At 47.1% G+C, this 71,849-nt stretch overlaps 1 protein-coding gene across 2 annotated transcripts; it reads right to left on the bottom strand.

Annotated features, from left to right (window-relative positions):
- Nucleotides 1–33,172: 33,172 nt before the first annotated feature.
- Nucleotides 33,173–64,216, bottom strand: RPN1 (ribophorin I). 2 transcript variants are annotated; one of them, XM_042912353.1, is made up of 11 exons: nucleotides 63,492–63,762; nucleotides 62,706–62,828; nucleotides 60,223–60,287; nucleotides 55,377–55,683; nucleotides 47,049–47,258; nucleotides 45,210–45,402; nucleotides 40,755–40,854; nucleotides 38,977–39,115; nucleotides 38,624–38,743; nucleotides 35,012–35,257; nucleotides 33,173–33,797 (listed from the first exon to the last, which is right to left on the bottom strand). In XM_042912353.1, the coding sequence occupies exons 2-11, from the start codon at nucleotides 62,775–62,777 to the stop codon at nucleotides 33,615–33,617; spliced, it is 1,635 nt and encodes a 544-aa protein (XP_042768287.1). In that variant the 5' UTR covers nucleotides 62,778–62,828; nucleotides 63,492–63,762; the 3' UTR covers nucleotides 33,173–33,614. The 2 variants fall into 2 exon arrangements, with proteins under 2 accessions (XP_042768287.1, XP_042768278.1); XM_042912344.1 differs by lacking the exons at nucleotides 62,706–62,828; nucleotides 63,492–63,762 and adding an exon at nucleotides 63,892–64,216.
- Between the last annotated feature and the right edge of the window lie 7,633 nt (nucleotides 64,217–71,849).

The raw sequence follows: 71,849 nt of genomic DNA, 5'->3' as shown, positions 1-71,849 counted from the left end.
GCTCAGTTGGTAAACGACTGACTGTTGGTTTGGGCTCAGATCATGATCTCAGGTTTATAGGTTCAAGCTCCACATCGGGCTCCGTGCTGAGCAGAGCATGGAGATTCTCTCTCTCTCTTTTTTAATGTTTACTTATTTTTGAGAAAGAGAGAAAGAGGGGGAGAGAGAGACAGGGAGACAGAATCCGAAGCAGGCTCTAGGCTCCAAGCTGTCAGCACAGAGCCCTCACGTGAGGCTCGAACTCACAAACCATGAGATCATGATCTGAGCTGAAATTGGACACTTAACTGACTAAGCCACCCAGGCACCCCAGAGATTCTCCCTCTCTTAAGAGATTCTTAAGATTCTTTCTCTCCCTCTTCCCTTCTCTGCCTCTCACACATGCTCTCGCTCTCTTTTTAAAATTAAATATATATACATATATATATATATATATATATATATATATATATATATATATATAAAGAACAGTTAATAAGCGTAATTAAGAATCCAGCAACAACCCCACCACCAAGTGTTTCTTATTGCTTGCTTTTCCATGGGCCCCAGCCCCCCACCCCTCCCCTCTCTCCCAGCTCCCTGCCCTCCCAAATTCCAGCTCCTCTCCCCCAGCTCCCATACACAACAGTATAGCTCTATTTATTTTCTCATCTCCTTCCAAACCACAACTCTTGCCCTCCCAGCACAGAGGTATTTTCCTGAATAATGAGGGTCCCTCCTTAAGAAGAGCTCTGAAGCTGGCTATCTATACTTACTGTCTCCTGGCCCTTGTTTTTCCCTCATAAGTGCCAGAGTGCACTCCGTGCTTGGAGACCAAGGGTAAAAGAACATGGTTCCTGAAACAGGAAGTAAACCAGTTGGATTGAGCAGGAGAAATCAAAACCTGTAGATGCCTAATCTGAACGAACAGATAGGTTCACATACCAAAGCAGATCTCTGGGCAAAGTGTCACCAGTTTTATTCTCTTGGGCATTCTTCCACAATGCCAGCCGGCGACCAAAAAGTGGCAGTAACCTGGCCCCTGATCTTCTCACCTTCCTTTTAGTAAGCATTGAGACATTCAGAGCAACTTACAAATACCCTCCCTCCAAGGGAGGGTGGCTATAAGATTAAAGACCCCAAGCCTTGAAGAAATAAGGTTTGGAGGGAGAATCATCTCAGTGAAAGATGGCAGAACTTCCTTGCCAGCCTCCTCCCTGGTTGACCCATGACCATATTATGGTCAGGTGCAATCTGCAGGTCTGAGGCTGGAAACGTTGTCTGTAGAGCATTGGGGAACTCTGAGGACATCCCAGGTGCCTTCTTGGGGGTCTCCCCACCCTAGCATCCCCTCCAGCCCCTCCTCCAGGACATGCTCTTGTCATTTCTCAACAAGCCAACAGCCTAATTTGTTTTTTCTGACTCCACCCTCTCCCCTCCACATGACTGCAGTTTTTCTAAAGCGCAAATCGGATCCCGTTTAAAACACACAAAGGAAACGAGTCTCCCTCCTGACCTGCCCCCATCCACGCCCCCAGTCCCTTCTGTCTCAAAGTGCCCACCTTGCAGGTTGTAGTGCACCCCTACGGTCCTCCCACCTGGGCCACTTCAGATGCCAAAGTCACTTCCAAAGCAGTGTCCCTGCAGAGGCTCCTGGGCGGGGTCTGTCTTGAATCTTTTCATTCAAATGCTGCACCCTTGTTTCAACCTCCCCTGATCTTGGACCTTTGCATCCAACTGTAGCCATGCCATTTTATCATTCGACACCATCCACAGGCAACTTGCCTTTTCAACCTGTTCCAGGGTGTTTTCTGATGCCTCGCCTCATGCACGGCAGAGATCTCCCTGACTACCCGATCACACCCGGCACTCACCTGGGGAGTTTTAAAGCCATTGCGGTCGAGTTCCTCCAGGGTGGGATACCTTAGGAAACTCTCCAAGGTGAGTCCAATGTGTGGACGGCGTGGAAAGCCCTGGCCGGAGAACAGGGTGTGCTCAGAGTGGCACTGGCCAGTGTCATTCCTCTGTGTGCAGCATGCGGTTAGCAAGTCAACACACGCAAAATGAAGACCAGCCTGGACCGCTCATGCGTGTTTGTCCTCAGTACCTATCTGTGGGTGTATTCAAATCAGTGGGTAGAATCAGTGAGACCCTTACTTCTCAAAGTGTGGTCTGTGGATAGAGCAGCATCAGCATCACCCACGAGCCTATTAGAGGCGGACGATCTCAGGATCCCCCACCATCTACTGAACAGAACCTATATTTTAACAAGATCCCCAGGTGATTGCAAGACGTTCAAGTCTGAGCGGCCCTGCTCTTAAACTTGAAAATGCTAGGGGTGCCTGGGTGGCTCAGTCGGTTAAGCATCCGACTTCGGCTCAGGTCATGATCTCTCAGTTCATGAGTTCGAGCCCTGCGTCGGGCTCTGTGCTGACAGCCCGGAGCCTGGAGCCTGGTTCGGATTCTGTGTCTCCTCCTCTCTCTGCCCCTCCCCTGCTCATGTTCTGTCTCTCAATAATGAATAAAAGTTTAAAAAAAATTGTTTTTAAAAACCTTGAAAATGCTGAAGGACGAGCCCATGTATTCCTTATTCCGGGTCTATGCCCACAGGAGTAGGCAGGAGGCATAAATGAGTGAGGTGGCCTGTATGAGGCACTAAGGAGCACTGGGGACCATGGCTAATGAAGGGCACCACAGGCATGGCCCCGGCCGATTCTGGCCAGTCGGGATCCGAACCCAGGGACTGCCAGAGAGCCTTGTTCTTCAGGATAATCCTGAACTTCGGGGTTTCTTTAGGTGAAATCTGCAAGTTGGTCACAGTTCCCTGCCCATTCTGCTCCCCTTTTCAATGTTTTCATACAACACGTTCCCTCACGCTTTCTGCAATGTTCTTATTTGCTGTGCTTATTGCTTCTTATCTTCTGTCCTTCTAGAAGGTGGGGATGGTTGTCTCTTGTGTTCACTGTTGTGCCCCAGGAACTTGGAACCAACTATCTCTGGCAGTCTCGGGGTCACGAGTTCAAGCCCCACGTTGGGCTCCGTGCTGGGCATGAGGCCTATTCAAAAAAAAAAAAAAAAGAACTATTTCTGGAAGGTAGTAGGTGTCAACAAACAGATGTGGAAAGAATTTACCGCGCAGGACAAGCCAGAGAACGTCTGTGGCTGACATCTAGCTGGCGGCTCCGTGGCTTTGCACAAAGGAAGCTCGGCCATGGTCCTCTAGCAATGGCGCCCGGCCTGGAAGGCCTAGAACCTCGTCCTCAGGAGGATCTAAGAAGCCATCCTCCTGCTTCCCTGTGGGATCATAGGCGTGGAGGAGGCCCTGGGAGGGAGGCCTGTGGGACGTCCCCCTGTGAGCCTCTGAAGAACACTCTGGTGAGAAACCTGCCAAAAGGGGACTGTGAGGCAACCCAGAAGAGATCAGGGACCATTTTATCTAAGCTTTTCTTTCATGAAGAACCTTAAATTTAGACTTTTTGATATTGTCTCCAAGTAAGGTTACACCTACAAAAGGCTTTTTTCTTAAAGGTATTAATCTGTGCAGTGGAAACACTTCTAAAATCCCTCAGTCGGCCACGATGCTATTCTGTCTTGTTTTCATTGTTTAATATTCTAGAAGGTTCTCTCACTTCTGGAGGGAGAGGCCCTGGACAGAGATCATAGGGGCCTAAGAGGGACACTCTCTTCCTTGTAGGTCTCTTCCCCCTGCTGAACAGGCCATCCCTATCAGGGGACCCTTGGGCCTTAATGTCGTGCCCCTGGGGCCTGGTCTGGAGCCCCTCGAATTGCTGTGAGAGAAGTAAATGCACACGAGTCATGCCCAAGTCTCCTTTTTGGAGGAAGCCCGTTCCCCAAACCACTGCTCCTTCAAAAGCCACCAGGGCTGCCCTGGACGTAGAGGATAGGGCCCAGCAGTGCCCTCCGGGACCTGAGCTCCTGGTCCACAGCTGCACTGGAGCTGGGCCATCTCTTCCCTGAGCGGTGGCTGCCCCCATGAGGGCAAAGATGGCAACCAGGCCTTCACCTTTGCAGGGAAGCTGGCCGAGGCGGGTGCCAGTGGAAGAGGAATGGAGGATGTCTGGGGTGGGGAAGCTGTGTGCAGCCTGCCAGGATGTGTGGGCCCCAGAGATTCCCGCGGGATTTATGAGGAAAGGCCCAGCCAGACTGCCTGTGTGAGGGGAGGCCTGTGGTGGGAGAAGGTGAGCCTTAGGGGGGCCCTCCACAGGGGGACAGGGAAGGGGCCAAGTCAGCTATGCGAGAAGTGTTATGTTTTTGGTATGTGTTGTTCATCTTTTCGTCTTGTTACCTTTGTTATCAAAAACTTCAAGCTTTTACATAGTAAACAGAGTGCTCCAATGACCCCTCGTATACCCATCAACCCATGTCCAACAAGTATCAACCCAGGGCTGATGTTCTCTGCCACTTGCTGACTGACTTATCACCTTTCCATATTACTGTGCAGCAAATACACATCATAGCATTTCACTTATACATATTTCAGTATCTTTCTCTGGAGGAAAAGGAACTTTTAGAATATAACCATAATACCATTATCATACCTTTAAAAGATGAACATTATTCCTTAATATTACCAAATATCTTTTTTTTTCTTTATCAAAACAAAAGACCAGAATGTGACCTTATTTGGAGACAGGGTCCTTATAGAGGTGATCAAGTTAAAATGAGGTCATTAAGGTGGGTCCTGATCCAATCGGACTGGTGTCCTTATGAGAAAGGGGAAATCTGTCCAAGAGACAGACCGGCCTGGGGAAAACATTATGGGAAGAGATACAGAGAGAACACCAGGTGAAAACTGGAGATATGTAGTCACGAGCCAAAGAGTGTCAGGGGCTATGGGAGCTGGACGAGGCAAGGAAGGACCCTGCCCCATTGCCTTCAGGAGGAGCATGGCCCTGTCAACACCTTCATCTTGGACTTCTGGCCTCCGGAAGTGTGAGACAATGAATTTCTGATTATTAAGCCACCCAGTTTGCCGTAGTTTCTAGACACCCAGTTTCTAGACAGCTCTAGAAAACTACTCTTGTCAGAGTTCAAATTTCCAATTATCTCACGAGGGTCACCATTTTTTTTAGTTTGTTGAAATCAAGATCCAAACAAGGATCACCAGTTGTGACCAGCTGATAGGTCTCTTAAGACGTCTCTTAAAACAAGTTGGCAATGTTTTTGTCAAAGAAACTCATGTTGTTTGTCCTGTGGCATTCACCACGGCATGGATTTTGCTGTCTGCATCTCCGTGGTGTTGCCTAGACCTCATTTCTCACGGGGAGCACGTCTATAGGTCAGCAGCAGCTGCCTCACCTGGGAGCTTGTTGGAAATGAGGAGGAATCCAGGCCCACCCCAGACCTGCTGGACCAGAACTTCATTTTCACAAACTCCCCATAATTTGTGCACATGCTGGAGCCTCAGAAGCCCATCATTCACATTCTTCTCTCTGCCGCCTTTCCTATAATTGGTTATTGGAGCTGAGCGTTTGATCAGAATCAGGTTTGATTTTTTTCACCAAGACTGTCACAGGTGGTGATTTTTCTTCCATCAGGATGCATATCATGCCTGGCTGTCTCTCTGTTATAATGTTAGCAGAAATTGACCATCAATACTTAAGCCCATTCCTTCATTAGGGGTGCAAACGGTGGCCTTCTATTCCCATTATTTCTCTTCATTCATTAGTAGGAATGCATCCATAGAGGAAAAGTTTCCCTCACCTACTATTTGATTACCCAGTGGTATAGAGATATAGGAGATATAGGAAGGATAAATGCTAAATTCTTTTCCTCTCGTGGGCCATTTTGCAAAATGGCGGGTAGATTCCCAATGGTGATGGTGAGTTTTGTTATTTTGGTTCTGTTTTTAGCATTGAACTCATGGATTTAAGCATAAGTGTTTACGATCCATTACCATTCTTATTCTTATTGATGTTCATGTGGTTGTCCCATTTTTGGCTACTGGGAATCATTATAGTTGGCTCCTGAGTCTTTTGAAGAGAACCCTACTAGTCTTGGATAACATAGCAATCTCATGTGACCAGATGTTCCAAACTCATCTTGGGCATCTCCTGCCCTAGCACTGGAATTGGTTATTTCTCCATAGACCCCTAGTTTCATTCAGTGAAGAAAGGTAGTTAGAGACCACAATTTGAATGTAAGGGTGCTCACTACTATGGGTTGGCCTTGATTTGGGGTCTTTCACTGAATAAAACACATTTAACATTTTAACATAAAATACGTGAGTTTGTACTTCCAACCAAATTCAATATCATGGGATTTTTTTAACTTAAGTTTTTTTCAGTTTCAGATAAGTATCGCTTTTCTCCTAAGCAACGAATCCAAGTTCACAGTGACACTGGGTATGACAGAATTAGGATATCCCATATTTGCTCTTTTGCTTTGCCCCCCATGGCACAATCAGTGATACCACGTGAAAGGAACTCCAGTCAGGGTGGTGCCTCAAGTACTCCAGGAGGAAGCTCTGCAGACTGGCTGGGAGGGAGGCCCGCAGGATGACACTGTTGGGTGAGTTGGGACAAAGTGACATGAGACCTTGAAGGTCACAAAGGGGACAACAGAGGGGAGGGCCATCTCAGGACTGCACAGAATGGGAAGCTTGGGTAGGACACCACAAGAGGGAGAAGAAGGCCCAAGGGGTGAGACATCGCCAGCCTATGAAAGGGACTGAGGGTGGAGCCCTTCATGCTCGACTACCACCAGCACATAAAAATTTAAAGAAATACCAGGTCGCCTAGGTGGCTCAGCGAGTTGAGCGTCCGACTTCGGCTCAGGTCATGATCTCGTGGTTCGTAACTTCAAACCCTCTGAGCTGTCAGCACAGAGCCTAGAGCCTGCCTCTGGTTCTGTGTCTCCCTCTCTCTCTGCCCCTCCCCTGCTCACGCTCTGTCTCTCTCTCTCTCTCAGAAAATAAGTAAACATTTTTAAAAATTACAGAAACGCCAAAACATGGTTACATTAATTAGAAGATATTTTAAGTGTTTCCATTTAACTAATAATTAAAGCTCTTACAATAAAAGCTATGCCATCATGTCATTATACTCACACAAGATAATTAGGAGATTTATACAAATATGTATATATTGATCTGGAGTCTCTATAAGGAGTGAGAACAATGTTGAAGCACAAATTTAAAGCCAAATGAGGAACATCATCTTCTTTCAACCCTGTCACTGGAAAGTTCCCCTACACCCCCTGCCCCCACACATACATAACCCCACCAGAGTGGTGCATTTGTTACATTCAGTGAGCCTCCACTGACACATCGTTATCACGCAAAGTCCATAGTTTACATGAGGGTTCATTCTATAGGTGTCAACAAATGTATGAGGATATGTATCCACCATTATAGTATCACACGGAGTAGTGTCATTGTCCTGAAAATCCCCTATGCTCTACCTATTGATCTCCCCCCCTCCCCCTACCAACAACCCCTGGCTGCGGCTGATCTTTTTACTTCTCTGTAGTTTTGCCTTTTCCAGAATATCATGTAGTTGGAATTACACAGCATGTACCCTTTTGAGACTGGTTTCTTTCTCTTAGCAATGTGCATTTAAGTTTCCTCCGTCTCTTTTCGGGGCTCGGCAGCCCATTTCTATTCAGCGCTGAATAATATCCCATTGTCTGGATGGACCACAACTTCTCCATCCACCTACTGGAGGACAACTTGGTTGCTTTCAAGTTTTGGCAGCCCTGAATAAAGCTGCTATAAACATCTGTGTGTAGGCTTTTGGTGGGCGTAAGTTTTCAACTCCTTTGGGTCAAATACCAGGAAGCGTGATTATTGGATCATATGGGAAGGGGATGGTTAGCTTGTAAAAAACCGCCGAATTGTCTTCAAAAGGGGCTGCGCCATTTCGCCTCCTCACCAGCAATGGATGAGACTTCATATTGCTCTACATCTTTGCCAACATTTGGTGCTGTCAGTATTCTGGATTTGGGCCATTCTGATAGGTGTGTGGTTAGAATCTCATTTTAGGGGCACCTGGATGGCTCAGTCAGTTAAGCATCTGACTCTTAACTGACTGGGTTTCAGCTCGGGTCATGATCTCACAGTTTTGTGAGTTTTGTGAGTTCAAGTCCCACATTGGGCTGCGCACTGGCAGCAAAGAGCCTGTTTGGGATTCTCTCTCTCCCTCTTTCTCTGCCTCTTCCCCACTCACACTGTCTCTGTCTCTCTCAAAATAAATAAATAAACTTAAAAGAAAAAGAATCTCATTTTAATTTGCATCCTCCTGATGACATATGATGTGGGGCATCTTTCCATATGCTTATCTGCCATCTGTATACCCTCCCTGGTGAGATGTCTGTTCAGGTCTTTTGCTCATTTTTTAATTGGGTGGTTTGTTTTCCTTTTTTTTTTTTTTTTAAGTTTTTCTTGATTTTTTTTTTTTTTTTTTGAGAGAGAAAGAGAGAGACAGAGAACAGGCAGGGGAGCGGCAGAGAGAGATAGAGAGGGAGACACAGAATCCGAAGCAGGCTCCAGGCTCCAAGCTGTCAGCACAGAGCCTGATGCGGGGCTCGAACCCACGAACTGGGAGATCATGACCTGAGCTGAAATTGGACACTTAGCCAGCTGAGCCACCCAGGTGCCCCCGGGTGGTTTGTTTTCTTACTGCTGAGTCTTAAGAGTTCTTTGGGTATTTTAGATAATAATCTTTTATCAGATATGTCTTTTGCACATCTTTCTGTGGTTTGTCTTTTCATCCTCTTTCTGTCGACTTGTTTTAAGGAGAATGTTGAAGTTCTGAGTTTGAGACCTACCCACGTGCAACACCAGTGGGACCCCCACCTTCTCGTGCCCCGTGCGTGGCCCCTGAGGGGAGAGGAAGGGTCCATGAAGGAAAGGACCAGACCTCACAGGAGCAAGGAGGAGGAGGCTTGTGGTTGGCAGTCTGTGAGAGGCTTCTCTCCAGAAGGAGACGTGGACATGGGGCATGGAGGGGAGCTGCGTATGGGAGAGTTGGGGTCCCCCTGAGAAAAACCTAAGTCTGAGGAGGAAGACATTCAGAGGGTGGGGGAAGTGAGGAGACACTTGGAGGCAGCCAGGCACAGGCAGGGAGACCCGGTGGGAAACAGAGTTCAAGTAAGGCCGTTGTCCCCGAGGCTGGGATGACAGTCCTGGGACATCTTGGAGGCAGATCCATGTAGACTTTCCTGTGCCAGGGCATGTGGACCCTCGAGCCAGCCAGCCAGCCAGCTGGACCGAGTACAGAAGCGGCACAGCCCCAATGTTGTCACCAGGGGTCCTTCCTGAGCCACCCCAAAAGCTTGTTGTCTGCCCTAGTCAATCCATTTCTCACACAAGAACCAACCCCCCCCCCCCACTTTCAACAGACAGATCCTTAAAGAGCCAGTAACCAAATATGAACGTCAGGCTTTACTATGTTCACCTGGACATCCTGGGAAAAACCAAGACTTTCTAAAACACACACTCCAAATCCAAACCCTTCCCAGTGCCCCGCATCAGGGAGTTGCATTCTGGAGAGAACCTTCACTGAAATATTCCCTGACTCGACAAAACAGGGCACGTTTTGTGCTTTAAGGGCACATCCATGACATTGCTAGCATTTGATTTCCTTTTGCAAAACCCACATCACGAAAAATACTCAAAGAGGTAAACATGACACGAGGCTGGAGCCCGGCTGGTCTCTTCAGTCCTGAGTTATTGCCAAGTTCACACAAATTCATCAACTGTCAGAGCAGAACTGTAGCTCTATCCCCACCGCCCCAGGAAGAACAGAGGCTGTCACCATGGCCCCTGATCACAAGATCTCAAATCAGAAACCTTAGCCAAATTCTCTCCACTCCCACCTACCTGGAAATAACCCCAGTAAGGAACCTAAACTCTAATAGTCTGGTTCAGGATGACCTTTTCGACTCACTAATGCCAGGAGATCCCCACAGGATCTCAGATTTGCTACCACTCGACGGGTAGGAGGGTAGGAGACAGGGAGGCTGGAAAAAGTGAAAGGCAGAAAGGAAGTAAGATTGATATTGAACAGCATTCTGAGTCACCAACCTGCAAATGTCACGGGTAGGAAATGCACTGACACACACAACCCCGTGACGACTGGGCACAGTGACTCCCTGGGCCTCAAGGACACTTGACTTCTGGCGGTCACGTATGCTCCAAAGAGCACCGGGAGCCCCTGCCCCCACACGATTTCTCCGTGCCTGTCGCTGTAGCTGATGTTCCACATAGGACAACTGGAATCAGCCTGAATGGACATAAATAAGAGACTTGTGATAAATTACAGCACACCCCTTGCAATGGAGTACTATGCAGCTGTAAAAAAAGAGGAAAGAGAATCCATCAGTGGATCCCTAAGAGACACTGTTCAGGGAGACAGACCAAGGTGCAGAACCCATTATTATTCAGCCATAAGAAAAAAGAAGGATATCCTGCCGTTTGTGACAATGTGGACAGACCTTGAGGGCATTATGCTAACTGAAATAAGTCAGACAAAGACAAATGCAGAATTTAAAGTTAAAACACACATGGGGCACCTGGGTGGCTCAGTCGGTTGAGCGTCCAACTTCGTCTCAGGTCACGATCTCACAGTTCGTGGGTTCGAGCCCCGCATCAGGCTCTGTGCTGACCGCTTGCTCAGAGCCTGGAGCCTGCTTTGGATTCTGTGTCTCCTTCTCTCTCTGCCCCTCCCCCACTCATGCTTTTTCTCACTCTGTTTCTCAAAAATAAATAAAATGTAAAAAAAAAATTTTTTTAATTAAAACACACACACACACACACACAAACACACAACTGAGCTCAGAGTTACAGACTGGTGGTTGCCAGAGGTAGGGGGGTTGCAAAATAGGTGAAGGATATCAAAAGGTACAGACTTCCTGTTATCAAATAAACAAATCCTGGGTAGTAACGCCCAGCATGGTGACTATAGTTAATAATACTGTAATGTGTGGGCACCTGGGTGGCTCAGTCGGTTAAGCATCCAACTTCAGCTCAGGTCACGATCTCGCGGTTTGTGAGTTCAAGCCCTGTATCGGGCTCTGTGCTGACAGCTCAGAGCCTGGAACCTGCTTCGGATTCTGTGTCTCATTCTGTCTCTGCCCCCCACCCCCCCCACCCCCCCCCCCCGCTGGTGCTCTGTCTCTCTCTGTGTCTGAAAAATAAATAAATGTTACAAAAATGTTTTTTTAAATAATACTGTAATGCGTGTTTGAAAGTTGCTAAGAGAGTAGACGTTAAAAGCTCTCACCCCAAGAAAAATGAATTCTGTAACCATGCATGGTGGTGGATCATTTTGCAATATATACCAGTGTCAAAGCATGAGGTTGTATACTTAAAATGAATACAACGTTATATATCAGTTACTCGTAAATTTAAAAAGGAGGAAGAAATAAATAAATAAATACATACATAAATATTAAAAAGGAGGAGGGGGAAAATTTACATGCCTATATGCTTGTCCGGGAAAGCCGTCTCCAGAAGGACTCCCGAAGAACTGGAAACACTGGCTGTGTCTACAGAGCATAACTAGGATGGGGCAGTGGAAGCAAGGGGCTTTCTACCTTTCGGATCTTAAACGACAGGAATGCATTATCTTTTACGATACATTTAGATTTAGGGGACGCCTGGGTGGCTCAGTCGGTTAAGCGTCTGACCCTTGATCTCAGCTCAGGTCTTGATCTCAGGGTCATGAGTTCAAGCCCTGCATTGGGCTCCAGGTTGGGCGTGGAGCCTACTGAAGAAGAAGAAAAAGAAGAGACATTTAGATTTAAAGGAGGGGAATGAAAAAGATCTAGATATGGAGACCTGTAGAGATACACAAGATCATGATTAAATGAAAAACAGTTGTTGACAGGGGGTCTCGCGGGAGTCGATCTGTGTTGGGTTTTTTTTTTAATGTGTATTTATTTTTGAGAGAGAGAAGGACAGAGCATGAGAAGGGCAGAGAGAGAGGAGACACAGAATCCGAAGCAGGCTCCAGGCTCTGATCTGTCGGCACAAACCCCGACGCGGGGCTCAAACCCACGAGCCGTGAGATCACAACCCGAGTCAAAGTCAGACACCTAACTGATGGAGCCACCCAGGTGCCCTGTGTTGTTTTTTTTTTTTTTTTAATTAAAAGGAACTTTCATTTAGACTTCTAAATACAGAGAAAAAGACTTGAGGGGTACACAGGAAAACAGAGCTTCCCTTGGGGAGTCTGGAAAAACAGAGAGGTCCTGTGATTTCCATTGTGTCCCAGTAATGTGATGGTTGAGGCAAATGGAAAGGTGCGCGGACGTCACATGGTCCTGAGCCAGTCTGGGTCCCACCACCCCAGCAGGGTGATGATGCCAAATTTCACTCCACGGTGGGCCGCCTGTGTAGACCTCCAGGGCTGCCGAAAAGCTCAAATAAGGAGCCCGGCACTGGGAAGTCCGCCACCTACGAGAGCCCGTCATTGAACCCCGCGCGTGCAAGGACAACCGAGGAAGAGCCGTGAATCCACGATCATGTGAACACAGATTTCCAGTTTTATTTTATTTTATTTTTAATTTTTTTTTAACGTTTATTTATTTTTGAGACAGAGAGAGACAGAGCATGAACGGGGGAGGGTCAGAGAGAGGGAGACACAGAATCCGAAACAGGCTCCAGGCTCTGAGCTGGCAGCACAGAGCCCGACGCGGGGCTCGAACTCACGGACCGCGAGATCATGACCTGAGCCGAAGTCGGCCGCTTAACCGACTGAGCCACCCAGGTGCCCCCAGATTTCCAGTTTTAAAAGTGCACATGCGTCTTGCAGCTTCAGAAACTTAGCCTTGGTTGGGAGACAGTTTCTGAGTGTCAAGGACGCAGCCCAGATGGGATCAAGGAGACGAGCACCCGAAAGACGCAAGAGGACAATCAAGGCGTCACCAGCCCTGCGGTCCGCGCAGAGCCCTCCAAGGAGGCAACAAAGGAGCCAGGGCGGTGCCCTCCCTCGGTGGCACAGGGAGCCGGGAGACTGAGAAGCAGGCCTCAGTTCCTGGAGGCTCGGTCCGGTGGAACGGAGGGCAGGGGGGGAAGGACAGGTGCCAAGGAGCTCTTTGTCTGCTCCCTTGGACAAAAGTGGAAATTTCGGTGTCTCCCATCTGGGAGGCAGGCCCAGCTTGAGCCCTGGGCACGCCTTCACCCTGCAGCCTCTGCTCTCGGAGACTCAGCCCGCCTCGCCAGTCCCGTGGGGTCTGCACGGGGACCCTGGCAGTGTGCTGGGGAGTTAACGACACACAGGGCCAAATATTCTAGGGGCACCTGGGTGGCTCAGTCGGTTAAGCGTCCGACTTCAGCTTAGGTCATGATCTCGCGGTTTGTGGGTTCAAGCCCCGCGTCAGGCTCTGTGCGGACAGAGCCTGCTTCAGATTCTGTGTCTCCCTCTCCCTCTGCCCCTCCCCTGCTCATGCTCTGACTCTATCTTTCAATAATAAATAAAAATTAAAAGAAAAAAATAAAATAATATAAAAGAAACAGATATTCTAACAGTGTCTGCTGTGTCCTCAGGAAATTTCGTTTCCTTCTCCTCGGAAAGCCAGAGTGATGGAGCAGAGTTCTGTAGTCTTCTGAAGGGCATCCCTCCCACCTGTTCCTTCTGGCGGGAATCACACCCGGAAAGACAAAACGGTGTTCACCCCAAAACACCAGCAGGGCATCCCTTCACAAGAGTTGCTTGGCTGGGGCAGCAACCCTTCGTCCTTGAGAACTTGCCCGCACCACCCCCCCGCCCCCCGGCCACGCGCGAGCACCAGGCTGGGAATGGCGGTGTGTCTGGCCTCTGTCTCCTTCAGGCTGTGTGACCCTGGGCAAGGCCCTTAACCCATCTGTGCTTCTGTTTCCTCATCTGTAAGCTGGGGCCCAGGATGATTAAATGGAGATGATATAGACCAAAGGGGCGTGCATTTGCCATTATTATTATCAGTCCCTTTGGTTAAAGACTGTTATCTCCTGTCCTCTCGCTGCCACGTGCCAACATGGACCGATGTCCCAGTGGATCCGATATGTAGGGGTGGTCACAGGTGGGCAGGGTGGACCCTGTGAGTGCTGGCCATTGCCACATGCAGGCCAGACAGTGCTGTTTCAGCCCCTGGGGGAGCCAGTGATCCAACCACAGTGTGCTCTGTTAGGCCTAAGCCTTCAAATACACCTGAGTCAGCATGTAAATGCTGAAGGATCACACATTTTTAAAAAATCCAAATTTGGGGGGCGCTGGGTGGCTCAGTTGGTCAAGCATCCGACTTTGGCTCAGGTCATGATCTCACAGTTCATGAGTTTGAGCCCCATGTCAGGTCCTGTGCTGACAGCTCAGAGCCTGGAGTCTGCTTTGGATTCTGTGTCTCCCTCTCTCTCTGTCCCCCCCGCCCCACAAAAATAAATGAACATTAAAAAAATATTTTTTTTAGGGGCACCTGGGTGACTCAGTCGGTTAAGTGTCCAACTTTGGCTCAGGTCATGATCTCACAGTTCGTGAGTTCGAACCCTGTGTCGGGCTCTGTGCTGACAGCTCAGGGCCTGGAGACTGTTTTGGAATCTGTGTCTCCCTCTCTCTCTGCTCCTCCCTGACTCACACTCTATCTCTCCCTGTCTCCCTCTGTCTCTCAAAAAGGAATAAACATTAAAAAAATTTTTTAATCTAAATTTTTGATTTCTCTAGGGAAAAAATGGATGGTCTGCTAGCCCTGGGCCCACATCCCACATAGCACCCATCAGCTGGAGCTGAACAGCAGTCACCTCCTTATACATTCCCTATTGCCACCAGGACATAGAAGCTGCAATACTGTTTTCACTTCTGAAGGCCTTTATGCCGTTGCTCTTCCTATGGGTGAGACACAGCTCTTCGTATCCTTGTCTTTATCAAAAATTGGAAAATGGAAAGTAAACCAAAGAGCCATGGGTTTTACTTTATGGAAGTGAAGAACATTCCTGTGGAGTCAATCTGCAGACACGTGTCCTGTTCACTCATGCGCACGACCAGCTGGGCAAGTTGTCAGGGTCGTGCACTGCTCATCTCCAGGGGGCCCCACTGGGCCATAATTCGCCGTGAACGGCACCTCCTGTAAGTCACAGCCTGCACAGCCTGACATGGCAGCGGCCCAGCACTCAGGTCACAGGGCCCTCCGCCCCTCTTCAATCGTGCCTCCAAGATTGTCCTCCTGTGTGTTCCATACTCCCCTTCCGTGGTGTGCATCCTCTCTCACAAGAAAGCCCCAGGGCAGAGCTGTCTGGGGCTGTGTCAGTCTCTCCCAGGCCTTCACACTTCCTGCAAGTGCTTTTGATAATGCAGTGAAGAAGACCGCCAGAGATAATGATGCCTGGGACCTCAGTGCTTCCCAGAAGCCTCTGAAAAGTGATCTAAGATATATCTTCTGATCTGTGAAACCCCCATATTCAGCCTCCACGAATGGGAATTCCCTTGTTCAAGATTGGGCCTCACACCATAGCTACCACAAACCATTAAAAAAACAAAACAAAAAACAAAAAAAAGTAAAAAAAAAAAAAAAAAAAAAAAAAATCTTACCCCCTTGCCCCACATGTCTATTTCTGGAAATCTAGCCTCAGAAAGTCAGAAAACAAGAGAAACAGAGAGAAGGAGGGAAGGAGGGAAAGAGGAGAGGAAAAGTTATATCCATGAAAATGTTCACGGGGCATGCCCAGCGAACATGCCTAATTGATCACCATGGGTAGTTTAGTGGAAAGATTTTGTTCGTTCATTTTGTTTTCGTTATTTTGAAGACTTTCTGCAGTGCTATATTAGTTTGATAATTCAGACTAAACCAATGGAACCTTAAAAACTTGAGGGATCTCAAGGGCTCCAGGCTACCCCCAGTAGCCCCTTCTCCATGCAGCTGGTGGCCAAGAGCAGACCCCAGAGCCAGAGTGCCCGGGGTTCCTTCCACTCCCCTGCTGAGTGTCGCTGGCAAGCTCCTTGAACCCCCCCACCCCCGGCTGCATTTCCTTATTTTTAAAATGGGTGCTGGGGTGCCTGGGTGGCTGTGTCAGTTAAGCATCCCGACTTCGGCTCAGGTCATGATCTCACCATTCCCAAGTTCAAGCCCCGCGTCGGGCTCTGTGCTGACAGCTCGGAGCCTGGAGCCTGCTTCGGATTCTATGTCTCCCTCTCTTTCTGCCCTCCCTCTGCTCTTTCTCTCTCTCTCTCTCTCTCAAAAATAAACAAACATTAAAATAATTTTTTAAACTTTTTAATGGGTGCTATAATAGTATCTATCTCATAAGGCTGTTGCAAAGACCAAATGAGTTAATAAATGTAAAAATGCGTAGAATAGTACCTAGTAAGACCTTAGTAAGTCCTGCTAAGTTGCTATGAGTGACGATAACAGTGGGTTGTGCTACCACTTCTTACTCAGCAGCAAAAACCCCAAACCCCCACTACTCCCAGCATCACCTTGCCCACCTTCCTCTCTCAAATGTACCCCAAACCCAACTCTGCCCTGGACCACCTGCAGCATTCATTCACCTCCAGCGCCAGCAGAGGAGGAAAGATTGGGTGCCAAAAGGCCACCCCCACACAGCCACCCTGCACCCCCGCTGCCTCCTGCTGGGCCCTCTGGCCCTCTCCGCTCCCTCCAACCCCACCTCCTCAGCTCCCCTGTGCTCTGCCTTTGACGAGCCCTCTGTCTTCGGAGCCACGTCTTCCTCGCCCTATCCTCAACTTTATGACCTTCGTCGCTAAAGGACTGACGTGAAACTCTGATCCAAAGTTAAACAGCAGAAGGAAGCTTTAGTTCATTTTATTTTTGATTTATTGTTGAGAGAGAGAGAGTGAGTGGCAGAGAGAGAGGACAGAGGATCCGAAGCAGGCCCGATGTAGGGCTCGAACTCACAAACTGTGAGATCATGATCAGCGGTCAAGTCGGACACTCAACCGACTGAGCCACCCAGGTGCCCCAATTCATTTTATTGTTCATGCTGACGTGTTTCAAAGTAAATCACAGATCTCACATCACCCCACCCCTGTGTGGTATTTGAAAACAATACCACCTTTTTGGTACATAGTTGAAATACATTATCACTAGCAAAACAATATTTCACTGCTTTGGAGGCTTTAACAAGTTCCAGGAAAACTAAATGCGGTCCATGACCCTCCACTGGGTCTGTCTGGAGGCAGAACTGTCAACAAGGGACATTATTGGCTCAACTAGTGGGACAGGATCACAGCTAGTAAATTAGAGAAAAATACAGCCCTGAGGCTAATAACTGTGTTGTGTTCAGGTAAAACATCCCTACTCTTAGGAAACACACACGGAAGTCTCTAAGGAAGTCATGATGCATACAATATATTCTCCAGTGCATACTATATATGCATAATTTGCATTATACATAATACACATAGGGAGGAAGAGAGAGAAAAGGGGGAAGGGGAAAAATGATAAAGTAAAACCTAAACAATGGGGGCACCTGAGTGGCTCAGTCGATTGAGCGTCCAACTTCGGCTCAGGTCATGACCTCACAGTTTGTGGGTTCGAGCCCCGCGTCGGGCTCTGAGCTGACAGCTCCGAGCCTGGAACCTGCTTCCGATTCTGTGTCTCCCTCTCTCTCTGCCCCCTCCCCCACTTGTGCGCGTGCTCTCGCTCTCTCTCTCTAAAATAAATACATGTAAAAATATTTTTAAAGAAACGTAGACAGTGGATGAGCTGGAGTAAGTGGTATACAGGCGACTTTTACACTACTCTTACTCTTTTTTCTAGGTTGGAATTTATTCCTTTTTTTAATGTTTGTTTATTTTTGAGAAAGACAGAGCATGAGTGGGAAGGGACAGAGAGAGGGTGACGGAGGGGGGGGGGGGTCATCCTCATTTAAAGGACAAGGAAAAAGAAATGGGTGTGAGGACTCAGTTAGCCCTCAGGGACTTGCCAGAGGGACAGGAGTCCTGGGTTTGCTGGGACCATCCTGACTCCAAATGTTCCTTCCACCCCTTGTTAGTGCCCTCAGACATGGCCAGCTGGGAGTCTCGAGGTGGGGCTTACAAACTGTGCAACCATAGTTTGGGCATGTGGCCAGACGGCCCCTGCCAGCCCTGTCCTCCCTCAGCCCTGAACAGGAAGGACAGGACTAGTCTCCCAGACTCAGGACCTGGAGCCCCTTTCAAAGCTCACGGGCTGGGCCACCACCAGGCCTGGCTTTCAAGGTCTTTGCGGCAACCCCTCCTCTGTCTACCGGGTGCTCGGGCCTAGCCTGGCCAATGCTGCCTGGTAGCATCTTGCTGAGCAGATGGCCCGAATCCCGGACCCTTGTGGGAAGGATTTCCTGTGCCAGCCAAGCCCAGGCCCCACTATCGCGTCCCGCCTGGGGCTGGGGCCTCCTCACTGGTGGTCGGTGGGAAACTTGCAGAGGAGGAGATGTGATTGGCTCCTCCAATCCCTGCCCTGCTTCGAGCCCTCCAAGAAGGCAGCTTCCTAGAGGAAGGGCCAAGAGTTTTCAGAGGATTTTAGGGAGCAGGAAGCAGAGTGGGGACCCCTTGCCCTGCCAGCTTACACCACTCCCATCAGTTGGGGCCAGAAGAAGAGAGAAGCTTCTACCCCTGTGCCTACTCTGGTCAGTTCATAGTGCTTCCGGGCACCGTGACGAGAAAGGATCTGAGGCCCAGTCCAAGCTTGAAGGAAAGAGTGTACCGGTGACATATTGGCCATGTCGGCATGACGTGGAATGGGAGACTGGCAGGGTACAGACTGTGTATTTGTCATCCCGGAGGTACGGTCTTTCCTCTCCCAAAATTGTAGGCATCCCCTCCACTAGAGAGAGGTGGGAGAGGTTATTAGCAGACTAGCAGGAACTGCGATTCCTACCCTCATAGCTAACAATATCTAGCACCTACTTTTAGCCAGGCACTTCGCAGATGCTACCCCTGGAACAGTCCTAAAAGCGTGGGGACAATTAGGAAGGGCTGGAGTCTCACTGACCTCTGACACTCTGGAACTGAGGGGTAGGTATCATAACCCCATTTTATAGCTGAGCTGAAGCATCTGAGGCTTACGACGTACTCGCCGAGGTCCCACTGCTAGTAAGTGATAGAGCCAAGAATGGACCCCAAACCCAGGCGCTCTTGAGCCCCCCCCCTTCGCTTCCCCCCATCCACTCTTCCCATCCCAGGGCCCGGCCTCCTGCTGCCTTTCCTGAACCGCCCTCCTCCCACAAGTCCCCTGCAGATATGGGGGGCGTCAGCCTACAAAGCTGTGGATGCTGCTGGGAGGGGCAGCAAGGTGGGCAGGGGCTCACCACCCCCACAGGCAGCGGACAGGGGCCTCCCTGCATCCGTTATTCGCCCCCCAGCCCAGGCTCTGCCCACCACACAGCAGTGATAGATAGTTTGTGAAATACCCCAAGCTTGCGGTTGACCAGAATTCTGAAATAATTCCATTGAGACCGGAATTCATGCAATGTTCTGTATCCTGATGTGGTAAAGAAGGCAGCCCGCAGGGGGGCGAGGGGATGTGAAGGCCCGAGGATGGTGAGGCAGCCTCCAGGCCCTGCAGCAGTGGCTCCTGCCAAACCCCCCCCTTGCCCACGGGCTCCGGAAGGCCCATCTGACAGGAGCGGAACCCTGATAAGCACCACCTGACCAGGAGGCCCCAGGCAGAGAGATTAATGCACAAATTGTCAACAACCTCCCCACGATGCACCCCCACAGGGGGAGCAGGGGCAGATGGGGGGAGCACTGGGAAAGGAAGGACAGAGAGGCCTCAACCAGAGATAGGCAACAGGACAGCTCAGCCCGCCCCAATCCCTCGGCTTCGGACTCACTCCCCAACCTGCGGCACCCCAGCCCTGGGCACCCTGAGCTGGAAGGGGCCAAGGCGTGAGGGCAAGCGAGAATCATGGCGGCCCTGGGGCCTGAGCAGCCCCTTGTTGTGCAGGGAGACGGGTGGTTGCCTGCAGAGAACCCCCGCCTTGGCCTAGAAGCTTCTCATATCGGTGACTTTCAAGCCCCCATGCCCACGACTGAGCCCGCGGGACCCCAGGGGTTGGGGGGGTGCTCCACCTGGCACTGCCTGCCTCCTTGGCCGTTGGGCTAGATGGGGATGTGGGCTTCTCCTTGGCCAGCCTCCTCTTCATATTGTAAAGCATCCCTCCACTCCTGTAGCTGGGCAGGGACTCCAGACCCAGACTCGGTCGTGTGGGGTCACCACAGTTCGGGGTCCCCCCACACAGGTCAATAGGTTTAGGCCAAATGAAGTTTCCTCTCCTCGCCTGGAAACCAGAATCCTGAGGGCAACCTCATAGGCTTTCCATAAAGCAAAAATGAAAGGGCTGCCATGGTACATTGAGATGATGAGACCCCCACTTTTTAGGAGGGCAAAAAAGTGAAAACTTTTCTCTGAAGAAATGATGGTACGAGCCAATCAGACACAGCAGAGTGAAGGCCCACGGCTGCCCGGCGTTTGCTGGGTAGCTGGGTTTAGGTTGTTATTTCCAGCTTTGTTTAGAAGCTCTGAGCCACATGCGTCCCCATGTGCCCAGGCCCCAGCCCTCTCACTCGCTCCCTCCCCCTCTTCCCTGCAGCAACCCCGAGTTACGCTGGTTATTTATGATTCGCACTTTGTGTCACGTAGAGTTAGCCATGCCACACGGCCGTCCCACACCATGGCAGCCTGTCCCTGGCCCGTGTGTTCCAAGCCAGGGGGTTTTGGCCCCTGCCCCATCCCTCGCCCTGGAACGCCTCCCTCGTGTGTCTGAATCCCTCCATGGGCGAGGTACGCCAGGGTCCACCTGTCCAGTGCCCCTGGCATCCACAGCGGGACAGGCTGAAGGTGCTACCCTGGGTTGTACCCTGCATGTGCGGAGGGTACTCCCTCCAGAACAGCAAGGACCCAGACTGTGAACCCCAGTGCTGTCCTGGGTGGCACCAACCTAGAAGAGAGGCTCCTGGGGGGCCTGGGGAACCGCAGACAGGCATGGCCAAGTCCAAAGCCACAGACTCAGGGACCCTGGGCCAGGCAGGGGGTGCGTACAAGTGTATAGATGGAAGTGGGAGGTGGGAGCACAGTCGGTTGTGTGGACAGGGCACACGGGAGCAGCCACCGCTCTAGCCCAGGGCCACCAGGCAGGGGCACAGGCCCTCCCACGGCCCGATCATCAGAATTTTTTCAAGAGACGTAAAGAAGTCAGATTTTTAGGGGCGCTTGGGTGGCTCAGTCGGTTAAGCGTCTGACTTCGGCAGTTTGTGGGTTCGAGGGCCACGTCGGGTTCTGTGCTGACAGCTCAGAGCCTGGAGACACAGAAGTGTCTCCCTCTCTCTCCGCCCCTCCCCTGCTGGTGTTCTGTCCTTCTCTCTCTCAAAAATAAATAAAAACATTTAAAAAAAATTTTTTTAATTAAAAAAAAAAAGTCAGACTTTTAGGGTATATCGCCTGGCTTTTAAGTGCTGAAAATTAACTCAGTACTTCATAATGATAATAACATTCCACAGGAAAAGAAAATGCACATGGCGGCCAGAGAGTGCAAACTCCAGTCAGCAGCAAGGAGATTCAGCAGGTCCCACACTACATACGGCCAGTGAAAACCACAAGGCCAGCCTGGGCAACATCATCCAGGTGTGTTTTCTGGGCCTAGCCCAGGGCTGGCTCTGGGCAACCACCTAACTCAGACCCTATCCCAGGCCTCATGGAGGTAGACATGTAGATCATTAAAGTGCAGTGAAGAAGGGCAACCATTCTTGTACAGGCATAGAGTTTTCTGGAAGCTCACAAAGAATTGCCAGCAAAGTTTTCCTTTGGGAGAGTGTTTGGCCACTATGGGCAGGTAGGAAGGAAACCTTTTACAGGGTTTTTGTTAATGTTTATTTATTTTGAGAGAATGAGAGAAAGTCACACATACACATGCGAGTGGGAGAGGGGCAGAGAGAGAGAGAGAGAGAGAGAGAGAGAGAGGGTTAAGGAGAATCCCAAGCAGGCTCCACGCTGTCAGTGCAGAGTCCGACACAGGGCTCGATCTCACAAACCGGGAGATCATGACCTGAGCTGAAATCAAGAGTCCGAAGCTTAAACACTGCCCCTACTTTCACAATTTTTAAAACACAAGGTGCATTTCTAATGAATCTGTCTGTAAAGCAATTCAGTGATACTTGTAACTCACATTACAGAACGCCCAGCAAGGCAGTAACTGTCCTCATCTAGGAGAGGAGAGGAGGATGGCATTAAGCCCTCCCAGGGGTAACATTGGCAGCTGGATTTTAGAGAAGAAATAGGAGTTTTTTCCAGGCAGACGAGGAGGGAAACTTCCTTGCAGACCAAGGAAATCAGCGTCTGTCGGGGTTGCTGGGGAAGGTTTTATGGCATGGCACAAGCACGGACATGTTGGGAGAAATGAACTTGACACATGTTAGGGACCTGGAATTGAGCTGGAAACCATAGAGTGGTTCCAAAGCAGGGCCTGCAGCCTGAGAACGGCCCTGGGTCCTCACAAGGCCTGGCCCAGAACTACCTCTCAGAGGTCCAGGAGGACCTCAGTCCTTCACTGGAGGATGAACAGCTGCCTCGGGCTGTGCGGGTTCTCAGGGAGCCTGGGCCCACCCACTGGGAGTCGCAAAGGCCCGAGCAGCATAGCGTGACTAGCCGCCAACTAGGAGCTGGTCAGCAGGTCTGAGTCTTGCTGGGACCTTCCCTCACCACAGTGGGACCTTTAGCTATCTTTCCTAAGCTCCAGTTTCCTTAGTAAAACTTCCAGCTGCATGGTAACTGTGAGGAACCAAGGGTATGAGGATGCCAAGTTCTCACCACTGGTCCTGACTTGTGGTGCAGAGCGGAACTCTGGGACAATTACTGACATCTATCCGACACCCACTTTTCTAAGTGCCTTACCGCCATCAATTTGTTCAGTCTGCCAAGAGCCCTAAGCGGCAGTTCCAGCGATAATCCACATGACAGATGAGGAAACTGAGGCAGGCAGGGTGACACACAGCCAGGGAGTGTGGGAGCTGGGATTTGAACCCTGATGCAGCTGGCTCGGGCATCCCGGCTGTCACCCGCCACATACCTCAGGCTGGTGCCATGTGACTGCGTCATTCCAAAGTAGAATTTGGCCACCGTCAACAGAGGTCCTCTGCACCAGAGCACAGGCCACCAACTGGCAAAAGCAACCCAGAGCCAGGGCCAAATGCCCGGGCCTGCCTCCTCCAGGCGAGGAGAAGAGTGAATTTCCTGGGCAGGAGGCGCCCTCTGGTGGCGAAGGGCTCAGAGTCCCTGCCGCCTGGGAGGGTCTTTAGAGCAAGGTGAGGAGGGTCCAACTCTTACCTGAACCTGGCTCACACTCAGGGGCCAGGGCCCCGCAGCCCCACTTTGCAAAGGGGGAAACCAAAGCCCTGAAAATGGAGCAGTAACTTTGTCGGGGGCCACAGAACAGTTCATGGAAGAACTGCAGGAAGAAACCAGACTTCTGTCTAGCTGATCAGATACACAGAGTGGAGGATTCTAGCTACAACTGGATGTTGCAAAAGAAGACAAAAGCCCCAAAGTCAGGGCCCAGTTGAGGAGAGACTTCAGAGGAGCCCGACCAGAGTTTGGTCAACCCTGGGATGATCCCATTCTATGGAGGAGACCCAAGGCTCAATGTCAGGCTGATTCCAAAGCCACCCTGCAGGCCAGCCTCCCAGAGGGAGGCCCAGGGGGCATCTTAACGGCCCCCGTGTTCCAGTGGAGGGTGCAGTGGAGGGTGGCATAAGGCAAAAGGGACTCGGTTTCCCCTCTGAAATAGGAGCTGAATCAGATGGGTGCCTGCCAGCATTCCAGCCCCACCGTGACACCCTGTGTCACACACTCCGGTCCTGTAGTCTGTGTTCCTACAGGGACAACAGACCCACCTCATGCCACCTGTGGGCCAGCGCCCGCCCAGCCCCTGCCCGGTCATTTGAGCCTCACACCAACGACGGCTCTCCGAGTTAGGAATTACTATTGCCCCATTTTATGGACGGGAAATTCGAGGCTCAGGGCACCCGAGTACCTTGCCCAGTCACACTGCTCAGAAGTGGCAAAGCCAGCAGTCCACCCCAAGGGCCTGCCCAGAGGTCACCTCCCTGCTCGGGTCTGTCTCATGGTCTCAACTAGCTGTAATGAAAATTTGTAATCTACCATTTCACTGGCTTAAGTAAAAGATACTCTAAAAAAAACCCAAAGAGAATGTACATCGAATGAAGGGATTCCATTTGACTACACGGAATCGCGAATGGAAAGCCTGGCATTTGGAAGCAGCCCTGATTTTGTGAGATTACCTGTTGGGGGGCTGTGAGATTCCAAGCTGCCCCACCTGGCAGACCCTCCAGACCCGCCCTCTGAGTCATTATGTCCCATCTCTCCCAGGGAACCGCACTGCCTAGTACCTCCTTTCCAGGCTGCGCTCTGGGGGCACAGATACCTCAGAGCGGATTGGAGCTTAAGACCAGGGCTCCCATCTTGCCCCAGGCCGGGCACAGCCCCGCTGCCGTGTGCGCGGCATGATGTAACCACTATTCTGCAACCAGACTTGCCCGATGGCTGTTTGGCCCCAGAAGAATCACTTGTCTCTGGCTTCCAGTCCTCACTGTAAATGGAAAGAAATCGCCCCCACTTGCCAGATTTGCTGTAGGGACGAAACAGAACCCCGGCCGAAGTCAGCAAAGCAGGGTGACACCACCGCGGGGGAGGGCGGTGCACGCTGGTGACCACCCTTGCCAAGCCTGTGTGACCCACCAGGCCTCCCACCCCAGCTCCTTTGGCCAGGTCTACTCCCTGAAGCCTCCTTTGGGACAGAGGGAAGACGGGGGTGTGGGGGTCCATCACTGGGGATTCGAGGGTGGGACATGGGGGTGTGTGGCACCCATCACTGGGGGTAGACGGTTGAGGGGTGGAGGACGCACAGTGAAATAATCTGGGATAGAACGTTGTGGATGCACACAGAGCAACACGGGCAGACCCCCAAAACTGAGCCAAGTACGGTCAGTAAGAATCAGAGTATGATAGAGCCAAGTGGACACATCCGCATGAAAACATACCACATGCTTTCCCAGGACACACCCCCACATCTGAGGACACTCACTCTACACAGTGGGGCTGTCTACGGGGACAGAGGAGGGGAAGAGGGGTCAGGATGAAGGTACTTCGAGGACAGAGGCAATGTGTCCCAATCTGAGAAAAAGAAACAAGTAGGGATTAGTAACAGAACGCCCAGCCCAGAATCTAACCTATCAGACCATGGTCAAGGACTAAGTACCCGTGTCCGTGTCTAACAGATGGGAGTCCGGCGGGCAGGAGAGCAGGTGACTGTGGGTCCTGGGTAACAGATGGGCAGCGCCCCTAGAATCACAGGACAGCCACATTGGAATGGGGCCCTCAAGACCAGCTCTGCCAGGACCTGCAATTCACAAGCCCTAAAAGGGCCCCCAAATCCTCCCTCTCCCCCTCTCTCTTTCACACACACACACACACACACACACACACACACACACGCATACAAATTGCAACTGCTATGTGTTAGGCACACACGTTCTCTGTGCCAGGATGTTTACTTACATGTTTTTCATTCTTGTAACATCATTTGGCCCACTGTTCTGGTGGAAAAGTTAAGTGACTCCCAGAACCAAGTGATTCCGGGTAGATCTGGTTCCACCCTCTTCCAGTTGTCCCAGGGCTGCCTCCCACCACCGCACACACATACGCAAGCATGCACATGTGCACACACACACACACACACGGGTCACAGCATGGCAGAACACTTTCCTGGAGCTGTCTCTTCCCCTCCTGCGCCTCGGGTGTGCACAGATACCCTGTCCCAGTCCTCACACCCCCAATCGCCCTCTCTAGCTCTCCCAAATTCAAACAGGTCTCCTCCTCAGGACCCAGTCTCCATCCCTGACAACATCCCCCCCCCCCTCCCGCCATGCTGCTGGAGTCCCTCAGCTGGGTCTCCAGGAGCCCAGTTCATCTCCTGCCCAGTTCCCTCCTGGCTCTGAGCTTCCTGCTCCAGTGACCAGGCCTCATAAGGGGGAAACTGGGCTCTCTGGAAGGGCTCTGTGGGTAAGAGGCTGTGCCTTTGTGTAGTGTCCCTCAACACCCCCGAAGCACAAAGACCCACTTCTACTGCAGGCCTTGTGCTCGGCTCAAAACCCAGGGCCTACCCTGGACTCAGCCTGGTGGAGGAGGTGGCCAGGCCTGGGGGCTTCTGTGCCAGGCCCTAAGGGGGATGGGTCAGAACCGCAAAAGCAGCTTCTGAGACTAAGTAAACAGAAAGATGCCCTCCGGAGAAGCCCATGTGAGTCAGGACGGAGGAGGGGGTGTGGAATAGCTGTGTGATGGGAGGGTGCGTGGAGAGCCCCACGCAGCAGGCCTGAGGGTGCAAAGAAGTGTTTCTGCTCATGAGGGTGCCCTGGAGCAGCCTGCTTGCCCGGAGGAGAGAGTCTGTGGGTGAGAAAAGGCCTAGAATGCCAGGCCTGCCTGTGCCAGCCCCGGGGCTGCAAAGTGAGGCAACAGTGCCCATCGACAGAGTGACTCAGGGTTAACACAGGTGGACACGTAAAGCAACGAGAGCAGCGGCAGCACCAGGTGCGTGCCCTGAGTGTCAGCGGTCATTATGACCACGACTTGGCCTTCTAAGGTCCTTAAGGGCGGAGACTTTGACCACTCCCCACCTAGCACACGATGCACGCCCCGTGAACATCTGACACCCTCGACCCAGCCCAGCAGCGGGTGTGCATGTCGGTCTGCAAGTCTCCGTGAGAACCATGGCGGGGTGGGCGGGTGCTCCCAGGTGCTGGATGGCCGCACGCCCGAGGCCATGTGCCTTCTCTGCCCCCCAAGAGGGTACACGGGAGACAGAGATGGAGAGAAAGCCCCCACCCTGCTAGTGCAGGTCATGCGGAGGCTCGGGAAGGATCTGCTCTGCTCACGGTGCCTCCAGAGCTCGCTCACAAGGCAACCAGGAGCCAAGACGGGTCCTCCCTCAGACGACCAGCCTCGGCCTCTCCCCTTAAGAGCCCAGCCCAGCACTGGGAAGAAGCTGGAATGGGGAAAGGAAGCTCTGTGACTCTCTCCTCAGCTGAGGCTCCTCCCTGCTTGGCTGGCCCCAGCATCAGGCGTGCGTGGTAGGAGGGCCCCAGAACACCCATCATTGTGCAAGACGACTTGAGTCCCAAAGGGGAGAGGGAGCTGGGACCCAGGCTCCCATGCTCAGGGACCCCCGTCTGCACCTGAACCAATGAGCAATGGATACTCATAAAGGCACTTTGTAAATAGCTAAGCTCTTCGGACAAAAGTGTTAGGCTGATCATTCCAGCAACTGTTGAGGAGAGACTCCCATTTCTTAAGCCACCGCTCAAGAAGGGTTTCACTTGTGCCATGTCACTTGGTCCTTACAGACCTCCAACCATATGGTCCCCGATCTCCAGATGAGCAAGGTGAGGCTCAGAGGACAGGATAAGCCCTGGGTCTGGAGTGGGTCACACGCCCAGTCAGGAGCCCAGCCTGGGGCACCAAGACAATGATGGCCGAGGGCACCAAGACCCAGGCCTCAAGGGCAGGGAGAGGGAGCCAGGAGCTAAGGATCTGGGCTGCCCTGGAGAAAAGGGATGCCATGATACCTGACTTGGAGGCAGGAATTTCTGCAGCCACCAGGGCCCAGCTGGGACGGGGCAGGGCAGGGAGGGGTGAGGTGGTGGGACTTGGGGTGTTCACTCAGCCTTCCAGTCAACACTCTGCCATGCCACCCTCCAGAGCTCTCGGTTCAGCGGTCTCCTCCCAGGGATGCCTCCCGGCCCTTCGGACTAAATCCAGTTGTCACTGCACGCTATTTTGTCCCTCAAAACATCCATCGCTACCTGCCAACATTTTTCTAGTTTATTTTTTTTATTAATGTTTATATATTTTTGAGAGAAAGAGACAGAGCCCAAGAAGGGCAGTGGCAGAGGGAGAGGGAGACACAGAATCCGAAGCAGGCTCCAGGCTCCGAGCTGTTGCCACAGAGCCCAATGCAGGGCTCGAACCACGAACCGCAAGATCATGACCTGAGCCGAAGTCGGACGCTTAACCGACTGAGCCACCCAGGAACGCCTTTCTAGTTTCTTTCTGAAAGTCACACGCGGGGCGACTGGGCGGCTCGCCCAGTTAAGCATCCAACTTTGGCTCAGGTCATGACCTCACCATTCATGAGTTCAAGGCCCCCATCAGCCTGTCTGCTGTCAGCACAGAGCCTACTTCGGATCCTCTGTCCCCCTGTCTCTCTGCCCCTCCGCCCACCAAAAAAAAAATATTAAAAAATAAGTAAAAACTAAAAGTCACACAAGACTGTGTCCTACGTACAATGTCCCTGGTGTCTTTCAGGCACAGTGTCTGACACACAGTAAAGCTATGTGTCAAGTGAATCAGAGGCATCGGGTGTGACACTTCTTTGACTCTGCTCAGAATGAGCTCCCAGTCTAGGGAGGCAAGCACCTCAGAGAGCAATGCCAAATTCCCAGCGGAAATAGGGAAGGCGGCCCAGGCCTGAGAGGGCGCTGGTGGGAGGCACAGCCAACGGCTCAGAGATCTCCCCGAGGTCTCCCCCTTCGTCCCTCAGTCCCATCCAGTCCTGCTCTTCAGGTTCCCTCTCTCCTAGATCTGCAACCTTTCCCTCCCCATGACCTCTTTCCTTCTCTCAGCATTTAAATGGGCTCCTTTCCATCACCCCCCACATGCAAATGCTTCAGGCCCCATTATTACTCCTCTTGGCTATGCCCCCATTCTGTTTTTTCTCATGCCCGGTCCCTTGCATTTCCTTCTGGGCCTGCCACAGAAAACACAGAACCAGTCACCTGAAGGAGGTTGGGAATTTAGAGGGCTGGGTTGGAGGCACCATGGAAGGACTGGCCACAGGAGGGGAGAGGCTCTGGTTCACATCCAGCCCCGTTTGAAGGTTCCCTCTTCCCTCTGTCATCTTCCAAGCCCGTCCAGGCAGGTGACAGACGAGTCCGCAGGTCTCACGCCAGAGTCCGAGAGTCCAGCCCAGCTTCAAAATGGCGCCAGGGCCAGGTCCAAGGCAGCAGGCCTGTGCGGAGGCCATGGGCCCTGGGGTACGCTTGGGGGCGTTTCCTGTCTGGGCCTGCGGCCCCCAACCGCTGGCAGCGCGGTTTCCGGCGGGGCTGCGGCCGGGGCCTGCACTATCAGCTTGGTACCAGATGCCCGGTCAGGATACTTGTGGTGAAACTGTGAGGGTGCACTTGGTCCTTTGGGGTTTTCTCCCGTGTCAGCCTCCAAGACAAATGAATGAGGGAAAGTGACATCCCGCCCTTCTTCAGCCGTGTTTTCCCCCGAGCCAGGGGCCGGGCTGTGGGCAGCTGCCCAGGGCTGGGGCCTGCCACCCAACAAGCTATGGCTGCAGGGACAGCTCAAGGCTGGGGCAGGGGAGGAGGCCAGGGCCAGGTCACTGGGGTCAGGAGTCTTGGCCAGGGTTGGGGGTCTCAACAGTGGCAGGGAAGCCCCAGGAGAGCACTCCTCTCCACCAGCCATGAGGGCCACGGAGAGGGCAGGCTCAGTCTGAGACCAAATGAGAGTTATTAGGTGTCTGGGGCACCTTACCCTACCCCGGGGGAGGGGGGCTAGGCCTGGGCCAGGGCTTCATACTCAGGACCCCACTTTACTGCCCATCCCAGGAATTGTAAGGAGGAAATTGGGGCCCTGTTTGCCACTAGGGAAATCAAGGACCCAAGAGGCACAGGGCTGTCAATGGACTAAGACGCTATGCCCCAGAGCTACGAATACAAGGAGGGGCTAGTGGAGAGTGTGGGATGTCTCATCTGTGGTCCCCAGCCCTGATGCTGGGTGAGCTATGGGCCAGTTGGCCCCTAAACCCTACAGGGCATCTGGGAGCCCAAGTCCTCATTGTCCTTTGGCAGCACCGCGGCCCGCCTTGCACGTAGACCCCAGACCCAGGTGTAGTCCAGGCCAGGGCTGTGGTTCCCGACCTGCACCCCTAGATGGCGCCACAGCCGGAGCATTGGCTTTGGGGAATGTCGGAGCAGCCCAGCCCTTAAAGCAGCTGCAGCCCTGCACATGCGCCGCCGCTTTTCAACCCCAGCGGGCCCTCTGCGCCTGTGCATTCCACCTTACTTCCTGGCGCCCCAGTGACGTGTCCACAGCTTCCACAGAGACACAAGGGCGCAAGCGCAGCTCCCTCCCCAGGTCTGGGAGCAGCCCAGCAGCCCAGCAGAGGGCGCCCGGCGACAGGGACCTTTGGTTCCGGCCAAGTTGTCTTTTCCTGCTCTAAATTGAGAAAAGATTTAACCAAATACAAAAGGATGGGGAGGGCTGGGAAGAAACTAGCCCAAAGGCCTGAGATGGTACCCACCCAGGGTAACCAGGTCCCCACTTTAAGACACACAGCTGCCCCTGGGGCTTCCTTAGAAAAGTAGAGGCAGCGCGGGGAGGGAAAGGAGAGGGTCAGCCAGCGCAGGGCTGCTTGCTGGGCAAGTAATCTGACAATTCCAGGGGAACAAAGGGAGGCCCAGCTAGGTCCCACCGAGGGGCGCCAGAGACTGGGCAAGTGTGGGGCCAGACCCACGAGAACACAACTGTGAACACCAGTCAAGTGCCGCCTCTACAGTTTCCAACCCTTGAGGCCACAACACCCCAAAGACGCACCCAGGATACTGCCAGGAACGTTGACTGGAGGAATGGAAAGAGATTAAGCGATGGGACGAAACCAATAGTTAATGTTTAACGAGCAGCTGCCCTATGACACTCCATCATGTTTATTACCTCACGTGATCCATCCTATGAAGCATTAACAAAGCACTGTTCCATTTTACAAATGAGGGAATGGATGCCTCAAAGACTCACCTAAGGTCACGGTGAGTGGCCTTAATATGCAGTCAGTCTGGGGTGCCTGGGTGGCTCAGTCAGTTGGGCATCCAACTCTTGCTTTCAGTTCAGGTCAAGATCTCACGGTTCATGAAATCGAGCCCCGCGTCAGGCTCTTGGGATTCTCTCCCTCTCTCTCCCTGCCCCTCCCCAGCTCGTACTCTTTCTCAAAATAAACTTTAAAAAAAAAAAAAAAAGATGGTGAATACGTTCTAAAAACACTATGCAGTCTGTCTGACTGCACGCCCCACTCTTGAGCCAACATTCTTGTGCACATCCAAGTCCTCTCCTTCCACTGTCCTTTGGACTCCTTATCTTCCCACTGCCGGAAAAACCTCTCACCCTGCCCACGTCTTCTCACCTCTATATTCAGCCTCTCATTTTCCACCGGACCCTTCCCACTGGCACTGAACACACCTGAATCTCCCTCCCCATTCCCTCTCACAGCCTCCGACAACATTCGAAGGAAGCCTCAGCCTCGCCTGGGTCCCGTTCCCATTCCCGCTGTTCCACCCACACAGCGCTCAAGTCCCTGAAGGCCGATGTCGGTGACCTGCTCCCAGCACAGGCTGACCTTTCCCAGCCTTCCTGTCACATGACCACTCAGCAGTACTTGATCCTGCTCCTCGTAAAGTCACCCCTTCCCTTAGTTTCCATAACCTCATACGTTCCTGCTCTCTTATTTCACAGGCCAGTTCACAACCTGTGCGCAGATGGGGGGCTCCAAGTGGCCACTGTGCTTTGGAGCCCTACGTTGACTTCTGGGTCTCTTCTTCTTGACACCCTTCCTAGACACCCTCACCCACCACAACCTCTTACCTCGCTATTCCCACAGCCAGCTGCATGTTGAACGACCCCCACATTTATCATTTCCACACCAGGCCCCTTGGAACTCCAGGCCTAAATATCCAACTGCCCAGACATTTCCATTTGGAAGTCTCAGGCACGCCCACCTCACCATCTCTGAAACAGACCTCATCATCATCCTCCTCGAAACTGGTCTTTATAGACCTCCCCCTGTTAAATGAATGGCACAACCATCCCTCAACCTACCCTGCCAGTATGTCACATGCTATGTCACACGCTGATCTGTGTGTCTGGCTGATAACAGAAGAGGCCCTTATCAGGCAAAACCCTTGCCCCATCAGAGCTAGTCCAGTAATTATGCACATCCCAACTGTGATATGATGTGCAGAGAAGAACAAGAGGGGCTAACTAGGTGTGGGAGGTCATGGAAGGCCTCCCTGAAGCTACTACCTGAAAGCTGAGCAGGAACTACCTAAATGAAGACAAGGCATAAACCTCAGGCAGAGGGGCGCCCAAGTGGCTCAGTCGGTTAAGCGTCCGACTTCAGCTTAGGTCACGATCTCGCGGTTCATGGGTTCGAGCCCCGTGTCGGGCTCCGTTCTGACAGCTCGGAGCCTGGAGCCCGCTTCAGATTCTGTGTCTCCCTCTCTCTGCCCCTCTGCCCTCTGTCTCTCACATTGTTTCAAAAATAAATAAACGTTAAAAACAAACAAACAAAAAAACCTCAGGCAGAGAGGAAGGAGAGAAAAGCATGGCATTCATCTCACACTGTCCATTCCCCCACCTAGATCTCTCAGCTGCACCCATGTGGGCACATGGCTACCCTTGCCCAAGGTTCTCTCCCACACCCATTTATGGCCTTCAGCAGTTTGTTCTCGGCCAAAATGCAAATCTAAGCATGTCTCATACAGTGGTTGGTCTTCCCTTGGTTTTAGCGTAAAACCAAAAGCCTCGCCAGACCTACAAAGCCCGATCTCATCTGGGCTCTCCCACCTCTGCAGCCTATGCCCTACGCTTTCGGATTCCTTTCAGGTCCTCAAGCCCTAGCCTGTCCCAAGGCCTCTGCACATGCTATGCCCTCTGCCATCTATGTAACTCCTACAGAGCCCAACTCCAAAGTCACTGCCTTAGGGAAATTGCCCAATTCCCCTCTCAACCCAGATTGCGCTGGGTACTCTCCTGTAAATACTCAGAGAACCCTGTCCCTTTTCTTCATGGGGTTTTGTCACAGTTTGTGATTATGAATTTGTATTTGATCATCTGTCCTCCATAAGAACCACCTCTACCTCGTCCATCATTGTATCCTTAGTGCCTAATATAGCATGTGATGCAAAACAGATTTAAAAAAAGAAGTTTAAAAGAGCATTCACTCCACCACTCTGTTCGATGATTACATAGTCCACTTTACCTCTGTGGCCTTAAGTGTTCTAACATGTAAAATGCAGCCAACACTTGCCGTGCAAACTTGCTCTAAGAAGCAAATCCACTATTTTTCAATGAATAAAAAGCACTTGATAAAGGACTATCCTCAGAGTTAAGAAATAAGTTATGAGACTGTCACCAGAACAAACAATGTTCACAGTCCCTGCTTTATTTTCATTTAGCCACACACGCTTTTAAAAAAAAACAAACATACACTTACAAAATACCCAAACATCAGGAATTAGAGCAAAAAACAAGGGGGCTTTGGGCTGAAACAATACCCTAGGCTTCAGAACAAAACAAAATCAATCAACTACTGAAAATTTCTTTGTTCAAAACACAAAAATATTTTGTTTTTAATGGGATTAAAGTGTTTTTGTTTCATTTTGTTTTTTAAAAAAGGAACCCTTTAAGAACAAAAACTAAGTTTCTTGTATTGCCTGCAGCAGGGCCTGGCTTCACTTCCTTGAAGGCCTTTTGTAAAATACAGATGCCAGCATTCAGTGGCCTTGATGATCACCTCCCCCTCTTCGCCCCCAACCTGTCATCTGAAAGTGCAGCGCCCCGGGCCCACCCTGATGACGATGGGGCTACAGAGCGTCTAGGATGTGGTCGATCTTGGTGACCAGCTCCTGCCGCTTTCCAGAGATGAGCTTCTCGTTCTCAATGTATGTGTCTTTCTTGAGCTTGCCAGCCACCAGCCGCTCGGCTTCCACCGCAGACTTCAGCACGAGCTCCTTGACCTGTGCATCCAGCTTCTGCATCTCGCTTACCTGGCCGAGGCAAGAGCAGGGCAGAGCTTGAGAAGGGTCCTCCCACCCTCCCTCAGCAGGGCCACCACCTCCCATGCCTACAGACCCTGGAGGCCCAGGGCAGACGGGCTGGCTATGGAAGGAGACAGGCCTGGCTTCAAATGCCAGCTCCACTCTCTACTCCTTCAAGATCCGACCCTGAGCGTCAGCTGTAGAGGAGAGTTGTGAGGATCAAGTGGGAACAGATGGGTCACCCCTGGCATGGTACCAGGGACACAGCAGGTACTCGAGGTACACTCCTCCTCTTCCCTCTGGCTGGCCAAATCAGGTCCAGGGATTCAGTTAGACAAGACCAATGGCAGCGATATGGCAGAAAGACTGAATGTCTCCCCCCGCTGTCACCAGCTGGGTGTGGGACTGAGCATCTCACGGTCACAATCATTCAACACGACAGTTATTTAGTGAGCCACAGTCCCAGGCACACTTCGAGGCTCTGCAAAAGAGCAGCAAAGACAGACTGGGCATCTTGCCTTTGCGAAGCTGCCAGGTACTCCTTGAGCACATAAAGAAAAGCTTCAGAAAGAGGGAGGAGCCATGAAGAACACAGCAAGGAGACGGTGTGCTGGGGAGCGGCATGTGGAGAGGGGGATTGTGGGAGACTAGGAGGGGCACCTCTGGCGGGGAGGGAGGCTCGTCTTCATTTACAGCCAACAAGAACTCACTCACAAAGCTTGTCCCAGGCATGGTTCTCAGCACTTGACGTGCACTAACTCATTTCACACTCTCACAACACTGAGAGGTTAAGTACTAAGACATGAAGAAACGGAGGCGCAGAAATTAGGTAACTTGCCCAGGTTTACAAAGGCTGAATCAGAGCCCGAATTCAAACGAGTGATTCTAAGTCTAGGTTCTTCTCAGTACACGCGAGCAGCCTGGAGCCTCGCCCAGGCTGGTCTCCAGCAGAGGAAGCAGCCGCTCTCCATGCCAGCCATGTGGACAGACAGTGACGTGGAGGCTAGCAGAGCTTTCCGATCCCAGCCCACAACCGACACCCCCAAACTTCTTGTTCCACTGTGAGGATTGGCACCACAGGACCAGCCAGCGGTGAGTGGGAGCGGCCTGGTGTGTGCTCTACACAGAGCAGCCCTGCGGTGCTCTAGCAGGTGGGAGACAATCCCTGGAAGTATGACCAAGCGGGCAGAGAGCCGAGCGACTCCGGCATGGCAGACACTTACTTTGTCGCACAGGTCAGAGCCCTCTGTCTTCAGCCTGGACTGCAGCAATGCAATCTCACTGGTCAGGGCCTTGTGCTCTGTCTCCAGGCTCTTCTTGCCGCTGTTGAGGGTGGACACGTCCCGGGACTGCTTGTACCTGTTGATGGTCTCATCAAAGTGACGGTAGAGACCTATTCTCTTGTTGACCAGGGTCAAGACTTGCTCTGTGATGCAAGCCACCTTCATCCTGGCCTCTGCGGCTGGATCCTGTGGGGGAGACATTGTGCATGACAACATCCAGGCCTGAGCCTGCCCCAACCTTCACCTTCCAAAAAGCACCCACCACCAGCTGTGCAAACAAGAAAAGCCATCTGAATCAAACCTTTGCTGACATTAAATCCACTCCAGTTCCGCAAATGGCAGGACTGGGGACATGAGAATGAAGGAGACGTTCACTTCAAAGTCCGGCAGGGCATACAGAGGGACGTGAAAAAAGATACTAATGCCAGAATACACCATGAAAGGGACAGGTGCGGTCCCAGGTGAAGAAAGAGAAGTCTCAATGCAAGTTAGGGAAGGCTTCCAGGACATTTATTATGTCTCTCTCCTTAAAACCTCCAAGAGTTTCCCAAGGCCCAAAGAACAAAGCCCAAGCTCTTTATCCTGCTATTCATGACCCTTTAGATGCAGTCCTACATACTTTCCAGCATTCTCTCTCACCTTGAGTCTACTTCAAAAGTCCTAACTTGGTAGCACAAAGGCTGAATCTGGTCTACAAATGGTTCATCTGGCCCACGATTATTTTTTTTCTCAATAAATTATCAAAGCTTTAAGACAGGGAAATGTATACATAAGAAACTGATCGAATAAACTGACCCATTCATTCAAGGAAGTACTCTGCAGCTATACAAAAAATAAAAAAATTTTTTTAAAAAGGAGAAAGCTCTCTATGAACTGGTATGGGTAATTCTCAGAATGTGTTTAATGAAAAAAAGAGGTACAAAAAATATGTACTAGTGCTATGCTTTGTGCAAGAAAGAAGAAATGAGAATTAAAACATCTGCTTATTTTTGCCAAATAAATCAGGGAGGATACCCAGAGAGTGATGAAATTGGTTATCCACAAGGCAGGGTTTTACAAATTCTTAACCAAAATTAAATACTTAACAGTGACAGAGAGGGAAACTACAGCAAACTTCAAACAAATAAATGAACTTAATTATGTTTCAAATGAGTTAATACAGGAAAACTAAGCCAATTACCTTGGGAACACAGTACTTGATAAGACGTTCTCAGTCTAAAGACAAAAAGAACTGCTAACGAATCTTGGGACTCTACTTGGTAGATCTGGTGTTTGTGGCAGCATGACTGCAGCAATTCTGAAACTATTTTGTGTGTTTACACAATTCAACAAATGAATAAATACATTAATGTTGGGATCCAGGAGAGAAAGAAACATGGTGGAATGAGGGAGTACGGCAAGAACCCTGTGGCTTCAGAATGGAGCGAGACGTCGGTGTTAACCGCTATTTTAAATATGTTTCTCCCCTGGCTCTGTCTGCTGAAAGGCCCAGACCCAGTGATACTCCAAAAGCAACGATCACACCTAGCTCACAGATCATAGTCTCCAGGCACCATTCCACAATAAAAGGAACCAGGGCTGCCTGGAGAAAGTGAAGGATATGCCTGGAACATGCTGTTGTGCCTGACAATAAGGAAGTGCTCAAAAAAATGATGAGACATGAAAAAAAGTCCAATCAGCAACAATTAGAGCACCAAAGGAAGTAGTGCCAGTGGACAGCAGCCCATAGAATAAGGTAAGGCACAAGTCGACACAAGTAACTAGCCAACCAGGAAGAAAAGCCTTCCCTACAGTACAGTGCCAGCAAAAGGAATCAGTTTTTCAACCACCACATAACAGACTCAGACAAGAATCAATGGTAAATGCTCTAATGTATATGAGGGTATTTACATAGCCTCAAACAAATCATATATTAATCGCAAAGAGAAAAACAGTAACTTTAACATGAAGAATAGGCAGACATCAACTTAGCCCAATAAGGAGAGTTAACATCCCCAGCACTGGGACCAGCTGACATCAGGTACCCCTGATGTGATGCGCTGCAGACACAGCAGCACTTAAGTGCATTCCTACCAAAAATGCATGGTCTGAATTTAATCAGGGAGAAACACGATACACCTAAGGGACGTTCTACCAAACTGGTCTCTACATGCCAAATACGTCATGGTCATTAAAGACAAAGAGAGGCGGTGGAGCTGTTCCAGGTTAAAGGAGTCTAAGGAAATGTGACAACTAAATGCAACGTATGATCCTCAGCTGGATTCTGGAGAAAGAAAAACAATTGCTAAAAATGTCACCATCACTGGGACCATCAGCCACATCTGAACAGAGCTTGCATGTTGGTTACCAGTGTTATGGCAATGTGACACCTCCTCAATTTGATCATCATACTGTGGTTCTATTAAGAGAATACCCTTGTCCCTAAGCTACACGCACACTTAAGTACTCAAGGAGAGGAAGGATAAAAATGTCTCCAACTTACTCTCGAATGGCCCAGGAAAAATAATTATATATAAAGAGAGAGGCCAACGTTAATTGCTAGGTCTAGGTAAAGAGTATACAAGTTATTTTTACTATGCTTGCAAAATTTCCCTAACAGTGGAATTATTTTAAAGCAAAGTTTAAAAAAAACAAAAGCAGGGGCACCTGGCTGGCTTAGTCAGTGGAACATGTGACTCTTAATCTCAGGGTTGTGAGTTGAAACCCCATGTTGGGTGGAGCCTACTGAAAATAAAATTTAATAAATATATTAAAAAAAAACAAAATCAGGGGCGCCTGGGTGGCTCAGTCGGTTGAGCGTCCGACTTCAGCCCAGGTCATGATCTCGCGTTCCGTGAGTTCGAGCCCCGCGTCGGGCGCTGTGCTGACAGCTCGGAGCCCGGAGCCTGTTTCGGATTCTGTGTCTCCCTCTCTCTCTGACCCTCCCCTGTTCATGCTCTGTCTCTCTCTGTCTCAAAAATAAATAAACATTAAAAAAAAAAATTTTAATTAAAAAAAAAAAAATCAGCTTTTAAACTTAAAAAAACAGGGCTATTTTGTAATAAAACCTAGACTCAGCCCTTCCGTATGACAAGATTTGCTAGTAGCTGCCTCACTGGGCAGCCTCACCGGTCTATGGAACCAGCCAGATCAACATCTTTGCTGCCCCTCATGGGTTCCACTCAAGCCCTTCCTGTTGTCGCACAAACCGTTCCTTCCAGCTGAATGCCCTTCTCCACCTTCTCTGCCTGTCACCGCCTCAGGGTAGTCCCACCACCGAAACACACACCTCCAGCTGCCCTGTTTCCACAGTACTCACCCGCCAGTAGCGGCTGTGAGGCGCCAATAGCACCTGCCTCATTTAACAAGCGCGCTCTGTGATCGCAACAAGAACAAGGTGTCTCTTTTCATGGTAAGGGTTAGCAGAGGCCACAGGCAGGGAGGGACAAGGCTTCTGGGGGACAGGGTTCTGCCTTGAACTTGTTCAAAGGACTGGTGCTCAGAAAAGCTAATGAAACACATGACCAAGGGTGCAAGATGACTAGCAAATGTAGGGGGAAAGCCAAAGGGTACCTTTGTGATGGAGAAGTCCAGCCTGACATAGATGATGACAGTGAAGAACAAGATGTAGAACGCAGCCACCACCAGCAGCGGCTCCTGCAGCATTAGCACCTTGTTGAACGTATAGTGGACCTGGAAGAGAGAACGAGGAAGACGGGCTCTGACACTCTGCATGGACGCTGGGGACAACACAGGGGCCTCAGCAGGCCAACGATCATCCAGGCTGCCCCACCTACCCACAGAGGGGACTGTGCTCAAACCCCTACAGCCCAAGGAAGGAAAGATAAAGACAGGCAAGTCCCTGGCCTCCAGGACCCACACTCTGAGGAGGAAGGCCCAGAAGGCAGAACTGTGGAGCCACTTACCACGATGTCCTGAATGTGCTGTTCCACCAGATTCTTCTTATAGGCAACAATCACAGGGCGGCCAAATGTGTCCAGGTAGGTGTAGTGCAGCTCATCTGGGGCACGACTGATTTCATAGGGACTGTCAACTTGGATGTTCCTGGACGCAGGTAGGAATGAAATACAGCCTTAGACAAACTGCACTGATCTACGTACGAGGTTTATTTAGGGCTGGAGAATTCTAAGGCTCAAGAGGCCTTTCAGGGTCATGAAGTTCACACTCCACTCTGCTCCCCTCCCGGCACCAGGGACCACCAGACCTCCCAAGACAGCTAACCCGCTGCCAGAAAACCCTGAGTATCAGACCACTTTCCTGCCGACGCAACAACTATCCCCCTGCACCTTGTACTCGCTAGTCCTCGCCAGTGCTGGCCAACCCCTCGGAGTCACATAGCCCACACAGCCCTCCTGCTCATTCCACCCAACAAGAGCCTCACCGGGACTTGAAGAGGCCCCTGAGAAGTTACTTCGAAGTACCTTCTCTTCACATGACTGAGAACTTCTTATAAGGAATAGTGGGACAGGCTCTGTCTTTGTCTGCCTGGATCCATTCTCCCTCCTCCAGGCTCTCACACTCTAGTTTTGCTAAAACTCCCCATTCCACAGGAGGAACAATCAAGGTGACTCTCTCTGGTGATCAGAGTGGACACATGACCTGAGAGGCCAAGCAGATGCTCCCCTTTGAAATGAACCCAGAGCAAAGTGACACAAATATGCACATAGGTGTTTGTCACTCATGCCAAGGGCGGGTCCCCTGTGAACATCCATCATCCATGGATGGATCCATCCACCCGGTTTCCACCAACTGGATTCCCAGAGACTCTCTAGATCTGCAACTTACGCTGCCATTTTATAAGAGATGCCTTACCCTTCAAATGCAGTCCTTTCTGCTTCAACTGGCCAACGACTGCCTACCGTTTTAAGCACAGAACCCTAATACACCACCAGGACCGCCCTTTCTGAACCTGGTCTGATGGGCCCGGGATAAAACAGAGCCATTACTCCACTGCTCTTTTTTTTTTTTTTTTAATTTTTTTTAATGTTTATTATTTATTTTTGAGAGAGATAGAAAGACAGAGTGCAAGCAGGGGAGGGGCAGAGAGAGAGGGAGACACAGAATCCGAAGCAGGCTCCAGGCTCTGAGCTGACAGCACAGAGCACAACGTGGGGTGTGAACCCACGAAATGTGAGATCATGACCCGAGCCGAAGTCACATGCTTAACCGACTGAGCCACCCAGGCGCCCCCACTGCTCTTCTTTTTTATAGTAACACAGCACAAGCGCTACCTGGCTGTCCTGACTCTGCATTTTGTCCTCTTACAGATCATCCCATCCCCTCTGGAGGCTGCACCTGTCACATACAGGGACTCTGTTTGGGGAATAGGTTTCGTAAACAGGGGCACCTGGGTGGCTCAGTCGGTTAATCGTCCAACTCTGACTTCAGCTCAGGTCATGATCTCACAGTTCATGAGTTTGAGCCCCGCATCGGGCTCAATGCTATCAATGCAGAGCCCACTTCAGATTTTCTGCCCCCCCCCCCCCCGCCCCCGCCTCTTCCTCACTTGCACTCTCTCAAAAATAAATACATCTTTAAAAAAAAGAAAGTCCCTACGGGCCTCTCAGTCAAAGGTATGTACTGAGCACCTATTCTACACCCCTAGGACACAGTTTCCCCTTGAAGTACCACAAGGCCACCACCAGAGAAATGGGAAGCCAAGGAAAGGAACAGTCACACTCACTTGGCCCCCTCAGGCAAGATAATCTTCACTGTCAGAGAATCTATCACTTGCTCATCAAACACATGGTCCACAAACCTCATCTTCAGTGCATACTGGTCACCTGAAGAAAGAGCAAATACACGCAGTGATGTGAAAAACAGAGAAAATGGCACAGGAGCTAGAGGGATGCAGAGGGTATGGACGCTCTCATCTTCCAGAGAGGAATGAACAGATGCCATCTGAAGTTAACGGACTAGGAGACTCTGGGAGACAGAGGTGTGGTGGCAGCATGGTTTTGGGTCTTCACCGATTTCTACAGAAAGAGCAACAAGATGGCAAAACCAAAACCCCATGGAACATACTTACAACAAAACTGGATAAACTAGGGATCTCCACAAACCCCAAAACACAGAGGAGTCACAAAACACCAACAGTCACACAACCTGCACATTATTAGTAAGGCCACCAGTGTCTGTAGAGGAGGAAGAAGGAACCAACAGGGCAAGTGACAGACCTGAGAAGAGAAGAGCCCCAAACAAGACATATTCACTAGAGAGCGAAGCAGGCCAACTGGAGAAGAGCGGCCAGAGCTCTGAGTCCGCCTCCCGCAGTCCCACATAGCAGAGAGCAAAATGGGCCCACAGACCTGCCAGTCTAGAGGCATCTAGCCCCTGAGAACTTGGAAAAGCCATCAGAGCTCCCCTCCAAGGACAGCACCATACACGGAGGAAAACAAAATCAAGCCTAACAGGAACAACAGAGCTACAGGACACCGAGCCAGGGCAGGCTCCAAAAGCAAGCCACCATTTTTCATACTACATTAAATCAAATGTACAGTTATGATACTTCCTCTTAATTGCTCACATTAAAAATGAGCAACAGGGGGCGCCGGGCTGGCTCAGTCAGAAGAGCATGCCACTCCTGATCTCGGGGTCGTGAGTTCGAGCCTCACACTGGGTACAGAGATTACTTAACTGAATAAAAAAAAACTTTAGGGGAAAAAATGAGCAACAAAAAAGGATAAGGGTGCCCCTCAGTCTTAGAGTAAGTTATGTTTTTAAAAATTACTAAAAAAGACAACATCCCTACAGAAAATGAAAACATGCCAGAAATTCATGCCACAAAACTAATCAAAACTGTTCCTGCTTTTTAAAAACAGACTAATGTTAAAGGTATTCTAAAAATGACACAAGTCATGAAAGAGTAATATAAACAAGAATTCTAGAAATTCAGAAATGACAACTCAGAAAAAAATTTAGGAAATAACTTTTAGAAATTAAAAAAAACTGTCTTAGAAATGAAGGCTAAGCTAGAAAGAACAGGAGTGAATAAACACAACAGGTAATGTCTTCTAATAAATCAAAAGTAAAAGGAAGCAAAGTTTTCAATGAAGGAAAGATTCAAGAGAAATTGCCAAATATTAAAAAACAGGCAAAGACTCTGGGGTGCCTGGGTGGCTCAGTCGGTTAAGCGGCCAACTTTGGCTCAGGTCACGATCTCACAGTCCGTGAGTTCGAGCCCCGCATTGGGCTCTGTGCTGACCGCTCAGAGCCTGGAGCCTGTTTCAGATTCTGTGTCTCCCTCTCTCTCTGACCCTCCCCCGTTCATGCTCTGTCTCTGTCTCAAAAATAAATAAACATTAAAAAAAAAAAAAATTTTTTTTTAAATAAAAAAAAACAGGCAAAGACTCAACATAAAAATAATCGGGAGCGCCAAAGGAAAAAACTTACAAAAAGGTTTAAAACTGTAAGTTGAAAAACCATAATGCAGACCCAAGAATAGCAACCCAGAGCAACCACTGCCAAGATGTGTTCTAGTAGAAGTATTAGGATTTTTTTTTTTAATGTTTACTTTCAAGAGACAAGCATGAGCAGGGTGGGGCAGAGAGGGTGACATCGAATCTGAAGTAGGCTCCAGGCTCCGAGCTATCAGCACAGAGCCCAACACGAGGCTTGAACCCACAAACCATGAAATCATGACCTGAGCCAAAGTCAAGACGCTTAACTGACGGAGCCACCTAGGCGCCCCAAAAGTATTAGATTCTAAAGAAAGAATCCCTTTCAATATTTAAGACTTAGAAGGGAAGTGACTCACAGAGGGGAAAAATTAAATCATCAGACTTTGACAGCAACACTTTATACCAATAAGAGTGTAACACATGTAAGATACTCCAGGAAAGATGTGTAAGCCAAGGATTTTATATTCATCAAAGTGACTCATATGCACAAAAGGCACAACCTGTTAACATGTAAGAACTCATTCCTACAAGCCCTTCCTAAGGAATCTACTAGAGAATGAGCTTCAGGTCATCAAAATGAATAGAGACCTTATCAGTCGATGTAAAAACTGATATGGTGAGCATTAACTACACTTACTGCAGAGCTAAGACCAGAGTTAAAAGCGGGGAGCTATGCTGTGTAACAGCTATTTGTTCTGATGATATATACATAGTATACATGCAGCACACCAAAAAATGGGGTAGAGGGGCACCAGAGTGGCTCAGTCAGTTGGGCATCCAACTTCGGCTCAGGTCATGACCTTATGGTTTGGGAGTTCAAGCCCCATATCGGGCTGGCTGCGGTTAGTTAGCACAGAGCCCACTTTGGATCCTCTGTCTCCTTCTCTCTCTGCCCCTCTCCCATCTGCATTCTCCCTCTCTTTCTCTCTCAAAAATAATAAACATTTAAAAACTTTAAAAAAAAAAATGGGGCAGAATGGGGAGAGGATATTCCAAAAATAAATAAATAAATAAACTAACTCTTTTCAGTAACCATATGGAAGTGGCAGTGTGATCGTTTTTATTCTGAGACTGTTGTGTAGCAGGTGTGGAATGCTCTAATTCTGTCACCTTCTCTGTCCTTCAGAACAAGAATTCTCAGTATGGAACTAAGTACAGATATAACAGGAACAAAATCCCTATAGCTCATACTATTAAGTAACTATAAAACTTCATAATTTTGTTTATACAAAGACATAATATATACTTAACTCCATTAACTGAAAAGGCCTAGAAAAAAATTTTTTAAGTTTATTTTTGAGAGAGAGAGAGCAAGCGAGCATGCTCGTAAGTGGGGGAGGAGCAGAGAGATGGGGGAAAGAGAGAATCCCAAGCAGGCTGCACACTGTCAGCATGGAGCCCAACGTAGGGCTTGAACTCATGAACTGTTAGATCATGACCTGAGCCGAAATCAAGAGTCAGATGCTTAATTGACTGATACACCCAGGCGCCCCGAAAAGGCCTAGAAATTGACCAAACTAAGCACAATGAACATTCCTAGTTCTCAGGTTGTGGTCTTAAAACACCCTTTTCCACAAGAAGAAACCAGAGCTTTAAAGAGAAAAAGCTGATTCCAGGTCTGGGACAGAAAATAAACAAGTTGAGGAGTGCCTGACTGGCTCAGTCAGAAGAGCATGCAACTCTTAATCTCAAAGTTGTGAGTTTGAGCCCCACTCTGGGTGTAGAGATTACTTAAATAAATAAAACTTAAAAAAAAACAAAAAACAAGAAATGAAAATATACAAGTTGAACCAAGAATGTCTTTTCATAAGACAGCAAGGAAGGTTAACAGCTATCAATTTGCAAGAAATACAGAAGATACAGGAATACACTGAATAATATAGGAATAATACAGGAACCGCATTTTGAGTAAGCAGTCAGCAAAATCCAGACTGGAGACTACACTACCAGTGGCTCAAGTTCTTCAACAGATAAACTGTATTCAACACACACACACACACACACACACACACACACACACACACACACAGGAGGGACTGGATTATTAGAGACTGATAAGACATCGAATTTTTTGAAAGGGCAAGACTAAAGTAGATTATCTAGAGAAGTACACTTGGGTGATAAAGCTATGAAGAAAGTCAAGAAAGTGGTTACCAAGAGTCAGGATGGTAACTACGGTTGTGGGGAAGGAAGAGGTACATGGAGAGCCTTTTGGCTGGCTGGCAAAGTTCAACTTCTTGACCTGAGTGGTGTTTACAAGGTGTTCTAGTCATTTACTGAGCTATACATCTGTTTTGTATGGTTTTCTACATTCAATTTTGTGTTTAAAAGATTTTAAAAAGAAAGACTTGAAGAAAATATGGCCAAATCATTATAATGATTAGTTCTGGGTGCTCGCATAAAAGTGCTTATTATTCTGAGTTTTCCTTAATTTTTTAAATACCTCAAATTAAAAAAAAACTTACGCAGCTCTGTCTTATGATGGAACCAGGGGTTAGAAGGATTTTGACTAGGCTGTGTGAACTATTATATGCAGGCATTACTTTTACAACAGTAATTTATCTCCACCCATGAAAAGTTGTTCCTGCTATCCCAGCCTTCCAAAAAATGATAATTCCCTCTTCCCATCAAAAACGACTGGTAATTCTCAAAACAAACGAACACCAGTAGAAATAAAAATGCAGGAAATGAAAGATAATGATAGTCTCTCCCCTAAGCACTAAGTACTAAAGACTGACCCAAATTATAGAGGTACTCATAGCTTGGGAGGTTGTAGCCAACAATGTAATGAGTCTTCCACCCGCCAAACAGAGGGAAGCGAGGCCGGATTTCCATCTCTACAGAGTCGTCCAAAATAAGGAGGTGGCTGGTGGAAACGTTGCCAATCTCATCCCGGTAGTAAACATCCTGGGCAGCAGCAGGGAGGATGGTCTGCAAAAGAAGGGACATGCCTGAAAGCCTCCAGAAACTTACTCACAGGAGATGATCCTAATGACAGAAAAGATTTTCTACACCAAGAGCCTCCTTGTAACAATACTTAATTAAAACAGTCCCCAAACTGGAAACAACCTAAAAAGAGGTCTAACTACCATCCCCACACCCAAGGCTTCAAAATTTCTAGATATTGTAACTATTTCTCAATCATGGTAAATAGCCAAATTCTCCTGAACAATAAATAATGAAGAGAATTGTAAATACCTTTACGAATACTAAACGATTAATACAAAGATAAAAATAATCTTTAAACTACTCTGCAGGGAGAGAAACATGAAAATGGAAGAAATTACATCAAATCGCTAGGTGGCAGGGTCATGGAGGGTTTCTCCACCTCTTTACTGTGGCTTCCAAATCTGTAAGTATCTTTTCGTAATCAGGAAGAAATAATGCTAACACTTCCATTCACATAATGAGCCCTTCTATAAAACAGAAGAACAGCTGACCCTTGAACAACATGAGTTGTTCATAAACTGCATGAGTCCACTTATATGTGGATTTTTTTTCAGTAAATACAGTACTTAAACGCCATGTTCTCTTCCTTATGATTTTCTTAATATTTTTTTCTCTAGCTTACTTTGAGCTTACATAAGAATGTAGTATATAATTAATACATACAACATACCAAACAATGTCATAATGGACTGTTTATGTTATCAGGAAGGCTTCCAGAAAACAGGAGGCTATAAGTAGTTAAATTTTCAGAGAGTCAAAAGTTATACACAGATTTTCAACTGTGTGGGGGGCTAGCACCCCTAACGTCTGTGTTTCTCAAGGGGGTTTTCTTTTTTTTTAACGTTTATTTATTTTTTGAGACAGAGAGAGACAGAGCATGAACGGGAGAGGGTCAGAGAGAGGGAGACACAGAATCTGAAACAGGCTCCAGGCTCTGAGCTGTCAGCACAGAGCCCGACGCGGGGCTCGAACTCACGGATGTGAGATCATGACCTGAGCCGAAATCGGACACTCAACTGACTGAGCCACCCAGGCACCCCTCAAGGAGGTTTTCAACTGTGCATGTTTTCAGCTTTCCACTGTACACTCTCTTATTTACAAGACAAAAAGTATATACAACTTCATATGCAATATAATCACGTATCTTTTTAAAAGAGCATTATAAAAGAAAAAAGAAATATTAAAATATGAGCAATAGTAATGTCTGGGTGGTGGTTTGGTCTTCCTTTTTCTATTATTCAAGTTTTCTTTTAAAAACATGGCCTACTTTAGGGCACCTGGCTGGCTCAGTCATTGGAGTATGCGACTCTTGATTGCAGGGTTATGAGTGTAAGACCCATGGTGGGTGTAGATATTATTTAAAAATAAAAATAAAAAACCCCCAAAAACAACAAAAACTAAATAAATAAAATCATTAAAAAAACAAACAAACACGTGGCCTACATATACAAATGGGGGCACTTTTTTTTAAAGATTCTTTCTGCTGGTTCTAACACTGTGAGCTCAACTACTTGAACACCAAACAATCCCAAACAACGGTCAATATTCAGATACTTTAAAAAAGCAAAAGAAAGGGCAGATATGATAAAATGATACTTTCTCCCACTGTCTGGTTGAAGACCCCATACCTTAAATGAGCGGATGGAGGCTATTCCACTATCTGGCTGTCTCTGGTAATCATAGCGTGAAAAGGGCCCCTTCAGCACAGCCCCTGTATGCTTCAAGTCCACATTTTCTTCCACAGCAATGTTACCCCAGTGAGAGACCTCGATGACTCGGGTCATGCTGGTGATGGTCAGGAAAGGGCTGTTGTTCTCATAATGTACTTTAAAAGTATCCTATAAAGGAAGGAAACAAGTGACAAATGAATCAATACTAGTTTCAAATAAACTGGAGACAATCCATGTATCAGCAACAGAATGGTTAAATTATGGTATATCTACTGTGGGCCACATTCTAAAATGACGCTTACTGGAACTTTTTACTGGCATACAGAAATAAACATTCAGGATATATTATTAAATAGAAAAATAGGATACACAAAATTGCTTTAGGTTCCAACATAAGTATCATTTGTGGGTTTTTTTATTTTGTTTTGTTCTTAATATGAAATTTATTGTCAAATTGGTTTCCATACAATACCCAGTGCTCATCCCAACAGGTGCCCTCAATACCCATCACCCACCCTCCCCATCATTTGTATTTTAAATTTTTTTTTTTTTTAACGTTTATTTATTTTTGAGACAGAGAGAGACAGAGCATGAACAGGGGAGGGGCAGAGAGAGAGGGAGACAGAATCGGAAGCAGGCTCCAGGCTCTGAGCCATCAGCGCAGAGCCCGACGCGGGGCTCGAACTCACGGACCGCGAGATCGTGACCCGGGCTGAAGTCGGACGCTTAACCGACTGAGCCACCCAGGCGCCCCTCTTTTTTTTTTTTTTTTTAATTTTTTTTTTCATTTGTATTTTAAAAACAAAAACTTCTATGCTCCACTCATCTTATAGCCACCATATGAGTAAAAGGACAAAAAAAAAAAAAAAAAAAAAAAAAAAACTGGAATGAAATACATGAGAATCCCAAGTAACAGTTATAGATTATTTCTTTCTCCTTGTACGTTCTATTTGCAAAATTTCTACAATGAGCTTTTTAAGTTGCCTTTTAAATAATTTTTCCAGTTTTAACATAAAATGAAACCTTAAACTATAATAAAGAAAAAGTGTGACTAGGTAATATTCATGATCTAATAAAGACATGATCTCTACCCAATGAGCTAGCAAATAACCTCAAAACTGAGGATGATTCATAACATTACTGAATTTTTCTAGCACATAAGAAGACTTATAAAGAAAAGTTCATGGAAGACTTTTTCAGCTAACACATATGGAGCTAACATGTTATCTGGTAGTCACTTTTATGAGCTCTAAACAAATGTATGATCATTTAATGCTCAAAACAACACAGTGAGGTACTACCCATCTCATTTTACAAATTAAAAAAACCGAGGCCCAGCAGTTTTAACATATTCAAGGTCATAAATGAATCTAAGTGGCAATACTAAGTCTTCGGGTCTTCAACTCTGTAGTTCTGGCTCCGCACTCCTCCACAGTAAATACTGCCTCCCAATGACATCTCAGAGAATTAAAGGAAATACTTTTGGCAATTCCTCCTCCACTTTGCCAATTTCACCACTGAAATTAGTATTAATTCCTCCCAATCACTAAGTAATATAAATGCCCCTCTATGAATACACACCTGGAACCTTAAAAAATGGTATCTAAAAGGACAGAAGGATCAAAAAAATACCCTTCTTCCCCAAAAGACCATGAAAAGGACACTGTATTCATTCTCATATATCCTACTACTTTATTCACTCATTCTAGGACTGGATTTTTAAAAGTTCAACTTCATCCATATCGTATTATTTAATGCCAATAGTGACAAGGGTGCAAGGAAACCAGCAGTTTCTGACTGCTGATGCCATGATAAATTGGCTTAACCCTTTGAAAAACCACTTGGCAATATGCATCAAAAGATTTTTAGGGGCACCTGGGTGGCTCAGTCGGTTAAGCATCTGACTTCAGCTCAGATCGTGATGTGGCGGTTTGTGAGTTTGTGCCCCACATCAGGCTCTCTGCTGTCAGCATAGAGCCAGCTTCAGATCCTCTGTGTCAGCCCCCCGCCCCCTCCTCCCCCACTTGTGCGTGCGGATGCCCTTTTTCAAAAATAAACATTCAAAAAAAACATTTTTAAATGTTCATATGCCTTAATTTAAAAACTTTTACTTCAGAAAATCTATCCTATGGCTGACAAACACATGAAAAGATGCTCATCACCCAACATGAGGGAAATGCAAATAACTACAGTCAGGTATCATCTCACAACTCTTGAGAAAGGCTAAACTCAACAACACAAGAAACAGGTGTTGGTGAGGATGCGCGAAAAGGGAACCCTTGTGCGTGCACTGTTGGTGGGAACGCAAACTGGTGCATCCACTCTGGAAAACAGTGTGGAGGTTCCTCAAAAAGTTAAAAACAGAACTACCTTATGATCCAGCACTACTGAAACTACGGGGTACTCACCCCAAAAATACAAAAACACCAATTCAAAGGGATACATGCACCTCTATGTTTATAGCAGCATTATTTACAATAGCCAAGATATGGAATCAGCCCAAGTGTCTGTCAACCAATGAATGGATGAGATGTGGCATACACATACACAACATAATATAGTGCTTAGCAAAATAAGTCAGCGAGAGCAAGACAAACACAAAACAATCTCTCTCTCTCTCCTTTTGAGAAGAAGGGCACTGCCAGCACAAAGACCCATGCAGGGCTTGAACACACAAACCATGAGATCATGACCCAAGCTGAAGTTGGATGCTTAACCGACTGAGCCACCAGGCGCCCCAAGAAACAGGTTCGTAACTATAAAGAACTGGTGGCTATCAGAGTGGAGGAGGGTGGGGGGATGGGTTAAATAGGTGAAGGTGATTAAGGATTACACTGGATGCAATGAGCACTAGGTGTTGCATGGTTTAATCACTGCATTGTACTCCTGAAACTAATACTACACCGTATGTTATCTAACTGGAATTAAAGTAAAAACTTTAAAAGAGGGGCGCCTAGGTGGCTCAGTTTAGTGGCCCACTTCGGCTCAGATCACAATCTCACGGTTCGTCAGTTCGAGCCCCGCATCGGGCTCTCTAGCAGCGTGGAGACTGCTTCAGATTCTCTCCCTTCTCTCTCTGCCTGTCCCCTGCTCTCTCTCAAAAATAAACAAACATTTAAAAGAAAATCTACCCTAACAATATATAAAAAGTCATATGCAAAGATATTAACGTTATAGTATTAAACTTTTTTTTTTTCAATTCAAGTTAGTTAACATACAGTGTAGTAGTGGTTTCAGGAGTAGAACCCAGTGATTCATCACTTACATATAACACCCAGTGCTCGTCCCAACAAGTGCCCTCCTTAATGCCCATCACCCATTTAGCCTTTCCCTATCCACCTCCCCTCCAGAAACCCTTAATTTGTTCTCTGTGTTTAAGACCTCTTACAGTTTGCCTCCCTCTCTATTTTTATCTTATTTTTCCTTCTCTTCCTCTATGTTCATCTGTTGTGCTGCTTAAATTCCACATATGAGTGAAATCATATGAGACTGATCTTTTTCTGACTGGCGTATTTCATTTAGCATAATACACTCTAGTCCCATCCACGCTGTTGCAAGTGGCAAGACTGCATTCTTTTTGATTGCCAAGTAATATTCCATTGAGTATATATACCACATCTTCTTTATTTGGGCTCTTTCATAATTTGGCTATTGAGTTCTATTTTTTTTTTAATAATTTATTTTTTTTCAATTTACATCCAAGTTAATTAGCATATGGTGCAACAATGATTTCAGGAGTAGATTCCTTAATGCCCCTTATCCATTTAGCCCATCCCCCCCTCCCACACCCCCCCCCCCGTAACCCTGTTTGTTCTCCATATTTATGAGTCTCTTCTGTTTTGTCCCCCTCCCTGTTTTTATATTATTTTTTCTTCCCTTCCCTTATGTTCATCTGTTTTGTTTCTTAAAGTCCTCATATGAGTGAAGTCATATGACATTTGTCTTTCTCTAATTTCACTTAGCATAATACCCCCTAGTTCCATCCATGTAGTTGCAAATGGCAAGATTTCATTCTTTTTGATTGCTGAGTAATACTCCATTGTATCTATATACCACATCTTTATCCATCCGTCGATGGACATCTGGGCTCTTTCCATACTTTGGCTATTTTTGACAGTGCTGCTACAAACATTGGGGTGCATGTGCCCCTTCGAAACAACACACCCGTATCTCATGGATAAATGCCTAGTAGTGCAACTGCTGGGTCATAGGGTAGCTCTATTTTTAGTTCTTTGAGGAACCTCCATACTGTTTTCCAGAGTGGCTGCACCAGTTTGCATTCCCACCAGCAGTGCAAAAGGGATCCTCTTTCTCCACATCCTTGCCAACATCTGTTGTTGCCTGAGTTGTTAATGTTAGCCATTCTGACAGGAGTGAGGTGGTCTCTCATTGTGGTTTTGATTTGTATTTCCCTGATGATGAGAGATGTTGAGCATTTTTTCATGTGTCAGTTGGCCATCTGGATGTCTTCTTTGGAGAAGTGTCTATTCCTGTCTTTTGCCCATTTCTTCACTGGATTGTTTGACTTTTGGGTGTTGAGTTGGATTAAGTTCTTTACAGATTTTGGATTCTAACCCTTATCGGATATGTCATTTGCAAATATCTTCTCCCATTCCGTTGGTTGCCTTTTAGTTTTGCTGATTGTTTCCTTCACTGTGCAGAAGCTTTTTATTTTGATGAGGTCCCAATAGTTCATTTTCGCTTTGGTTTCCCTTGCCTCCAGAGACATGTTGAGTAAGAAGTTGCTGCGGCCAAGGTCAAATCTGACGTTTAGGTCTTTCATCCATTTTGAGTTTAGTTTTGTGTATGGTTTAAGAAAGTGGTCCAGATTCATTTTTCTGCATGTCACTGTCCAGTTTTCCCAGCACCACTTGAAGAGACTGTCTTTATTTCATTGGATATTCTTTCCTTTGTCAAAGATTAGTTGGCCATACGTTTGGGGTCCATTTCTGGGTTCTCTATTCTGTTCCATTGATCCGAATGTCTGTTTTTGTGCCATAGTATTAAACTTTTTAAAACCTAACTGTCCACCATATAGGAAACTTGGCAAATATACTGTAAGATACACTAAATCATAGGATCTTAAGTGGCTATTAAAAACGGTTTACAAAGGTAATGTAAAATGTTTACAGAATATCCTAGGAGGCAAAAGTATCATGCAATACTTTATACACAATATGATTCCCACATTAAAAAGTCCCTATGCTTAGAAAGGACTCAGTTACGACAATGTCAAAAGTGGATGTCAACTGGCATCACATTTTCCTCTATATTTGCCAAGTAAGTATCTCATGAACATTTTATTATTTTAAAATGAAGTGGGGCGCCTGGGTGGCTCAGTCGGCTGAGCGGCCGACTTCGGCTCAGGTCACGATCTCGCGGTCCGTGAGTTCGAGCCCCGCGTCAGGCTCTGTGCTGACAGCTTGGAGCCTGGAGCCTGGAGCCTGTTTCGGATTCTGTGTCTCCCTCTCTCTGACCCTCCCCCGTTCATGCTCTGTCTCTCTCTGTCTCAAAAATAAATAAACGCTAAAAAAAAAAATAAAAAAAATAAAAAATAAAATGAAGTAAGAGGGGTGCTTGGGTGGCTCAGTCGGTAAAGTGTCCAACTTCGGTGCAGGTCATGATCTCTAAGTTTGTGAGTTTGAGCCCCACATCAGGCTCTGTGCTGACAGTTCAAGAGCCTGGAGCCTGCTTCAGATTCTGTGTCTCCCTCCCTCCCTCTCTCTCTCTCTCTGCCCCTACCCCACTTGTGCACACACATACATGCGTTCTCTCTCAGAAGTATTAAATGAATAAACTTTTCAAAAAATATAAAAATTGTTAAGTAAATAAATAAAATAAAATGAAGTCAAAAATCCAAAATATTCAAAATTTAAAAGCCTATGTAGGAGAATAAACAAACCTCTGTCCTTAACATGAAATGAATGGTCACTCAGTTTTAAGAAAAAGAAATAAATATGCAGTTAGAGGAAACACAACCCACAGAGTGGCCAGTCCCTCAGCTCCAGAAGTATGAGCCCCCAGGACTCTCTATCCACATGGTAACTACACCAGGAATCACAGAGCGTCACTCTCACTCCCCCCCAAAACCCATGGGGCCACAGTAAACACAGGGTGCTAATTTTAGAGAAATGGGGGAACATAAATACATTTACTACAGTCTACATATATTCATAGAAAAAAAAATTAGAGGGGTGTCAGGGTAGCCCAGTCGGTTAGGTATCCGACTTGATTTCTGCTCAGGTCATGATCTCACCATTGTGAGATTAAACCCCACATCACATCAGACTCTGCACTGAGCACGGAGCCTACTTGGTATTCTCGCTCTCCCTCTCTCTCTCCCTCCCCTGCTCACACTCTCTCTCTCGAAAATAAATTTATAAACTTAAAAAAAAAAAAATTTAGAAAAATAAACCAAAAACTAGTATACATGGTCACCAAGAACAGACAGAAGGTAAAAGTGGAAGCTAAAGTTCTCCCACTATACCATCATTTTATAAAATTAAATTAAAATAAATTCTTAACAGTTGAAAATGACCCAAAATGAATAGCCCTAACTATGTCAAACTGACATCTGAGAAAGAAATAATTATTTCAAGTGACATTAGAACTATTTTGACTGTACATCCTCATTAACATATGTTCTAAACACAGAGATGAAAAGAAGTCTTAAATATCCATGTTATTTTTTTTTTTTAATGTTTATTTTTGAGAGAGCAAGTGAAGGGGAGGGGAGCAGAAGATCCGAAGCAGGCTCTGTGCTGACAGCAGAGAGCCCGATGTGGGGCTTGAACCCATGAACCATGAGATCTTTACCTGAGCCAAAGTCAGGATACTTAACCAACTGAGCCACCCGGACACTCCTCCATGTATTTTATTTTATTCATTTTTTTTCCCTCCATGTATTTTAGAGATGATAAACAAGTACATGGGTTGAAATGACAGGATTCCTCCCAAGATTTGGTTTAAAATATTACAGCAGAGGAAAAAGAGAGCGCTCAAGTGCAGTAATATTGTGAAAACCACTGAATCTAAGTGATCGGTGTATGGGAGCTTATACTATTTTCCATACTCCTGGATATGTTTGAACTTTCCTGTAACAACAAAGTCTTTTTTAAGCCTTGACTGCTCCCTCTGTATTTAAGGCCCAACGCCTAGGCTCAGTAAGGCAGACTGCCTTATGACCCCAGCAGCCACCCCAGCCAGCACAGCGCCTGGTCTCCCATCTCCAGACCTCTACCCACAATGCCTTGTCCTTCTCCCCCAACCCCCACTTCAGCTCTCCAAATGCTACCTCCTTATTTTGTATTATTATTTTTTCATGTGAGTATATTTGCTAACACTGTGCTACACACAACTGCCCACCGTCCCTGGAAGCTACTCTATTTGTTACTCTAGTCTTGGAAGAGTCATTTAGCTTCACCGAGTCTGTTTCCTCCTCTATACCTAGAGGATAAAAACAAATATTTTAACTATGTTTTTTAACTATGATTCAATGAAATGAATGATCATACTGAATACACTAACTACAGAGCCCAGGACAAAAGACAGCCAGCAAGTTGTTCTCCCTTCCCAAATCCCCTTCTCCTCCACTGCCTGCATGCATTTAGGAAGTTAATGCCTCTGGGCTCACATTTAATTTCATGTGATGGGAGTTCTGTTAGTATAAGACTCTGGGCCTTTTTGTCCAGAGGACCCATACACCCTAAGTAATTGTAAATTTGAGAGGGATGGACAAGGCATGTTCTGTCCAGCTCCTCTTCTCCGTCTGGCATACTTGCCCACAGGCAGTTTGAGATCTCACTTCATCTGTTGGCAAGACTTCCAAGGGGAGAGACCTGCCTTGGCCCATCTTATTTGTACAGACACTACTGTCTACATTTGGGGTTCGGTATTAGGAAACCTCCTGCAGTACCTGCAGATAAACTCTGTCTCCTTCAACCTCAGCAATCTCTAGTAATCATTGTCATTGGCTAATATTAGCCTTTGTCAGGTCCTAAATTCTTATGCAGTAATTCGGCTCAGCTCATGTGTCACTGCCTGAAAAACTCCAAGTTGCAAAATTTATAAGGTTCATTTGCCATGTTTTTCCTTATTAGAGCCTTTTGAAAAAATCCTCCTAAACCTCCGAACCTCTATCTGTACTCCCAAAATGAGAAAGGTGACCCCCATGGAGTCATTTCACAGCAGGTGAAACTAGTAGTTTCACAGCCAGTCAACTAGCAGTCACTCCAGAAGAGACTCTCTGAAGGAAAGAGAGACAGAATGGACTCCACACAAGCCTACCTGACTATAAGCAGGGATGTCTCTGAAAGGTCCATAATCCAGGACGTCCTCAGAGCGCGTGGGATTCCCCAACTTGGTGTAGCTCTCCACATTTCGGGAGGCAAGCTTCACACGCATCGTCTGTGTCTTAGTCGGATAGGGAGAGTAGAAATAATGGTTCCCCTCGAACACTACAAACTGTTTCTCTGACTGGGTGATCTGGGTCGGATACGGCTGAAGCACATGGGTATAGACTGTCTCCACGATGACTGAAACCTTGGCCCCAGGATCGAGAGCAACCGGGAGCTTGACTGTGAAGAATCTCCCACTGGAGGAAGAACAAGGCAAGAGAATTAAGAGATGAAGGGTTTTTGAAAACAGGGCTAGCAACTCAAGGTCACAGCAACATTTTGTACCAAAGACAAAAGCAGTTATCTTCAAGAGATCACCTTTAACCTACTAATTTAAGCCTTTTAAGACAAATGTATGGGTATTATTTCAAAGTTGTTTATAATAATAATGGAGTACAAAACATAAAAGTCCAACAACAGGATAATAGCTAAAAGCATTACAGCAGAGGAATTCTGGCAGCCACTAAAAAAGATGTTTGGATCTGTAGAGATATTAAGCATTTCCACATCCGATGCAAATAACAGAAATCAGTTTACAAACAACACAGTATGATTCCTTCCTAAAGTATAAACATATAAATATATGTGAAGAAAAACATTACAATGAATGTTTCTGAAATGTTAATGGTAATCGTCTCGTGGAGGTTAAGCTTCATTTTGTTATTTTTTTCCAATCCGTTTTATGAGCTTGTTATCACTCTAATAACTAAAATAAAAATTAAGCTACTAGCATTTTAAACAAAAAGAGATGCCCTGGAAACTACTAAAATCCAGAAGATATTAACTCAAAAATGAACCTGAGTTTTCTAAGCCAGGAGATAATTTTTGGTAGACTCAGAAACCGTCAGTGGAAAATTAAAGGCATTTAACATGCTTCCATGCAATTTGTCCTCCAAGGTCAGAACGTGGATCACTTTTGCTGACACGCCTTGAAGAACTGACATGTGTTCATCAGTTACACCATCACACATCCTATCCCTACTCTAAAGTACCCACTCAAAATATAAGCCCTACACCTTTTCCCAGGGTAGTCTTAACCAATTCTTGGCTTCAAGTTGCTTCTCTTCCCACACTCTGCCCTGAGCACTAAACTCCTATTTTCAAATGTTCACTAGACAGCTCTACTGACCACTGAACACACCTGTATCATTCATGATCCTGATTCCTTACTCTGTTATTACCACCATCTAACCATTTCTAAACCAAACCTTCTGGCATGTTCTGATGCCTCACTCTACTCCATCCTCAATATCTGGTTAATTCTGCCTTAGAATGTTGCTCAAATTCATCCCTTCCTGGCTTTCCACTGCTGCCCACCTCAGTTCAAGCAACTCTCCCTTGCCTAGATCATTGCATCTCTCCCTAATTAACCCCCAAACTCTTTCTCCCTCCAGCCCATCGACACACTGTGACACAACCCCACCTTTTCAAATGACATGTCCCAGCAAAACTGAATCTCACATTAACAACCTTTCAGTGCTCCAGGGTCATCATTAGAAACATCAATTCTTACTGCAACTCAGAAGCACCAGCTAATGAAGGTGTCTGGTTGATAAAAGGCTGGGCAGACAGCACAGAGCTGACTATACTGGTGTATAAGGAGATTTTTTCACAGATCAGAACAAAGATATTTCAGTGGTCGCATTAGGGCTGCAGGATAAATGACTTGTTTAATGTTGCCATTAAGCTTTACATAGATTAATAAATTTAAAATGATCCCATTGATATACCATTACATAAAATTTTGTATGAATGAGCAAATGCATAAGAAAAAAATTGTTATTGGGGCACCTGGGTGGCTCAGCCAGTTAAGTGTCTGACTTCAGCTCAGGTCATTATCTCATGGTCCATGAGTTCAAGCCCCAGGTCGGGCTCTGTGCTGACAGCTCAGAGTCTGGAGCCTGCTTCAGATTCTATTATCTCCCTCTCTCTGTCCCTCCCCTGCTCCTATTCTGTCTCTGTCTCAAAAATAAACATAAAAAAAGAGAAAGAAAGAAAGAAAGAGAACAATAATTAAGTCATATTCTCATTTTTAAAAAAATTCAAAACTAATGAGAAAAGTTTTTAAAACTCTGCCAAGCAAAAAAAAAAAAAAAAAAAAACACCACACACACAAACAAAAAAAACAGAAACAAACAAACAAACAAAACCTCTGCCAAGCAGGGAGACCGAACTTAACACTTTCTAAATTGTATGGGGACCAATAGCTGTAAGGCTCAATGGTTTGCTAGTTAAGAATCAAATTATTTTTCTTCTTTTTATGATAAACTGCAGCATAAGCTAAAGCTATTTGCCTGAGCAAACAGGATTTCTTAGCACTACTGGCATTTGTGAGTGGAGAACTCTCTGCTGGGAGGAGGGACTCATCCTGGGTATTATAGATGTTTAGCAGCATCCCTGGCTCTACCCACTAGATGCCAGTAGCACCCCTCAGCTGTAACTAAAAATGTCTCCAAAGATTGCCAAATGTCCTGGGCAGGGTGGGAGCAGGACATGACCATTCCCTCCCCCAGTTAAGAATCACTAATCTAGGGGCGCCTGGGTGGCGCAGTCGGTTAAGCGTCCGACTTCAGCCAGGTCACGATCTCGCGGTCCGTGAGTTCGAGCCCCGCGTCAGGCTCTGGGCTGATGGCTCGGAGCCTGGAGCCTGTTTCCGATTCTGTGTCTCCCTCTCTCTCTGCCCCTCCCCCGTTCATGCTCTGTCTCTCTCTGTCCCAAAAATAAAATAAAAAAAAATAAAAAAAAAAAAAAAAGAATCACTAATCTAGGGGCACCTGGGTGGCTCAGTTAAACGTCTGACTTCGGCTCAAGTCATGATCTCACAGCTCATGAGTTCAAGCCCCATGTCAGGCTCTGTGCTAACAGCTCAGAGCCTGGAGCCTGCCTCTGATCTGTGTCTCCCTCTCTCCCTGTCCTTCCCCTGCTCGCTCGCTCTCACCCTCAAAAACAAAATAATAAACATTAAAAAAAAAAAAAAAAAAAGAATCACTAACCTAAAAAATTTCTTTTGGGGCTCCTAGGTGGCTCAATTAGTTAAGCATCTGACTTCGGCTCAGGTCATGATCTCATGGTTCGTGAGTTCAAGCCCCATGTTGGGCTCTGTGCTAACAGCTCAGAGCCTGGAGCCTGCTTCGGATTTGGTGTCTCCCTCTCTCTCTCTCTGCCCCTCCCCGGCTTGCACTCTATCGCTCCCTCTCAAAAATAAACAAACATTAAAAAAATTAAAATATGGGAATGCAAGCTGGTGCAGCCACTCTGGATAACAGTATAATATGGGGGTTTCCTCAAAAAATTAAAGATAGAACTACCCTACAACCCAGTAATTGCACTACTAGGTATTTATCCAAGGGATACAGGGATGCCATTTCGAAGGGGCATATGCACCTCCATGTTTATAGTAGCACTATTGACAACAGCCAAAGTATGGAAAGAGCCCAAATGTCCACCGACAGATGAATGGATAAAGAAGATGTGGTATACATAAACGACGGAGTATTACTCGGCAATCAAAAAGAATGAAATCTTGCCATTTGCAACTATGTGGATGGAACTGGAAGGTATTATGCTAAGCGAAATTAGTCAGAGAAAGACAAAAATCACATGACTTCATTCATATGAGCACTTTAAGAGACAAAACAGATGAACATGAAGGGAAACAAAAATAATATAAAAACAGGGAGGGGAACAAAACATAAGAGATGCTTAAATACAGAGAACAGAGGGTTACTGGAGGGGTTGTAGGAGGGGGGATGGGCTAAATGGGTAAGGGGCACTAAGGAATCTACTCCTGAAATCATTGTTGCACTATATGCTAACGAATTTGGATGTATATTTTATTTTATTTTTTTTTTTAATTTTTTTTTTTTTAATGTTTATTTATTTTTGAGACAGAGAGAGACAAAGCATGAACAGGGGAGGGTCAGACAGAGAGGGAGACACAGAATCCCAAGCAGGCTCCAGGCTCCGAGCTGTCAGCACAGAGCCTGACATGGGGCTCGAACTCACGGACCGTGAGATCATGACCTGAGCTGAAGTCCGACGCTTAACCGACTGAGCCACCCAGGCGCCCCTGGATGTATATTTTAAAAAAATAAAATTTAAATAAATAAGTAAAATAAAAATAAAAAATGTTTTCTTCCTACATCATTCATTCAACAAATATTTCAGTGCCCAGTATACACCATGCAACATACTGATAACTGCTGAAGCTGTGTGATAAGATATACGAGGGTTCTGTATTCAATTCTTCCTGCTTTATATGTATTTTGGAAAATATCCTTAACAAAGTGTTTTACAGTAACTAAGAAGTGCCAGGCCCCTTGCTGGGTGCTGAGGTTAAAGCAGAGAACAAGGTAAGCCCAACCCCAGCCTTCACAGAGCTCAGTCTACCTCTTGCAAAGAAACATCACTTTCAGTGCTCTGAAGGCTCAAGAAGAGGTAAAGGGGTAAGAGCTACCTGCCCTTTGGAAAGAGAATGGTAGCAACAACAAATGGGTGGCTATTTGTTGAGGCCAACGGCCTGGAGTTCTCACATACCAGCTCTCCACCCATTGGCTGGGGATCCCTATCCCCACAGGGATTAGCAGACTACCACACACTATATTAATTGAAACAGCCTCTAAAACACCGAACACTGTATTTATTTCCGAAGCAACTATCCTACCTTATGATTCCTACCGCGATCTGATAACCTGTAACAAGAAAAAGATATGCAGATACTCTGTTTGGTAGCTTACCTTTTACCCTTAATTTTGGTTTCTCGTACTTCTAGATTGTTCTCTTCCTCATCTTCTCCCTTCACCTGTAACAGGACAGAAGAGGTTATTCTTTTTTTTTTTTTTTTTTTTATGTCTTTTGTCTCTAAGTTTGAGTCAACAATTAACTAACTGCCTCAGAATGTCCACAGTGAAGTACTCAAACTACCAGAACTTTTTAAAGACTGAATTCTGGTTTCAGTAATGTTTTTTTTTTTTCATCTGAAACATAAGAACATTGCCAAAGACTTACTTTTGCACTGAATAAGCTGTATAATGAGCTCTATAAGTACCTAACATTCTCCTGAATGATCAAATACACACATATAAATAAAAATTAGGCTTGTGGCAGGTACTCTCTCTCAAATAAACTTTAAAAAACAATTTATACTCACACTTTACATTTCCAAATATAAAGGCAATGTTTTCTTCTTCATTTACATTCAAATACACATGTGCACAGAAAATAAATAGGATTATTTACTGTTGTGGTAGAAAAGTCTCCCATGGGGCCAAAACTGGTTATACTTGCATAAAAGAAGTCAACAGTGGCCTAAGCCCTTGGGGAGAAGGAGCCAACAGCCACTGCTTATCACACTCCCTTATTCTTATCCTTCACTGCACCAGATGTATAACCAGGAAGAAAATATTAACTCCAGCAGGCTGCAGGGTCTATCCCAGAGTAGACACCCTGAATCGTGAGACTGTAGAACAGACTATAAGGAAAACACTTATGCACACTGATCTCTCTGCCAACCCAACCTCTACTAAAAAAAAAAAAAAAAAAAAAAAAAAAAAAAATTAAGACTACTTTTTGGGCTGAAGAACTTTTTCCCAGTAGGGTACACAGAACTATAACAAAGAAGAAGCCATTTTTAACATTTTTAAAAATTTTTTTAATGTTTATTTTTTAGAGAAAAAGTGACAGAGTACAAGTCAGGGAGGGCAGAGAAAGAGGGAGACACAGAATCCGAAGCAAGCTCCAGGCTCTGAGCTGTCAGCACAGCGCCCGTGGGGCTTGAACTCACAAACCGTGAGATCGTGACCTGAGCCAAAGTCAGATGCTTAACCAACTGAGTCACCCAGGAGCCCCTATTTTTAATATTTTTAAATGCCTAGGGCATCGGGCTGGCTCAGTCAGTTAAGCCTCTGACCCCTGATTTTGGCTCAGGTCATGATCTCATGGTTCATGTGATCATGGTTAGCGAGACTAGAGCCCAAGTCAGGCTCTGCGCAGCTTGGGATTCTCTCTCCCTCTCTTTCTGCCCCTACTGCACACGCGCTCTCTCTCTCAAAATAAGTAAACATTTTATAAATAAATAAATAAGTAAATAAAAAGGGGTGCCTGGCTGCCTCAGTGGGTAGAGCATGCAACTCCTGATCTCAGCGTTGTAAGTCCCAGCCCCACTTCGGGTATAGGGATTAAAAATAAAATCCTTTAGGGGCGCCTGGGTGGCGCAGTCGGTTGAGCGTCCGACTTCAGCCAGGTCACGATCTCGCGGTCCGTGAGTTCGAGCCCCGCGTCAGGCTCTGGGCTGATGGCTCGGAGCCTGGAGCCTGTTTCCGATTCTGTGTCTCCCTCTCTCTCTGCCCCTCCCCCGTTCATGCTCTGTCTCTCTCTGTCCCAAAAATAAATAAAAAACGTTGAAAATAAAAATAAAATCCTTTAAAAAAAAAAAAAGATATAATAAATAAAATGCCTAAAAGTAATTATACAGCCATCCTCAATAAAGCTCTACAGGCTAATAAAAACAAATTTCATCACTTTGGAATTTTATCACAATGGTAACATTCTAGTACACTCGTGCTTATCACTATTCAATTATATGTTGATTTGTCTTAATAAAAGATATTAATTAATAAAAGATCAGAGAGACAAAAGATCTCAAATATAGGGTCATACGACAGGACAAATACTAAGATGGGTCCTGGTACTAAGATGAGGAACCACTAGCTCCTCATCAGTAATCACCATTGTCCCTTCAAAGCAGTTCCTCATATTCTACATGGAGGGCTGAAGATAACCTACTGAAAAAACTTCTGGCCATCTCACCAACGCCTCCAAGTCAACCGTTGAAGAGAACACACCCTCTTTGCTAAGTGTAACGTCCAGTTACACTTCCCATTGGGACAGGAGTATAAGGGAACACATACCTCCATTTAACTTGTGCCTCTCATGAAACTACGAAATTAAATGATTTTGAATAAATTTGGTAATGTGACTGCCGCTCTTACATCCCAACACAACCCTACCACAGAGACATCTGGACCAAATGAGGCAACGTGGTAAAGCGAAGAGCACACAACGTTTGAAACTAACCTAAGCCCAGGTTCACTCATTGCTCTAAAACCTGACACAGGGAGGTTTAAATAACTCCTAGACTGCACTCCTCACCCGCAGTAGGCCTACACACACCTCAAAGGGTCGTTGTGAGGGTTAAAGAGAATGCACTTAAACGACCTACCCAACACAAAGCAGACTGCCAGTAAGACATGTGGTACGGTAATCTAGCTTGCTCAAAAGCATTCTCCAGCATGATGGCAGACGGCTTCTGCTACCGTCTCGTGGCAACTTCAATAAATCAGGACTAGTTTGAATAAAAGAATGGGATTTAACATTCAAAACATTCAAAGGTGGCAGCACCAACTTAAATGAAGTTTTGATCCATCTTTACACACACCTTTGAGTAAAACCGTGCGTTCCATCATGGACAAGGCACAAAAGGGAACAGGAGTCGTTTCAGAAGTATGATCTCTATAAACCCAGCTTTATAGCTCCAGTTTCGGTCAGAGAGGAAGGTGTACTTACAGTATGACACTGTAATGACTATTCTCCTCGCAACAAATAATTGGGTAATCACTTAACGGATGTTGTTTAATGAAAATAGCAATAAAAAGCCAAACCTATGACTACGTAAGCCAACGTTTCCTTTCCTCGAGTTGTAAAAGTGTTCACTGAAACGCCGTGAACAAGAACAATAGCAAACTTCCAAGCCCTATACTGGTAAGTCCAAGAATGAGAACCGGTAGGGGGAAGGGAGTGAATTGGGACTGTACCTTTCTGTACAGTTCAAAAGAGGTTTCATTACCTATATGCCTTTTTAAAATAACTTTAAGGAGAGGGACAAAATTTAAAAAGCATTCTTAGCAACCTTAAGTACATTACAACAACGGTTTCAAATTACAAACGGGAAAACACGCAATGTTACATTTCTGATCGTACGGGATGATGGCTAGAACGAAGCACCTACAATGGGCCAGACACCGAATTAAGGGAATGATACCCATCTGGGCTCACGTCTTGGTCCTCCAGTTGGGCTCCCGCGTCAAGTCGTGGGACACGACAAGTTTGCTGCACTCCCGCGCCCCGTCAGGCCCTTCCAGAGGCGGCCCCTCCCCTGGCTTCCCCGGACTGGGGGGCTCGCACGGCCCGAGGCCAGCCGCGGGGTCCGCCCGGCGGCCCAGGAGGGGCCCGCGGTGAGGACTGGGGGACCGCGGTCGGGGCGGTTGCCCACGTGGGCGGCGGCCGCTCTCCAGCAGCCTTACGCTGACGTGTCCGAGGCGGCGGAACGAGCGCGCGCAGACGCCCACGGCTCCGCGTTTCCTCCGAGGCCGGGAGGGGCGCGGCACCCGAGGCCCGCTCGCACTCACCTGTACCCCGAGGTGCGCCAGCCGGGCCTCGAGCTCGGGCTCCAGGGCCAGGAGGAAGGAGGCGGCGCGGGACGAGGAGCCGCCGCCCGGGTGCACCAGGACCACCTCGGCCGTCACCTTGGCCAGATGGCTGCTGAGGTCCACCGTGCGCTTCACGTCCTCGTTGACCAGCAGCGGTGCCTCCGGGGAGGCGCTGCCCGGCGCCGGGGCCCAGGCCCCGAGCAGCAGAAGCAGTAGCAGGCGGGCGGCGGGCGCCTCCATGACCGGGACGAGCTGAGCCGCAGGCCGCGCGGAGCGCCGCCGCCGCCGCCCCGCCTCCGGCCACCGTGCAGCTGCTCATTGGGCCCGGGCTGGCGCCACAAGATGGCGGCGCCCACGGAGGAAGGACCCCGTCTCCAGGGCAACGGGAGGCCTGCGGGGCGCCCGACTGCACACGCCTTCACCTTTGCCAATCTCCTCTCCTGGGAGAACAATGGCTTTCTGCTCCAGAGAGCGACAGCAACCAAGACAGAAGCCACAGTGTCTTCTGCAAACGGAGAAACTAAACCCTAGGCGACAGCTTAAGCAGAAACTGGCTAACTGCACGGTCCCAAAGTATCTCCCATAAAATATTTAGTAATTAGAAAAAGGGAAACAATAAGTTTATGGTGGAGAATCTTAGAAACCACCACCTTAACCAAGTGATCAAGATTAAGATCACCAATTATAAGACTTAGTGACAGCATGTACTCACTCCTTTGATACACCCAGAAGGACACCTCTCTTCTGTGGTATTGTCAATTGCTGAAAATGTACGTTATAACCTCAACGCAACCATAAGAAACCTCAAACCAAAAATTCTTTGACTTTACCCTAGTGAGACCTATTTCAGACTTCTGTCCTCCGGAACTATAGAAATAATAAATTTGTATTGTTTTAAGCCACTAAGTTTGTGGTAATCTATTAGCAGCAGTAAGAAACTATTACAAAAGGCAATCTCTCTGAGGGCAGAAAGTTATCTAGATTGTTAATTCCAGGATCCCAGGGTGTCAATAAATATTGAATGAATACGTACACTTTTCATCATAAATATTATTACCCCACGGGGCACCTGGGTGGCTCAGTTGGTTAAATGTTCTACTCTTGATTTCTGCTCAGGTCATGATAAGTTTGAACCCCATGTTGGGCTCTGTGCTGATGGTGCAGAGCCTGCTTGGGATTCTCTCTCTCTCTCCCACTCTCTCTGCCCCTCCCCTGCTCGCTCTCTCACTCTCTCAAAATAAATAAATAAACTTAAGCATTTTTTAGTAAGTACTATCCCTGTTTTGTAGATTATTAAACTCAAGTATCAAAGCCAATAAATGCCAACTTGTTTGGAAACCAGGACTGTTTCTGAACTGGAGCTCTTTCCACTACCCCCACACCCTTGAATAAAATCCCAGATCTTCATTGACAAAAAGAAACATTAGGGATCCCAATCTAATTCTTTTTTTTTTTTTTTAATTTTTTTTTCAACGTTTTTTATTTATTTTTGGGACAGAGAGAGACAGAGCATGAACGGGGGAGGGTCAGAGAGAGAGGGAGACACAGAATCGGAAACAGGCTCCAGGCTCCGAGCCATCAGCCCAGAGCCTGACGCGGGGCTCGAACTCACTGACCGCGAGATCGTGACCTGGCTGAAGTCGGACGCTTAACCGACTGCGCCACCCAGGCGCCCCATCTAATTCTTATTTCACAGATTGAAATACAGTTCCAGAGAGGGTAGCTTATCCAAAGTCATATAGCTATCGAAGAGCAGACCTCACACTAGGAAGCCAATCTCCTAACTCTCCATCAAAAATGCCAGAATGGATAGCATTAACTGCAATACAGGGAAGTTGCTTTGGCAGAGTCTATTGCAAATCTAGGGCCATCCACCAGGTCCCAAATGAAAAAAACCAATTTGATTTTTTCCACCAAGCGACAGGGCAAAGATCCCTGAATTATCCTGGAGTTTCAGACGTTCCATTGTCCCTGGGTATCTTTTATCTTGGTCACAGTCTACTCCCTCACTCTCTCTCATTTCTCTCGCCAACACCAGTTAAGTGAGCTTAGAGCACTTGGGGCACCTCCTGCCCCACTCAAGTCTTCAGAGGCTGTAGCCCAACTAATGGCTCACTCATGTGGTTATTGGCAGGAGGTGTCAGAGACAGCGACCAAGACAGAAGCCAGAGTGTCTTCTGCAATGTGTTGATGCCAAATGAGCCAACCTTTTAGAATCTCTAAAATTAAGACAGAGGGTTTTCTTAGATCCCAAGTTAGGGCAGCTGCCCAGGAAACACACTCTTCGCAGGGAAGACGATGTTCCAGAGAATGAACAGCTTTCACAGGGTTATACATTTTTTTACACCTTGTAAAAGATCAGAAGATTATAGATTCGCATAGACAAAAATCACAAGTTTTAACATCAAGAAATGCAGGGAGTAGGAGCACTGAAAGCTATCTTGAGGACAAGATGGTTTTCCCTCAAGCTACTCATTTACAAAGTAGGTGCACAATGCCATGTATGTATGGCGGGCCATCAACTGGGCCTTGGTTTAAACAAAGTTTATGTCAGGCTGACACAGAAAGAAATCTAAAATGGCTTCCCTTTCAGTTTTCTCTCTTATCAAATGTAACCTCAGAAATGACATACCATCATTTCTGCCATATTCTACTGGTGATAGATCAAACCATAGTGCAGCGTAGGAAGGGATTATGCAAGGCCATGGTACCAGGAGGCAGACAGAGATAGTTGGGGACCATTTTGGAGGGAGGCAACCACAAAGGGTACCAGGTCAGTCTTCATCTTCTGTTCTTCTAGTCCTACTCCTAGGAGGCAACTGCTGCTCCCATTTCTTTGGTTTCCTGGCAAAGATAGTCACAAAGATAGTCACATGACCAGTACAGGTTGTGATCTCACGGTCCGTGGGTTCAAGCTCCGTACTGGGCTCTGGGCTGACAGCGCAGAGCTGGAGCCTGCTTCAGACTCTGTCTCCCTCTCTTTCTGTCCCTCGCCCACTTGCACTCTGTCTCTCTCTCAAAAATAAATTAAAAAAAATTAAAATCATCTGAGAACAATTCATGAATTTTACACACACACACACACACACACACACACACACACAATTAATCCCTCTTACCTCTGTGTCCCCTACTAGGTAGTCTATATACCTGTCTTTCTTTACAGGCAAGGGGAACACCAAACTGTAATTCATCCTTTCCCATGATGTGCATGTGGTGTTGCAGATGCTCACTAAAAAGGTACAGAGAAGTGTTTCCATTCAGTCAAGTGAGTTTAAGAAATAACACTCTGCACATTAGCAAGATCAGGGAACCTTCCTTACTATTCCCTTATTTTGGAAAGACAGAACTACCCAGATATTACAGAAAACAAGGTCAAACACTGAGCCTATCAATTACCCATAGAAGAATGTTCAGGACAGTTCTTTTATTTAGATCCCAAATTCCTATTGTCATGTGTATTAGTCAAAACTCTTTTGGTGGCACGAGATAGAAACCCCACTCAAAATGGGCATAGTAGTATGCAGTGCAAACTGCTCTTAGAAAATTCCCAAACAACAATGGATTAAACAAGAAGAATGTTTATCCCTCATGTAATAATCCTATGGAGCCCAGGAACCCAGCTTCCTTCAATAAGATTACTCACCCATCCTTAACACATGGCTTCCATGTCATGAACCAAGATGGCTGCCTCTGCTTCCTCATAATGTCTATATTCTGCCTAATGGGAAGAGAGAAGGGGGAAGAAGAGAGCATGCTCCTTCCCTACAGAGCAAGAGTCTAAAAACTATGGCCTGTAGGCCAACCACCTGTTTCTGTAAATGAAGTTTGATTGGAACATAGTCATACCCATTCATTTACATATGATTTATGACCACTTTCACACTACAAAACAGAGTTGTGCAGTTGCAACAGAGACTGTGTGGCCCACAAAGCCTAAACCACTTACTCTCAGAGATCTTTACAAAAAATGATGCCCACTCCCATTCTATTATTACGCAAGAGGATCACACAAGGGAAAGCTGGGTGAAGGATGAGAGGGGCACACTAACAGCTGTGCAGACAGTCTGAGATCAGACCAGAACACTCTCTGCTACTCTTTCCAACTCTTCTACAAATCCAGAACTCAAATTAAAAAAAAAAAAAAAAAAGATTTTTCAAAAGATGCCATTAAGTGAAACACAACCCATAGAGTGGGAGATGGTCACTGGAACACATCTAACAGACAGAGGATTCATATTGAAAATATATACAAAAATACAAATTAATAAGACAAAGACAAGACAGTAGAAAAATAAGCAGAAGAATTGCTTATTTGACCAGGCACTTCCAAAAGAAGAATTACTCAAATGGACAATTAGGATGAAAGGCAGGGGCGCTTGGGTGGCTCAGTGAGTTAAGTGTCTGACTTTGGCTCAGGTCATGATCTCTCGATTCATGAGTTTGAGCTCTGCATCAGGCTCTGCACTGGCAGCGCTGGGGATTCTCTCTCTCTCTCATTCTCGCTCTCTGCCCCTCCCCCCACTTGCATGGCATGTGCACGTGCCCTCTCTCTCAAAATAAATTTTTTTTTTAATTTTTTTTTTCAACGTTTTTTATTTATTTTTGGGACAGAGAGAGACAGAGCATGAACGGGGGAGGGGCAGAGAGAGAGGGAGACACAGAATCGGAAACAGGCTCCAGGCTCCGAGCCATCAGCCCAGAGCCCGACGCGGGGCTCGAACTCACGGACCGCGAGATCGTGACCTGGCTGAAGTCGGACGCTTAACCGACTGCGCCACCCAGGCGCCCCTCAAAATAAATTTAAAAATAAACTAAAAAAAACAAAGGATGAAAGGCATACAGTATCATTAGTAATTAGGGAAATGTATATTAAAACCACAAGAAGATGCCACTATATACTCACCAACTGGCAAAACTTTTAGTCTCAGAATACCAGCTGCTGGTGGGCATGTGGATCAAGGGGAACTCTCATACCCTGCTCTAATTTGGTATAACCACTTAAGAAAACAGTTTGGCATCACCTACCAAAGATGTGCACACCCAAGGGCTAGCAATTCTACTTCCAGATATATATGCTAGAGAAATGTGAGCACATCTGCCCAGAGAGACAGACAAAAATGTTCATAGAGCTTTGTTTGCAGTGACCAAAAATTAAAAACATCTTACGTGGTCATCTGTCGAGAGGTGAAAAGTAAAGACTTTTGTAAATACTACATGGATAAGACAACATTAGCAGGAATGGCGAAGTGAGGACCTCCAAAACACCTCGTAAATACACTGAGAACTGGGGGAAATGGTCAAAATCAATATTTTGAACAGAGGAATGAGATGTCCCATCTTCTTGGAAACCAGAAGGACGTGTAGGGCTGCACACATGCCCAAAAAATACCTCAGAAGACTCTAAGCTCTCACTTCTGGCTAGGTGAGGCTGTGTGAAACAGTAAATGAAGGATAAGGTGGGGCTGTAAACTGCCTTCATGAGCATTGAAGTTGTGGCCGACATACACACATAGCCTCTCGGCAAAGCCTGGGAGATTTAATGGTTCCAGGCACTTAATGAAATCTATGTTTAAGCATTAGCTGACCACTAAGCTAACTGATCAGAGACTTCACTGGCCACACATGACAAAAAACACAGATCTCCTTCATGAAAGTCGCTAAACAAACTGTTGCAACAACAACTAGAGATTATGACCTGAGCCAAAGTCGGACGCTCAACCGACTGAGCCACCCGGGCAACCCTAAAAACATTTTTTTTATTTAAATATGTTCAAAGAACTAAAGCAAAGTATGAGAACAATTGTCCAAGCAGGATAAATTCAAAGCAATCCATACCTAGACACATCATAATCAAGTGAACAAAAGGCAAACACAAAAAGAGAATCTTGAAAGTAGCAAGGCAGAGATGATTCACCACGCACAAGGAATCTTTCATAAGCTTAACAGATTTCCCATCAGAAATCATGGAGGCCAGAAAGCATTGGGATGCCCTCAAAAGGCTAAAAAGAAAAAATGCTGTAAACCAGGAATTTTAGGAACAAAATATCCTTCAAAAAATGAAGAACAAGGGCGCCTGGGTGGCTCAGTCGGTTGAGCGGACGACTTTGGCTCAGGTCATGATCTCGCGGTCCGTGAGTTCGAGCCCCGCGTCGGGCTCTGGGCTGGCAGCTCAGAGCCTGGAGCCTGTTTCGGATTCTGTGTCTCCTTCTCTCTGACCCTCCCCCATTCATGCTCTGTCTCTCTCTGTCTCAAAAATAAATAAACGTTAAAAAAAAATTTTTTTTTAATGAAAAAAATGAAGAACATGGGGCGCCTGGGTGGCTCAGTCAGTTGAGTGTCCGACTTCAGCTCAGGTCATGATCTTGCAGCTTGTGAGTTCGAGCCCGTGTCGGGCTCTGTGCTGACAGCTCAGCTCGGGGCCTCGAGCCAGCCTCGGATTCTGTGTCTCCCTCTCTCTCAGCCCCTCCCCCACTCGTCTCTCTGTCTCTCTCTCTCTCAAAAATAAACATTAAAAAAATGTTTTTAAATGAAGAACATGGGTGAAGGGCTGACTTCCAGCATGACATGAGGAGGTCATCTGACCTTTGGGGTAAAACTGGTGAAAGCTATAAAAACACAAACACTTACAGCCTCTGGAACACTTCTCAACTCATTTTATAAGGCCAGTGTTACCCTAACAACAAAACCAAAGACATCACAAGAGTCTATAAACCAATATATTTTATAAATATGTATGCAAGAGTTCTCAACAACATATTAGCAAACAAAATCAAGTAATGTATGAAAAGAATTATACATCATGATGAAATGGACTTCTCTCCAAGAATTTTCATTCTTTGGTTTAATATCCAAAAAAATCAATGAATGAAATACTGTAATAGAATAAAAATGAAAGAGAAACTAAGAGTTTTCTAGATGAACAAAAACTAAGAAAATCTGTCACTAACAGGAGTGCCTGGGTGGCTCAGTTGGTTAAGCATCCGGCTCTTTATCTAGGCTCAGGTCATTGTCTCTTGGTCATGAGATGAAGCCCCATGTCAGGCTCTGAGCTAATGGCACTGAGTCTGCTTGGGGTTCTCTGTCTCCCTCTCTGTCTGCCCCTCCCCCCAAAAAAATAAACAAATTTTTTATTTATTTTTTTACATTTATTTATTTTTGAGAAACAGAGTGAGACAAAGCATCAGCGGGGGAGGGGCAGAGAGAGAAGGAGACACAGAATCCGAAGCAGGCTCCAGGCTCTGAGCAAGCGGTCAGCACAGAGCCTGATGTGGGGCTCGAACCCACAAACTGTGAGATCATGACCTGAGCCGAAGTCGGATGCTCAACCGACTGAGCCACCCAGGTGCCCCAATAATTTTTTTTTTTTTTAAGAAAATTTGTTACTAGCAGACATGCACTACAAGAAACGTTAAAGGGAATTTCTCAGGCTAAAATGAAATGACACTAGTCAGTAATTCAATTCCAAATGAAAAAATAAAGAAACTTTTTATTTGTAGCTCTGCTCTTTCCTTCCTCTGATGTACTTTTTTTTATTATTTGAGAGAGTGAGAGTGAGTGAGAGAGGCAGAGAAAATCCCAAGCAGGCTCCACACCCTGCACGGAGCCCGACATGGGGCTTGATCCCACGACCCTGGGATCTTGACCTGAGCCAAAATCAAGAATCACACACTTAACCACATGAGCCACCCAGGTACCCCTTTCTCCTCTGACTTAAAAGACAACTGCATAAAGCAATAATTGTGCATATTATGTGGACAAAAGTGCAAAGGTCTGACGTTCCTGTTCGTTTTGGTTTGTGTTGTCCTGCATGAATGTTACTCATAAGTTTAAGAAGGACATTGTGGAATTTCAATCTCTTAGTCGTAGAAAAATAGGAAAAGGCTTCCCTATTTCTTCTACAACAAGACAATAACATATGTGCATTTGCACACCTG

This window comes from Panthera leo, chromosome A2, assembly GCF_018350215.1.
Source record: "Panthera leo isolate Ple1 chromosome A2, P.leo_Ple1_pat1.1, whole genome shotgun sequence".
Lineage (NCBI taxonomy): Eukaryota > Metazoa > Chordata > Mammalia > Carnivora > Felidae > Panthera > Panthera leo.
Note: the sequence above shows the minus strand (reverse complement) of the source record. Positions and strands in the feature narration are given on the sequence as shown.

Coding starts and splice junctions, on each gene's coding strand:
- RPN1 (XM_042912344.1), bottom strand. CDS start 64,152: ATGGAGGCGCCCGCCGCCCGCCTGCTACTGCTTCTGCTGCTCGGGGCC. Junction 39,116..40,754: donor ATCTTGCCTGAGGGGGCCAA/GTGAGTGTGACT, acceptor ACCTGCGTCCAG/GAACATCCAAGTTGACAGTC. Junction 38,744..38,976: donor AGCACATTCAGGACATCGTG/GTAAGTGGCTCC, acceptor TCTCTCTTCCAG/GTCCACTATACGTTCAACAA.